Raw genomic sequence first — 72,089 nt, 5'->3', positions numbered from 1 at the left:
TGGTCTTAATTCCACACTCTTCCCGTGCTTGCCATGTGGCAGAAAGAAGCTATTCACCATCTCCCTGTATAAATTCAAGTTTCATATTGATCGATTCAGTAGAAAAAACAAGCCACAGTTTGATTAGGTGAGCAGCCCCAATATTCATTTCTTTTTAGAAAGAAAATGGCTCATGTCTCCAAGGTTGTTGCCTCATGGTACAAGAAGCTTGCAGATGGAGATATTGATGATTTTGAGCCTGCTCCAGCAACGTCCTGCATACAAGGAAACGGTGATGATGATGGCCATGTATCAATAACCTAAACATGGATGACACTCACAAAGACAATAAGTAGATATTACCACACTCAAATCTAGGGATGAGTAATTATGTCATCTATATTAGGCTATTGATACATGGCCATCACTGTACTATTGACTACTCAAATAGCTATAACTTAATCATGGTAGTCTTGTGTTACGTAGCACCACATTATGTGCAGACACAAGTATCAAGTATAATGGTAAAGTATATTGTAATTTCAAGAAGAAACTTCAAGTTCATATCTCAGAGATTATATTGTTAAAAGGAAAAGGTATACATTTTAAACAAGTAAACACAAACCACATATTTTGTAAGGAGCTTGGGGGGTTTGGGCAAGATGTTTTATTGGATCCTTGTCTTTATATACTACGTTGTGAGGGTTGTTTTATGGGGATTTCATTTTCCTGCAGGTTTCATGCCATGCAAACCTGGTATATACATATTATACATTCGTTATAACCGTTAATGGGTCGATTATTTGTGGATACACTACAGCAAAACTGTACATTTGCGGCATTTTTTTACCTATAGCGGCGTTTATAAGCGCCACAAAAAACACCTGCGGCGCTATGAAAAACGCCGCAAAAAGCGCCGCTACAAATAACGTCGCTAAAGTTCACGGCGTTTGGTAACAAAAACGCCGCAATAGTAACGATATAGCGGCGTTGTCCAAAAACGCCGCAATAGGTGTTGAGATTTAGCGGCGTTTTTTCCACAAACGTCGCAATAGGTCTTGAGATTTAGCGGTGTTTTTTCCACAAACGCCGCAATAGGTCTTGAGATTTAGCGGCGTTTTTCCCATAAACACCGCAAAAGATCTGGTATAGCGGCGTTTTTTAGAACAAACGCCGCAAAATGTCATATCTATAGCGGCGTTTTAAGATAAAACGCCGCTAATTACCTCTCTATAGCTAAAGAAATTGATTTTGCAAATTAAAACTAATTTGTCAAATGTTGTTTTACTCTTTTATTACCCAAATTTAACCTGTAGCATTTTCCAATAAACTTGACATCCTAACAACAAACTTAAAATCCATACAAGAAAAATGAAATCCATAATAATAAATCAAAGTTTACATTAACGTAAAATATAATGTAGTTCAACATTATTAACTATAATAAACAATAATATCTAAGATATTTTGTTTCTAATCTTACACATTCTTCAAAACTCTTCGTCACAATGAGGCGCTTAAATTCAAAGAGATAAATCCAGTTTATATGGGAAAACAATGATGCAGAGCTAGTATCGTCTTGTCATTTCTTGCACAGATATTTTGCTTCATGAGGTCTTACTCCATTGGCATGCCACTTGAAAAGGCCTTATCCATGGCAATGCAAACCCGATCTCTAGTTTCATATCCAAATAAATCATCAGTTTATATGAAAATCCATTATATCTTACGTTAAAAAAGTAACAACACATTTCTGCATGGTCAGTCCAGCAGTCAACAACTCTATGGCATGGGCAACCTTCATGATGATAATCAAAATATAAAACTACATCCAATCATAAAATTCCACTAAAAAAAAGAACCTAACATGATTTCATAATTTTATTAAGCTATAAAACCACATTAGTCTGTCAGACACATACCACGATATCTAGCCAACCCACAGCAAGTGTTGATGACATAACTTCCCAGTATTTGGGATTATTCTCCACAACCTACATTCAATAAACTGATTAATAACACCATCTTAGATGAATACAAAAGATTACAATCAGTCAAACAAACTCACAAGCATAAACTCTAGAACTGTGTTAGTACCATACAAAGAAGTTAACTTCATAAGGAAAATAGAAGGTTAATTATTTCAGGACCTGCAAGTTTACAAGTTCTTTTTGAAAATCAACAAGCTTTGCGTGCACTGTTGGGTATGTTCCTAAGAAAAGGCTGTCGTATCACACTTTTTTCTAGTATTCAGAAGCTGTGAAACACTTCAGATGGTGTAATTAAGTCCCGATTTGGAGCAACAAATTAACTGCTTGTTTACAATCTACAATCATCAACGGGACAACCTGCACCATACTATTTTGGAGCATATTACTACAGAAACCACAATCTTTTTCCTACTCTACTATTTTTCTCAATGAAAGACAAGTTTAATCTTCAAGAAGAAAGAAAAAATAAAGAATCGGAAGTAACCTAGGTTTCGCTATGACACATCCTTTGGTGATACAATATAGTATATTGGTTCATCACCGGCAGCCCACTGTCCATCGGCATAACTGCTGAGAAGTTAATGATTATGCACGAAGAATGTTAGGAAGGTAATTATCAATTTGTTGAGAAATTGAGGACTACAAATCCTCCACCAGTCGCTCATGTCAAACCGGTAATTTCTAGTTATTCAAACCCTTTTGCTTATGTGTTTTGTAGAATAAATATACTACATGATACTGTCTCTATTGATTTTTGCTTATGTTTATTCTTGCTTATTTCCTAGGCTTTGATTCAATGATCAGTATAGTTGTGTTGGTATGTTGAAGGTAACATACTATTTCTACTCAAACTAGAAATAATTCATAGATAAAGAGTAGACTAACACCCCGTGTTTTCTAGATTTCAATCACAGAAAAAATCAATTCTTTGCCGCAACCAAATTACCAAATCCAATACAGAAAATCTTTGCATATTGATATGTAGAGCTTTGAATTGACTTTTGAGCTACAAATTACAACTTCAAATTCTTAAACAAGTAAACAATCAAATTATCCCTGATTATCAAATCAAATTAATCAAATAATAAAAGAAAAATACCATTCTTTCTTCGATTTCAGCTAGTCGACGAATCACAATCCAGAACAGTGACATCAGGTTCTACCTTCACTCCCATTTGATTTTCCAAACCTTTAAAAATACGCAGAACTTTCACATTAGTAAACAAAATAAACCCCTAAGCTTGCAGAAATTAGGAAAATAGACTATAACCGACGCCTCCACCTTGGAAAGAGAGATTCAGAAATAACTTAGAATTTCAAGGATTATATCTTTATATGAAAACAGAAAGAGACTATAACCGACGCCTCCACCTTTTGAAAAATATTTCTGAAAAGCCCGAGTTTCAGGTTAAAAGAGAAGATAAAAAAAATTTGTATTCTATTTCCCTGAATAATAACACATACATGTATAGCGGGATAAGTGCAAATTCAAGAATGATAAAACAGGAGCAGATATATAACAACCATTAAGAGTATGAGAAGCAAAAAAAAAAAGCCACTCACAATAGAAAACAGATAAAATAGTACTAGAGACCGGGATAAGTGCCAGAAGCACTAAAAACTCAGACGAGGTTCGAAATCGTGATGATGGGTTTTGGAATTCAATTGTCTTCACCACTGATAAAGCTGAAGCTTATCCTCAACTCTTTGAAAGAAAGAAACACAACTTAATTACTTCGAACCAGAGGGTCAACTTATCCTCCAGATCACACTGGATGATCCATACCCATGGAGGGACAAGCCGGTTCTTATAATAAAACAAACTTCTAATAAGATATAAGTGTTACATAGAATTTAGGCATAGCGCACTCTAGGTACTAGAACCCTTTATATGTGTGTGTAGATAAGTGGCTGATTTTATCATTCAAGAAAATCAGCCAGAGTGAAGGAAAGGTACTTCAAATTTAAAGTATGTCTTAGAACCCTTATATTGCCTTATGCATAATGCACAAAAAAGGCATTAGCCTGTGTGAACTGCAATATGTATGTGTGAGGGCTATATGGTGTCTATGTGTGTATATGGCTATTGTATGGTCTAGTGTAGTCTATCTACAAAACATACAATCTTTTATATCAGTCAAATAACCAATATCAATATGTGTGATTTCCTTGCAAAAAAATCGTGTGCCTAGGCTCTAGTCTTCCTACTAATCAAATGGATCTCACCTGAAAAAGGTTTGAGGGGCATGTCTAGTCATGCGCCTGGCCTTAACATATTGATAGAATTAATGAGAAATTAAGGATATCAATGTGAGCATAGTGTAACAGGGCATCTATGCTATAATATAAGTATGAAAGGACAAGGTATGAAGGAGAATATGAATGTGTGTGTAGCATGGATGCGTTTATAGATAATTGAGATTACACATAACAGAAAATTGAATGAACAAAAGCTATTTTTAGTTTGAATATCATGTAAACAATAAAAAAAATAATCAAACTATCTCAATGTCTTAACTAAAAACTGTGTTATACAAAATTTTACACATGTGCGATGAAGCAGGCCCCTATACATCGATTCATAGTTAACTTGGTTATCACTAGTTCACAAGAAAGAAACATTTTATCAGTTTCTGACAAACGCGATGAAGTTTGTTAAAGTTCAAGTAGAAAATAAAATAATTCAGGAAAATAGTTGAGATCTCAGATACCAAAGTGCCACTGAAATCATAACAGAAACATGATAACCAACACAACTTATAACATTTGCATGGATAGAATCTTTAATTTCATTCATAATATCCTCGACCACTCCTTCTCCCCATCCCATCAGCTAGGGTCAGTTGTAACAATTACTAATATCATATAAATTCCAAGTTCCACTAGAGGCATATTAATCTAAAAAACTATAACATACTAAGAGAAAACTATAACATTATCTCCACGAGAATCAGTTTTAGAGAGAAACTGACATAAGTAACTAACTATGGATAGGTTATCAATGTAAAGGCATAAGTAAATATATATTTGAAATGCAAACACGAAAAATACTAGTTCTGTCAAAGGACAGGTTGGAAAAAATGAAATGTTTGAAGTTCATGGATTGAGTGTAAATGAGTCAGATACGACAGATCTAACCTTCTGCTTCCTCAGCCTTTCGTTTCCTCTTCTTATCGTGAAGCTTTGTTCTCCAATTCATTAGTATAAGCCTGTTTAAATATCTTTCAGGTTCACTCGATATTCAGAACACGATATAAAGACATTTCAAATATATAAAAAAAAGCAGTATGATTGTCATGCAAGTTTAAGAGAGAAAATAAATGAAGTCGACCTGCTTCCTTGCTCGTGAACGTGCCGCAGATTCCCTGTTCCTTATCATCCTCTTCTGTCTCCTTTCAACATTTTTTTTCAACTATGTCCTCTGGGGAACCTCTTTTCCTTCCAGATGTCTGAGTATCTGATAATGTTCCCATCAAAGGCGAAGGCAATGACACCTGGTTCTCCGGGTAAGAGACATCCATTACACCAGGAGTCACTAAGGCTAATGGTTGTGGCATAGGCTGGGCCGGCATATAAATCCCCATTATACTTGTTGTGGATGATGATATTGGGGGGGTTGTGGGTACTGCATCCACTGACTGTGTTGTGCAAACTGTGTGCAACACTTGGATCGACCTCAACAATAGGAGCACCGACATTTTCATCAGTAGATGCTTTAGTAACAACTCCAGCCTCTATGAGAAAATCCTCCAATGTCATTTCTCCAAGGGTAGGCTGCCTTTCTCTTGATTTCTTTTCCCCATCAATTTTACTTTGTCGAATATCTTTCCAAACCTCATCAACCGTCTTCTTGCTCAAAGCACTCGATAACGACAAACTTGCCTGACGCTGCAGAGAAGTTTGATTGGTCACTGCTGTTCCTTCAGTGTCCGTACCAAAAGTCTGGTTACCCTCCAAAGTCCATACACTCTTGAGAAACTCATCCAGGTTCATGCTGTTCAGAGGTTTTCCCAAGTCAGCAAACTGATTTTGAACCTCATCCAGCGTGAGACTATACATTGAACTTTGCCGTGTTAACTGCTGACATTGTAACTGTTTGCCATTACTACCACCATTGTATGAATTCCCATGTAACCACCTTTACTTAACCCGCCTTTGTCTGAATCTCGAAACAAAAAACTCCATGAAAACTATATCATTTTAAAAGCCCACCTGAAACCCACCCCAACGACCGCGCACACGGCACCCCTGAAGTTACCAGTGAGATCCAAAAATTAGAGCCTGGAATTAAACCTGATCATTCATATAAACTCTTATCAGTTATTCGAAAACATCTTTTCTCATATACACAACAAGATACATGGAACATAAATAAGAATATCTATACTTCTCGTAGAGAAATGAAATTATCATATACATTTATTTCAAGAATAAATGCATACATGCACAGGGCAGACCGACAGACCCTAAACTCCCCTCTCATTCATAGTTCTTCAAACCAAAACCCGACATTGATAACCCAGCCTGAACCTAGAATTGATAAACTAACATAGCCAAAAACCTAGTATACCAAATCACCTCTCAAAAAACCAATCGAAAGTACATTTTCTTTCCTATGTAAACCAAGATTAAACAGAAATCAGGCTTTTGAACCAAAAATTGTCCTCTCTTTTTAACCAATTGTAATCTAGAAAATGGAAACCAAAAAAGGTACCTCGAGAAAGTGAAACGGCGAAGAGGAGAGGTGAATTGGGAGGGGAGAGGTGATCGGGTGGAGGAGGGAGCAGCGGCAGATCTTGAGAATGGGGATTTTGGACCGTTGGTTCTAAAGGCGGATTTGATGGAGGAGGATGATCTACTGATGAAGCTCTTGCAAGCTGAAGCCATTAGCAAATAATAAAAGGAGAGAGGAAATCGAAAAACTTTACTAATCGAAGCTCAAACCTTGGAGGAAGTAAAGCGGGAAGACAGGGTTTAGGTATTAGCTCACAGTGCCATTTTCGATTCGAAGAAGTAAAGCAAAACCCTACTCATTCAATTGTTAACCACAGCATTCACATTATTTACAGTCGTACCACAGATAAAAAAATATTTCTGAAAAGCCCGAGTTTCAGGTTATATGACAATTGCGGCGTTTGGTATTAAAACGCCACTAAAGTACGAGTCTATAGCGGCGTTTGGTATTAAAACGCCACAAAAGTACATGTCTATAGCGGCGTTTGTGTAAAAACGCCACTAAAGTACTAATCTATAGCGGCGTTTGGTATTAAAACGCCATAAAAGTACCTGTCTATAGCGGCGTTTGTGTAAAAATGCCATTAAAGTACGTGTGTATAGCGGCGTTTGGTATTAAAACGCCACTAAAGTACGTGTCTATAGCGGCGTTTGTGTAAAAATGCCACTAAAGTACGAGTCTATAGCAGCGTTTGGTATTAAAACGCCACAAAAGTACGTGTCTATAGCAGCGTTTGTATAAAAATGCCACTAAAATACTAGTTTATAGCGGCGTTTGTATAAAAACGCCACTACATTACGATTCTTTAGCGGCGTTTTTATACAAACGCCACTAAAGTATAGTATTTTGCGGCGTTTGTTCAAAAACGCCGCTATATTTAAATAATTATTGGCGTTTGCAGTAAAACGCCGCTACATCCGCCGCTGAAAACCATTTTTGCTGTAGTGATAATAAACATTTATACGGCTTCCAAAAGCCGTTAGTGCTTTCGTGCCAATCTTTTGAGTTAATTATGACGTCGGAGCTAGGGTCTGCCGCCGGGCAGTGGTTTTGGTTCTCTAATTTTTTTAAAAAAAAATTGTTCTATATAAGATTATTTAGTTATAAATATTTATTTTCTAATGTTAAAAGAAAGAGGAAGAGCATTTCGCTCATTTTATAATGTATAAAGATTTTTTATTCATTTAAAATTAAACTTTAAATTCCAAATATGAAGTAAAATAAATTTGACACAAAGCTTTCCTAAAATTAGACAAAGAAATGTAAGGTGACAGAAGCAGGTGTAAGAAAAAATTGGGATTTGAAACTCATGAATGTATTATAATCGTTTTTAATGCACACATGGATAAAAGGATAATGGTTTTAAACTATATCCGTAAGCAATATGGGCATAAAATGTTGAGGTTTGTAAAAATTAGGTAAAGATATATGTGGTTTTTTTATGCAACTTGAATGGTACAAGAATTAGGTTAGGGTTGCATTAAATCAAAAAACAGTTGGTTGTTCCACAACTTTCGTGGTTCACCAAAAAGAGTTTTATGGGACAACCAACCTTTGTCATCCTTGAGTACAGATAGCCGTATGTGAATAAAGTAGAAGTAAGGGGTAACGCGGGGGTGTTGATGTAGGCATGAGATTAAGGAGGTTGCCTACTTTGAGTTATAGATAGGTGTGGCCAATGCCTTTTGTCATCTGCCAATTGGGCAGGCCTCACGTTCAACCTTGAAGCTTATTAGTGTGTATGAAAAAGAGGTAATACGTTATATAGTCCAAGACAAATGGAGATGATGTTGTGGCCTGGGTGCTAACTGAAAACATAGAAATCTGATGCATGGACAATAGTTGAGTAATTGATTTCTCTAAAGCCCAAATCATCTTACCTAAAGTCCTGTCTCACAAGATATGTGGCTTTGTGTCATTTTCTTACCTATTATCATCTTAAACAAGGATGACTCACAAACATAACATCGGCAAGGAAGGAGCATCTCCACATTGTGCTGTCCAAGCTTGCCATTGATCTTCAAAGCAAGAGTAATAGGATGCTCATCTTGGACTCTTTATTTTGATCTTTTTATAAACCTTAAAATTAATTGAATTTTATATTATATTTATAATATTTTAGTGAACATATATAATATTAGGTCTATAACTCTACAATTATTTATTATCGTTTAATTTACCGAGGATCTGTCTATCATTAAAAAAAAAACCTAGCCGCTTTCTTCCTGCTCCTCTCTCTTCTTTTTTTCTTTTTTATATTTTGTCAATTTTATTGATCAAATTAACTTTTTTTTTCTTTAATTTTGTTTAACCGGTGGTGACAATAGTTTTGATGTTGGTTGTCACCTGTCGGTTATCTTTTTTCTTTCTTTTTTTTAGTTTTTTCATAAAATTAATTACGTCTTTGTGACATATTCTCTACATTTATGACATGTTTGTCTCTGTCATTGTGACACGTTTTTCTCTATATTTTAGTAGTTTATGGTTTTTTTGTCGTTGTTTTCATTTTTTTTTCTCAGGGTTGGATTTGACATCGCCACGACTGATCAAGATGAAGTTTATTTGTTATCATGTTGATCTTCCCTGTTTTGGACCATCAAATTGATTTGGACACGCATTTTATATTGGTGGATAGTTTTCTCACGTCGCTTAATTCTGATTTTGCGATTTATTAGTGATCTTCAGTAGTTTCATCCCTTTTTGTGGTTCGTTTGTCGATTCAGTCAGATTTGTTAATATCTTTATTTTGTTCGAGCATTGGTTAGATTTTCTATCATTTTCTTTTTCGATCATTGTGTGATCTAGATAACTAGTTTTTGTGTTAATAGTTATAACAAAATGTCCTAATTATAATTTAGTTTATACTTACGGTTACGATTATATTTGTAAATATTCATTGTAATTCTGAATATTTTCTATTTTTAATAAAATTAGCAGAATTCTATATAAAAAAAAGTTATTGAGTGTGAGTTGTTACAAAGCTATTTCCAAATAAATAATTACCAAATACAAGGATGGGCAATGTGAAAAGAATGCTCTTGTTTTTAGGAAAGCAAATTCAAACCGTTCACTCCAATGAAAAGAGTGGTGTTAAAGTAAGACCCTGTTTGGATTTGTAAATTGCACATGAAAACAATCTCAAAACGACAAAGAACTAGGCTACATTCCCACCGTTTTTTGATTTTTTATTAATATTTTTTCTATTTCTACTTTAACTAGTATCCTACGTTGATCAAAATCTTATTTTTCTTTCACCAAACTGCGGAGGGTCAAGTGGGAAAAACCCAATTTAGATACTGTAAGTCCTTTTTGTTTGGGTTAAAATTTATACAAGTAAATTTACTATTATTTTCCTCAATTCTGGTGTTGAGTAACTCCTTAATTCCTCCTTGGTTTAAAGTTAAAATTTTTACTTCATGTTTGGATGCTGACAAAACTGGGGAAATGAAAAGAAATCATGTTTTAATCCAAATATTCAACAAGTCAACAAGTCTTGAACTTGTGATCACCATCTTCAGTTTAAGAGTTTTTGTTTTTCTTCGGTCCTGACAAATTGGAACATGTTTGGTTGCTGGGAAAACAAATGAAAGATAACCCAAAAAAGTTTTTTTTTTTTTGCATTCATTTGATTTTTGTAACTAGAATTGAAGATTCTCTTGTTTTTTCCTGGAGGTTTTTCCTAGCTCAGGATGAATTACTGATGAATCGAGGGAAGGAAGAAAAAGATGTATAATTTATGTTTCCTTTTTTAATTATTATATATTTTCTATGAATAAATTCTTTGTTTTGGAGCATTGGTTGTCTTGTGTGCTTATGAATTTTATATATGCAACAGAAATTGGAGGCTTAAACGAGGACTGAATTTTTTGGTTTGCTAAAGATATTGACAACTGATATGATGTATTGAAAAGGAAGAACAATTAACCTATAGGCTTTCACCTTATGCCTACTTCTCCTGCCGTAATTAAAAAAGCAATCGACTAAAAAATAATCAAATGGAGCAGACGTCTGAGAATCTCCATGAGAGAAATGATCATGTTCTTGATATACCAAATGATGGCCAACTTGGAAATAATGTTGAATCAAGAACTTCTCATGTACCTGTGATTCAGCCAGCTCCTGCTGGATCAAGTCATGGGAGTTTTATCTCATCCTTTTGCTTTTGGGTTTATATCAGACTAGTTTTCAATATAAGTCAGATTGTTGCATCAGTAGCTGTTCTAGCAGTTTCCAGGAATGAGAAGCCACAAGCTCCATTGCCCACTTGGATTGTGGGTTACGCCGCTGGGTGTGCTGCTAGTATTCCTATCATTTTCCAGCATTGTTTTCTTCCGTATCCTATGTAAGCGCTCACCGCTCACCTTTTTTCCGACATTTTTCAATGTTAATCTTAATGTCTAATGTTCATAATTTGGCAGTTTGCACTTTAAGATGGTTTCTCAGTGTTATATTCTTCTTGGTGTGGAATCATTTGCTTGAATTATAGATCTTCATCTACTTTGCCTTTTGTCTATTTCATTCTCTCCATACATGCTGGATACTAGCTAGCTTAGAAGAACGGAATTTGAGAGTTTTGGAAATTTTGCCGTTGTCTCCAATAGAAGTTACCAACCCTTGAGATTGTTTAACTTTCTCCTTTTAACGTGGACTCACGTTCTTGAAGTTTCTGAATCATGTTGCATGATCTCCTTTACATGTCTCAGTTTCTGGATCATTCGACTTTATTTTTTTTGGATGATTCATCAATTTTATTACCCAAAGAAGCATAGAATGCTACAAAAAATACCCATCTCAAGACATTATATACAGTCTACATACAAAAACAGCAGATCGGTTTTAATATAAACCCCATGAAATACAGAGGTTAGAATTAATTCTATCAATCCTATTGAAGTTTTTCCCCCTAAGTTTGATTCCTACAAATTCTTTGATCCAAGTTAGGAGATCTTCATTGGTTCAGGAGCATCCTTTAAAAATTCTTTGGTTGCGCTCTTCCCACAAAATATATATATAAAGGCGCACCATGCAAGCTTAAGAATAGTAGATAAGAGTGACTTTCCTTTCCAAGAACTATAAGCCCAAGCTAGCAATGCCTCCCATGATGAGCAGAGTTTGTTAATACTGCTGAGAAGCAGAATTTTGTTCCATAAAAAAAGAAGCAGTGGAGCATTCAAAGAACAAGTGGTTCCTAGATTCCATTGATTCATTGCAAAGCACACAATTCCCTTCGGTTCTGAGTATAATCTGTGTGTTAGAATGTCTAATATCAGAAGAAAATTTGCTTTTGATCCGTAGAACATGTTTTATGTTTTACATTGTGTATTTTCAATGAGAGTGGTGCTCTTTTCTGTACAGTGTTGTGTTTTCTTCAGATGATCTTCACAGTTACTGCTGATGTTACTGAAAATAGGATAGACATTAAAGAAAACCTACTTTTTGCTGTGCTTATGTTTAAGAAAGAGTTGAACATATTACTCTGGTGTAAATTTAAGCCTCAGACAGTTTGTATTATATTTGGTTTTTTATAAGCACCTTTTGGTTTGGTCGTAACATTTGCTTTTCAGAATGTTTTATGCATAACTTAAATCAGTTATATGCAATTGCCGATGCATTTTTTGACGGTAACTTGGCAGGCTTAACAGATTATTGGAGCACTTCAAATGGGTGCTAAAAGCATACTTTTTTGTGTGGTTTGTTATTGGAAATGTTTGGCTATTTGGAGGTCACTCTTCATCAGGAGCTTCAAATTTGCACAGGTGTCAACACTTACCTGTACAAGTATTATACTAGTCGTTGGCTTTTCTCTTATCTGGAAATCAACCGGTTTCTTTGGCTCCACTGCAGATTATGCATAATGTTTCTTGTCTTCAGCTATCTCAATTTTATTATTCCCTTCATCCTGGTTGTGGTTTTGGCATGCTGCTGTGGGGACCTTGGTCTAATTAGAGGAGCCCCTTCAGAATGCATCGATTCTCTGCCAACATACACTTTCAAGTTGCTGAAAGATGGTACTGGCATCATAAAGAAAATTAATTCTGAAGTTAAAGGAGGGGCTGAAGCAGCAGGAGCCGAGAAGGACTGTGCTATTCCACGGGATGATGCTGTAAGTTCCGGAATGCCTTGCTCATAAGATTGATTACTTATGCTTAATGCTCGAGGAAGCATTATGATTACATACTTTACATTGTTTTGTTATCAACCGGAAATTTCCAGTCAGCTAAATCTATATCATCAATATGCAGGTTTGCTGCATTTGTTTGACGAATTACGCGGATAATGAAGTGCTGAAGGAGCTCCCTTGCTCTCATGTCTTCCATAAAAACTGTGTAGATAAATGGCTCAAGATGAAAGCGCTCTGTCCTCTTTGCAAATGCACGATTTTGTTGAAGAAATAAGGGGTTTTTTTTCTGTTTTTGTTAATGGTATTACCCCAAGTAGGTAATTGCTCTTCCGAGTACATTCCTGTCCCGGTTACCTTCTGCTATTGAATCAGATCAATAATGTTGGAAAAAAAATGAGAAGAGGGAAAAAGGAAAGAAGAAATCTAAAATGAAAAGGTTAGACATACAAAGGATATCATCATACTTGAAATACAATCTGTTGATATCAACCCTTTTAATCAATTTAATAGATATGATAGTTAAAACTTTTGTGAAGGTGAGCCCATTGATTCTAATTCGTATGGTAAGCTGATAAATTAACAACATAGTACGATTTCTAGATTTCTAGTTGAATCTCTTGTCACCAACAAAGAATTTATAGTGCTTAACTCGAGGATATCAATAAAGAATTTATAGTGTTTGTCATTAAAGATGGTGGTGGTATGGTTTGTAGTGGCATCATGTCAAATATGGGTGATGAGGAGAAGGAATGTGGTGAGCAGCTTGCAAAATCTGGCATCTTGCATCCCTTTTGTGAGTGGGACTGCAAAGAAACCAGCAGCAGTGTTGCCAAGACACTCAGAAAGTGAAGACCACCAAGCCCAAGTGCTTTTGCCGAGCATCGACCCTTCTCTAGGCCTTCCGGTTAACACCACTTCGGCTCTTCAAATGCCATCCCCGCTTGCAACATTGATGCCAGTGTCTAATTGCCCTAATATGTCTCCTAAAAACACAATCTTCTAATTCAAGTTTTAAGAAAAAAAAACATGAAGCCAACTGCTGTTCTTTTCCTGATGAGCTTGGGTATGTATCCTGAACCTTTCACCAGATTCACCAGTCAACCTCCTCTTGTTCTTCTTCTTGAGTGGGACAAGTTCGAACTCTGTATCGAAGGCAACCCTAGCAGCATTAATGGGGACAAAGTGAAGGTATTTGTGGGAGCAAATTGCCTTGCGTTGATGGCATGGGTTTTCATGTGAGGAATCCATCTTGACATGATAGTTATTACCACAACAATGTCTTATTCGTGCAACAAATTGACACAGGATAATAGCTTAATGTAGGTTGTGCATGAGAGTGGAGTGGCTAGTATGTTTTGTTTTCTAATTTTCAAATAATAACAATCATAAGTCAGAATGTCTTACTTTGAATGGAATGAAGCTAAGTTATTAAGCAATTCAATGCGCTTTTTTTCTCTTTAATAATTTAATGATATGATATCCTAGTTCAACTCTAAACTAAAATTCAATGCTAAAATAAAATTAAGTGATTAAACAATATACCTCGGTAGTTTATCCTATTCCTATAATTATAGCTTCAAAAGGAATTCTTATACTCTAATTTACATGAAATAAAATTCATCACAGTAAAGGACAATAACTAACGTGTTTAAAATCATGTTGCAACGGAAGGGGCTACAATTGAAATAAAATTCATCACAGTAAAGGACAATAACTAAAATCATGTTGCAACGGAAGCGGCTCCGCCGGCCACCAAGGTGACCCAGACAGTGGAAGGGGAAGGTAATGTAGAAAGAATAAACAAGAGATTCCGACCAACGGAAGGTGGTGACGCTTTCGAAGAGGAGATGCCAAAAAGATCATGGAAAGATGCAGTGATAAGCCCGACCCTTCTTCCCGAAAGTTTTCAATTCTCGACTGAAGTTGAAGATGTAGATTCAGACGAAGAAGAAACTTCTGAAGGGGACGACATCCCGACAATCGAGATTCCTCAGGAATTGAAAGGAAAGTTGAGGAAACCATGGAGAAAGGCGATTATTATCAAGGTATTGGGTAAAACGGTGGTCTACAAAACCCTAATCAGTAGAATAACAAATCTGTGGAAACTAAAAGGTGAGTTTGAATGTATCGATCTTGGGTATGGATTTTATGCAATTAAATTTCAGAATATGTTGGATAGAGCTAAGGTTCTCATGGAAGGCCCTTGGAAGATCATGGACCATTATATTACGGTGCAGAGATGGCGTCCCAATTTCGTGGCAGCAAGCGCAAGTATTCCTTCCACGGCAGTTTGGATCCACATTCCAGGGCTCCCTATCGAGTATTTTGAGGAAAGTGTCTTGTGCAACATAGGAAAACTTGTTGGAAAACCTATCAAGATTGACTATCACACAGCTTGGTCAATAAGAGGGCGATTTGCCAGAATATGCGTGGAAATTGATCTAGGCTCTCCTCTGTTGTCTAAGGTTCGTATAGGGAAAAGGGTCTACAATATTGAATATGAGGGGCTGCACTCGATCTGTTTCAATTGTGGCATGGTGGGTCACAGAGTCACAGACTGCTTGGCCAATCAGAAAGTGACCCCTATAAGCAGAGAGGTGAACATAGAACCACAAGCTCAAGAACACCAAGAAAGACAGGAGGATGAACAGGAGAAATTTCAACATGAAGGGAAAGAACTGGAAAAGGAAAGATACGGACCTTGGATGTTGGTTCAACGGAGATTACGAGGAACGAGGAATAACCAGAAGAATAAAAGTAGTAGAATTCATGAATCACGACAGCATAATAGATTTGATGGTTTGAATAATATTGATGGAAATGAGATGAGTAAGGAAAAGGAGGATCACAACCCGAACCAAGAGGTGTACAAGAACATTAATACGACTGGTAGGTCTGCAAAAGACATGAGATCGACCAGAAGTGAAGATGGTAGCAGCAGAGCTAAAACTCGTAACTTGACAGAAAGCTCAGGAGGTGAGTTTCATAGGAAAACAGACGAGTCTTTGCGGCCTCCAATATTCCTTGCGATGAGAGGCGAACAGGGTGGAATAAAAGGCAACAAATATACTGGTGGAAACAATCAAAAAGTTGGCATGGAACCAGAATTAGAGGTGAGAAAGAGAATGGAATATCACGAAAACCCATCTATGGAGGTTGAAAATGCTACTAGTATAGCTGAATTCCAGGCTGTTCGGGAGATGGAAACTGAACCAATTGAACCGGAACATGTTGATTACACTAAGGAGATGATGGCCTTTGAGGCTTGCACGAATATTAATTCCACCCAATGAAGTTGATGTCTTGGAATTGTCGTGGAGTAGGTAATCAAAATTTCATCAGGAACTGTAGAGAGTTGATTCGGGAGGAGAATCCAACCATTATTTGTCTTCTCGAAACAAAAGCAAAGACATGTATTGGTCCTTTGCTCCAGAAAAAATTGAAGTTCGATAATCATTTTGAGGTCCCCTCTCAAGGTCTCCGGGGAGGTTTAATTCTTCTTTGGAATTCTAATTCGCATGAGGTGACCATTCGGCAACACACAGACCAGGTTATCCACTGTGAAATTATAGAAGACGATAAAAGATGGCTGCTTTCCACTGTCTATATCCAACCTCATTCGCTTAAAAAAGAAGAAGCCTGGGAGAATATCTACAATTACTCTACAACTATTAATCAGCCTTGGATGATAGTGGGTGACTTCAATGACTTTGCTACATTGGAAGAACGTTTAGGCAGTAACTCCAATTGCATGAGTCGCATCGTCAAGTTTCGCGATCACTGGAATAGATGCAACCTGATGGATGATGGATATGTTGGTAACAAGTTTACTTGGACTAGACACCTCCATGGAAGAGTCACTCTTCAGGAAAGACTCGATAGGTTACTTCATAATATGGAGATGGTCGAGTACTTTCCGAACCTTCGAGTGGCTACATTAACAAGAGTGTACTCTGACCATAATCCAATTCTGATTAACACGAATTGGGATATTCCTGGAGAACAAGAGAAACGACCTTTTAGATTTGAAGCAGCTTGGCTTACACACGAGGATTTCAACAAAATATTCAGTACAGCATGGGACAAAAAGAAATACTCTCTTGTGGAGGCAGTGGAAGAGACCAAACAAGCGATCATAGATTGGAAGGAGAGTACTTTCGGGAACATTTTCAAACATAAGAAGACCCTGCTGAAACGAATCAAAGGAATCCAAAGATCTATAAATTACTTTCATTCGATACATCTTCAAGAATTGGAAAAGACCCTTGGCGCTGAGTATCAACAAGTGTTGGAGCAGGAGGAAATCCTTTGGCTTCAAAAATCTCGACTGGATTGGATTTTGAAAGGAGAAAGGAACACGAAGTTTTTTCATATCACGACCATGGTAAGGCGCAAATTTAATAAAATTATCGGGCTGTACATTGGGAATGAATGGATCACATATAAACATACCCTTTGTCATCATGTCTGTAACTTTTACAAGGGGTTGTTCACTGCGAAAGTGCACGTCCAGTTGTCAAGGGATTACGATCGTTTCATGCCTAGATTAAACGAAGAAGAAAGAACCGAGCTAATGAATCAAGCCACTATGGAGGAAGTAAAAGTAGCATTGTTCTCCATGAAGGGTTTGAAAGCTCCGGGTCCGGATGGCATTCAACCCATTTTCTATAAACGAAACTGGGACACTGTTAAAGACACCATACGAGAGTTCGTGAATAGAACCTTGAATTTGGGAAAAATGGAGACAAAAATCTTAAGAACCTTCCTGGTGCTAATTCCGAAAATCACTGCAGCTGACAACATTACTCAATTTCGGCCAATTAGCCTGTTGAATACGTCTTACAAGATCTTCTCAAAAATTATCGTTCGTCGCTTGTGTCCTATGTTACAAAGAATGATCGGTCCTTACCAAAACAGTTTCCTAAAAGGTAGAAGCACATCTGATAATATATTGATAGTTCAGGAGGCAGTACATTCCATGATGAACCTTAAAGGAAGGAAGGGTGCAGTGATCGCCGAAATTGATCTACAAAAAGCCTATGACAATGTCAGTTGGGAATTTCTCAAGAAAACTCTCCAAGACTTCAATTTTCCTGGAAGATTGATAGAGGTAATAATGTTTTGCATTACTTCCACTACTATTGAACCGTTATGGAATGGGGAAATCACCGAAAGCTTCAGTCCTGAGCAAGGTCTACGCCAAGGTGATCCGTTATCGCCTTACTTGTTCATATTGGTTATGGAAAGACTCTCTCACATCATCTTGGATAAAGTGGATAGGGGTATATGGAAACCGTTCAATAGCTCGAGGGGTGGAATTAAATTAAGCCATTTATTTTTTGCGGACGATCTCCTACTGTTTGTAGAAGCGAATTCCGATCAAATGCAATACATGAAAGGCTGCCTAGAGGAATTTAGCCGAGCAGCTGGAGTCGAGGTAAATCTCCTTAAATCAAAACTGTTTATTTCCCCAAATATTAACTCTTCCACAGCTCAACACCTAAGTGAATTGTCTGGCATCCCCCTTACGGATAATCTGGGAACTTACTTGGAAGTCCCTATAATCCATAAAAGAGTTAATGCAGGAACCTATGATCCTCTCATTGAAAAAGTAATGAAAAGATTGGCAGGCTGGAAAGGAAGAGTCATATCCATGGCGGGTAGGAAAACGCTCATTCAAAGCGTTACAAATGCCATTCCAATACACACGATGCAAACTTCCGTACTTCCTGTTTCGGTCTGTAGAAAGCTGGACAGAATCAATTGTAATTTTTTGTGGGGAGGAGATATAGAGAATGCTCACAATCATCTGGTCAGCTGGGATAAAGTGTGTCAATCCAAAAAGACGGGAGGGTTAGGCATCCGTAAAGCAAGATTAATGAACATCGCTCTCATGGCAAAAAACAGCTGGAAACTTCTCACCAGACAAGAGAATCACTGGTGCAAAGTGTTTGAAGGAAAATATCTAAAGAATAAAGATTTCTTGGAGGCAGATTCAAGAGGAAATAGCTCTTCAACATGGAGGGGACTGCTACGAACTCGCAATTTATTAAAGCATGGGCGTAAATGGCAGATTAAGTCAGGTGTTCAAGCTAAGTTCTGGCAAGACTGGTGGGTAGGTAAAGAACCGTTGAAAAACTTATATCCCCTAATGGACCACCCGAGCAGAATTGAAGAGGTGGCCAGATACATTGACGATGATAGATCTTGGAATATCCGAGGAATACAGCACATGATCGCAGAGGAAACAAAACTGGAAATTCAAAAAGTTCCGATCCCGCAATTAACTGATCCTAACGAACATGATGTTAACACTTGGGGCTTCTCAAAGGATGGGCAATTTACGGTTACTTCAGCCTATCAAACCATGTCTAACATGGATGTCGGTGGTCATACTGGGGACAATCTAATGTGGGTATGGAGAACTAAAACCACTGAAAGAATCAGATTTTTTATTTGGTTGTCTTACCTTGACAAGCTTAATACGAATGAAGTTAGATGCAGGAAGAATATGACTCAGAATGCGAACTGCAAAGATTGTCGAGATGTTACAGAGTCCATTGACCATATATTCCGGACGTGTCGAGCAGCAAATTCCGTTTGGGAAGAACTACAAGCGAAGGAGCAGGACAGCCAATTTACTTCGTTGGAGTTTAGGAGTTGGCTGAAACGAAATTGTCTATCAAAGAAGGTCGGGTTTGATGGATTAGAATGGGGTCCTTTGTTTATGGCTATAATTTGGGGACTGTGGAAGAGCAGGAATGAAAGGATCTTCAAAGAAACGAAATTTGATCCCTTTAAAGTTATAAATTATGCTAAACAGCTTGCAAGGGATATGGAGAAGTCTCTGTCAAATGCGCATAGAAGGATGGTTCATGATCCGTTCTTGATTAAATGGAAAAAACCTCCTGAGGGAGTATGGATTCTTAATACTGATGGTGTGTATAAATTGAATTTAGGCTTGGCTGCTGCAGGTGGTTTAATCCGAGACAGTAACGGTGATTGGATTGCGGGGTTCATGTTGAGATTAGGGAGGGTTAATAGTTCGATTGCGGAAATCTGGGGGGCTCGTCAGGGTCTTAATTTAGCTAAAAGTCTTGGTTCAAGAAATCTGGTCCTTGAAATGGATGCTAAATGGATTGTTGATCTATTCAATGGAGACATGAAGGAAGATTTTTCGGAATTTGAGTTGGTTACTGACTGTTTAGATATTATAAAGGAAAGATGGGTGACTGAAGTTCGGCACATCTGGCGAGAAGGAAACAAATGCGCCGATAAACTGGCGAATCTGGCGCTCATTCAAGAAGACCATTCCTCCATTTTGCATTCGCCTCTAGCGGAAATCCAAGCGATGTTGGCAGCTGACAAGAACGAAGCGAGCGAGTTGAGAATTTAATTTTCTGTTTTCTCCTAATGTACCAAAAAAAAAATACTCGTACAAAACAAAACAGTATTCATTACATTATACATTTCTCCCTTTTAATGCCTTGTCTTAAATGTGCAAACACTGACAAAGTCTTGAAGAGATATAGCAGTAACCATCCATATAAAATAGTACTAACTTTAAACTACTCCATAGTACCATCCAAGAGAAACATGAAACGGAACCAAATGCCTAAAATCAACAGATTTCATAACTCTCATGTTAAAATTATTCAAATTTCACTGAAGTTTTATTCCAAATTAACAAACCGAACCGAAGAGGGTTAAATGTCCACATCTGAGGTTAAAATGATAAAAGCAAAACCAAATCTCCTGTGCTACTTTACCGCACTGGCTGCTGATTGTAGTGGTTCTTCTCTTGCTTCTTTGCAGCAGCAAGCCTTGCACTCCTTGCAGCAGCCTCATTCGCAGCAGCACGTGAAGCAGCGTCCATCTCTTTACTCGATTTTTTCTTCTTCCCTGGAGCTGCTTTTTTCAGCTTCTCCTTCACATCCACAGGAGATGACTGTTCCAGCTTGTTGGTTTCACCGCTTTCATTGTCATCAGTGCTTTCAGGCACAACAACAACAACAACAACAACAAAACCCAATTCCCATATGTATGGGGTAAGGGGGAGGTAGGGTAGTAGGCTACCCCCAACGCCAGGTTGAGAGTAACTTCCGTGGAAGACCTCCGGCAGTCAGAAAATTAAAAATTTAGATCAAATGCAATAATTCTTTCACCTCCTTCAATGATTTATCCTTCTTTTTCTTCTTTTTGGCACTCTTGCTCTCAGCAGGAGCATTCTCTTTCTTTTTAATTTTCCCATAGATCTCTGGTTCTTTCCCCTGTTCAGCACCTGCAATCAGGAAAAATATCGCCTTGTGTAAGAGCAAGCGAAGAAACTACCAAGAAATCAATCTAGAAATGAACAGAAAATAGTAAGCATCAAATAAACACTGCACCATTGACGTTAAGTCTCGGTTTAAAATTAGCCTCGTTGCATAAATGAAAATATATATCTTTCTTAGAATGAAACTACTCAGCATAAGCAGGATGTTACCTTGGGAGTCATTCGCATCACCTGCCTTTGGTTTTGTAAGTCCTAACTCAGCAAGAACAGCATCAAGTTCCTCAAGCTCCTTCTTCTTCAGCTCCTTCTTTGAAAGCGTTTTCTCAGCCTCTTTATTGACGACAAAGGGTTCAGGAGGCTTGCTAATAACCGACTCCACTTCTGCCTGAGTCTCAGCTTCGTTTTCATGTTCTTCTTCAGCATCATCGTCCACTTCGTCAAGACCATCTTTGTCATTTTCACTTTCCTGGAGAGCAAAGTAAAATAAAACATAACAATCTGTTAAACAAAAGTACTGATGCCAATGATAATACAAGAAATACAATGATTGATGTTCCAGAGATTCACTTTGGGAAGGCATTCCACGCACATCAACAGGCAACATATTTTGTATGCATCTTAAATATTTTGTAATTTGATTGTCATTATATTGAACAATAACCATATCCGAAATGAACAAAAAATGCCTAAATACAAATGTAAAAGGCGTCCAACAGTCAACCACAGGACATTAACCAAGTGTTTATTGAAAAATCATGTTTAGTTTCATATGATTAAATGATAAGAGTGAATATGTAATCATAAAGAGTAGAGTGGAACCTCAAACACGACACCATACACGTGTTAGCTTCATCAATCAAGTTTAATTTCAGTTCAACACAAAACCAAATGAATGATCAAATCAAGAGAAACATTCAGCAACATCCTACGGAACTGGAGGCAAAAACTACCTTGGCAACTACATACAGCATGCATGTTATCACATATCAACATCATTTGTTCATGAGGATAATCCACAAGCACTATTGCATCCACAGTACAAGATTAGTTCATCACATCTGGCGCAACAAAGCTTAAAAAATTACAAGAAATTTTGGTCAAAAAGCACATAGAATTTAAAACATTTTCTAAGTAACAACAATTTCCTTCAATATGAAGCATAATCACCATCCATCATATTCCAATTACAGTGTATATAATAGGAAAAATAACACAAGCCACATTCATACATACATTACATGACATGACATCCTATCTATTATCACCAAAATAATCAACATAACACCAAATCTTCTGATCATTAAGATAATCCAAATACCACACAAAATATTAAAATCAAAACAGAAGTTCATCGTCTAATCATAAACACCATACATTGAAAAAAAAACTGACCTCTAAAACAGGCTCAGGTTGTTTAGGAATGCCACAAGCAGAGCCAAGAGGAGCCGATGAGGCATAATCATCATCGTCTTCCTCATCAACATCAGCCAAGACTTCACCGTGAGAGGCGATGGGGCCCAAAACACCTCTTTCTTCTCGGCTTCCTTCCCCAATCCTTTCAACCCTTTGTTCTTAGAAGAAGAACCCAGTTTTTCCTTTTCGTTTCCCTTCTTCTTCAAACTCCCCAGTGCAGCAAAAACATTGGTGCTGTTAATCACCAATGGATCCTCCTTCCGGCCTTTCCCTCCTCCCATCATTTTTTTCTCTTTTAATACAATCTCTCCCAAAAATAACAATTTTTTTATGATACTCTTATCGAAGAAACGATTTTTAAGTAATGGCAAATCCCGGGGTTGAAAAATACAGTCGTTCTTGATTTAAAAAAAACGGAAAATTGGAGAATTTTATTGAAATAAACGTGAAACTGATCAAGAGGTTAATTTTCTTTTTGTGGGGTTTCCCGGATGATCTGAGAGACGCCTGAACGTAAGGTGATGAAGCGCGTTCTGGAACCGGAAAACGGAAAGTAAAGGAAGCAAGGTGTTTTTCAAATGTAGGTTAAGCGTTTTCAAGTTCCCAATTAATACAAGCAAAGAAAATACAAAGAAAGAAAAGAAAAACGCTTTTGTTCTTTCTGTTTCAACCCTTTTTTGTTTTCTAAAATTTTCCTTTGGAATCTGGGAAATATTATTTCTTTCGTTAGAGAAAGAAACGTGGCGTACGCAGGTGGGGATTCTTACGGTAAATGACAACGAAGACTGTGTTAATGAGATGTAGGGTTATGGATATAGTTGGATTGATATGAGCCGTTTGATTTACCAGTCATCACACTGGACTTCGCGGTTGGAAATAAGTGGGGCCCAAACCCCATTGGAAACTTTTTCAAAATTTTTTCCTGAAAGAAACAAAATAAACGGTGCTAAGCTAACGTGTGGAAGAAATACAATTTTACAAGACATCTGGCTGCCATGCAAACATTTTGGACCCACTTTATAAATATACGCATCCCATATTTATTTTCTTACAAAATTTAAAAAAATTGAAGTATCACTTTTTAATCTTATAGTTGAATTAATTTATTATTTTCGTTCTTATAGTATTTTCACATTAATTTAACTTTCGAAGTTATTCAATCGCATCATTCTATATCGTATCTCTAACTTAAAACTCTAAATTGTAAACTCTTAGCTATAATTGATGGTTTAAGATTTATAGTTTAGAGTTTACGAGGGTGTGATTTAAGGTTTAGGTTTTATAATTTAGAGCTTTAAGTTATGGTAGGGTATAAAATGATGTAATTGAACAATTTTTATCTTTAAAAATGATTAATTTGTAAAATTATTATTTGATATGTTAACTGTGAAATATTTAATTGTATAATTGAAATTAAAGAGAATAAATATTTTTAAAAATATTAATTAAGTAGATATAACAGTTTCAACTTTATACATAAGATTTTGTTAAATTTTAATCCAAGTTTTAAATTAATCTTTAAATTTCAAGATTTTTAAACTGAGTATTTAAGATATCAATTAGGTCATCTCCGACATCCAGATTTAATATAAGTTTAAGGAGGTTTTATCTATTCAAAATTTAAGATAAAAATCGGTACTTTATATAAAATTTAAGGTAAAGCTTTACACCTTATATGATCTAAATCTTTTTATTTGATAAAATAATAATTTAATTGAATATATATATATATATATACAGATTCAAAATCGAACTGCAAGATTCAAAAACTAGCAATTTAGTTACTAAATTAACTAAATTAATATTTTTAATTTTTAATTTAAAATGGGGTTGTGACGTACTTAAGCTTAAATAATAAAGAGGCCAAATTTAAACATAAACTAATGAGAAATTGCAAAAAGCACCTAAATTCATAGCGTTGAGAGCTTTGGGACGATCAACAATAATGATTACGACGCCGTTTGGATGAACATTTCCTTTAACAATATTGTAGACACATCATTTCTGGCCCGAGACTAACAAATCAGGGATAAGGCCCAAACAATCAAAACCCAAGTGGCCCAAGACTTTAGGAAGAAAATGGAGACACCCCTGTTGCGCCGCTCTCCATTCATCGGTTCACCCCAATGCCGTTCCAGCCCCACAGCCACATTCTCCTCCGGATTTCTCGGCACCAATGTCAAACATGCAACAACCATTAGACTTTAGGAAGAAAATGGAGACTAAAAACAGTATTTTATTTTCCTATAAATAAATGTAACGTTTATGGACATGGGAACGGAAGGATTACGCGCAAAATACCAGAAAAATATTATACAAAGTTGAAATCTTTTGTAACTCGTTTTGCAGTGAAATAATAGGTAAAAATCTTACCTTGCTTTCGGTTCGTTCTTTATCTTGCATGCATGTCGTTTATACTCCATTTTTGTTGATTCGAAACAAGAAGCCAATGACAGAGGAGGGAGGATTTTTCGAACCTTCGTTCGTAGATCTACTCTCTTCGAGGCTTGATCTAAAAAAATTATTTAGATTTTTGGAACGAGTTTACGAAAGGCTTTTAAAAAAAATAGAAACTTTTTTATATTTTGTCGCCGGTGAGCGGCGGTTGGCGCCGTTCAACGGCGACGCAACGGCCGGAATCTGAAAAATGGGGTGGTTGTTCTTCAGCTTGAAGAACAAACCAGAGAAAATAACAAATGGGGGAAGATGTTTCTGTTTGGAAATGAGAGAACAAATGAAGTTTAATATTTTTTAACTTAAATACTCGGCCCATTAACCCGATTTAGATCCGCGCGTCAACCCGACCCATTCTGCAGGATCCGTGTGTTTTCGTTAAAAAAAGGGAAACTACACTTTTAATCCTCTTGAATTTTTTAAGGCTCAATATGATCCCTAACTCCGATTTTAAACTCAATTTTATTTCAAATTTAACTTTCTAATATGACTTTCTTTAAATTTAGTACCTTATATATATATATATATATTTCGCAATTAATTTTTATTTTATTTAATAGATATATATTGTTATTTATTATTTCTTTTCTTTCGTTATCATTATTGTTTTCATGTATATAAATATAATATATATATATATTTATTTATTTATTTTCTATATATTTATTTAATTTCGTTTTTATTCATTATTATTATATTATATTATTATTATTTTTAAATCTTTTATCTTTATTATTATTATATATATTATTTTATTATTATTATATTACCTATACAAACCTACCTAGCCCCACATTTGTCTTCATTTACTAAATTTTTCCTCCCCCAATTTCGTTGAAATGATAGGAGAGTTGTTTAATATTATTATATTATTATATATATATATATATATATATATATATATATATATATATATATATTTTTAAACATTACTATATATATATATATTATTTATAACTATTATTTTTGTAAATCTTTACTTATGTATATATATACATATTTTTATATAATTAATATACATATATATATATATATATATATATATATATTTCTATTTATTTTCTATATTTTTTATTTAATTTCGTTTTTATTCAATATTATTATTTATATTTTTATTTTTTTAAATCTTTTGTCTTTATTATTATTATATATATTTTTTATTATTATATTACCTATACAAACCTACCTAGCCCCACATTTGTCTTCATTCACTAAATGTTTCCTCCTCCAATTTCGTTGAAATGATAGGAGAGTTTATTAATATTAATATTAGTATATATATATTATTAATATGATGTTTTTTATCTATTTATTTATTTATTGTGTATATGTTATTCTTATTATTATTATCTTATATTTAATTTACTTCATTTTTTTTATTTTGTTTATTATATTTTATTCACGTTATTTATTTATCTTTTTTTAATTTTTTTTTTGTTTACTTTATTTATTTTATTTTATTTTATTTTCTATGTTTCTTTATTTACATGTTTATTTTATTTACCTTTTATCTTTACTTTTTCATTCCTTTATTCTTTTTATTTTACTTTCTTTATTTTATTCATTTATTTTTATTTGTACTTTTATATCTAACACAGTTCTTGACTTTTTAAGGATATCTTCAAATCAATCTAAGGTAAGCAATTTTGGATAGTTATTTTATATTTTAATTTAAACTTTCAATTTTCTTAATTAAAGACAACTGGAAATTACATAGTACCGAAAGGGCAGTTCAAGGGTGTTAACCCTTCCTTGATTGTAATCGACTCCCGAATCGGACACATCTTTGGTAAGACGCAGATCATATAAGAAATAAGGTATTCGATCTACCCATTTGTTTTAAAATAAAAGATCGGTGGCGACTCCAATCCATTTTCCTAAGTCGAAGCCCAATTCCGGGGTCCAACCGAAAGACGGTTCCGACAGCTTGGCGACTCCGCTGGGGATCAGGTAAGCGAGTCAGGCTAAGGTAATTTCCAGTTGTCTTTTTAATGAAAAGGGTAAGTTTAAATTTTAAGGTAACATTTCGATCATTATTGCTTACTTTTGATTATATTTTTTTCGAGTAAATAGTTGTACTGACCGTTTTCTAATGATTTCAGCTTTCCAAACTTTTTCATCTAAGGCTCTAAACCCGAGCTCCGAACCCGTTTTAAGTGGAGGTGAAAGTGACGCCTTCGTGTGAATTTATTCACCGTGTGGGCCTAGCAAGTAGCCTTCGGGATACATATACCTTATGCCTTCGTGTGAATTTATTCTCCGTGTGGGCATAAGGGAATGTTTCCTCTCGAGTTTAACTTAGTCCACACAAGCCTGTGATGGGTTTAGGACTAAGGGTCTGGCAAGCCCAATGAGGCACCAGCAAGGAGAACTCGGGTACCGTTTTTTAGCATCTAAAACGGGAGACTATGGAGAAATAGAGCCTACCCCAGAATCTCATTTCCAAACCTAGGATATTTTTACCCTAATCATATTGTTTGTTTGTCTTTGTTACTTTTTTCCATTTATTTCATCATTTTTTATATTACTAACTTTTTGCCTTTGTGTTTGTTTTTTAGCATTTGCATCATAAAAGAGGCCATTGATCCACTAAACGTGTTTGTTAAAACTTAAATAATCTGAATCTATAGACAAAGGTGTTGTAATACAAGAGATTAAAAACCCCGAGGTACGACTATGGTCCGAGAAGGCTCAGAAGGAAAAGGGAGACAGTCTTCAAGGAAACTATGTGACAGAGCTGGTTAGCTACGCCTCTATCAGCCTAAAACAGAACAATGTGCAAGAACTTCGAGACATCTGGGACAGTTGGAAGAACGATCGGAAACAGAAGTTCAGTCAGCGGTATGGTGACATTACACTTTTGCTCCATGTTAAGACCGATGAGCCCTTAATCAGAGTCTTGGTTCAATTCTGGAACCCGGGATACAGTTGCTTCACTTTCAACCAGGAGGACATGGTACCTACCATCGAGGAGTATACTACACTATTGCACTGTGAAAGCATTAAACTGGAGCGAGCCTACATCAAACACATCAAGAGTCAGCCTTTCAAGAACGGACTGGCTAAGATTGTAGGAGTTGATGAAAAGTGGGTGACTGACCGACTCCGACACAAAGGTAACGGGAAAGAAATTGAGTGGATCCACATAAGGCAACTAATGAAGGACCACCCTGATGAATGGAAGACTATAGACCTTTTTGCACTAGGTCTGTATGGCTTGATCATCTTTCCGAAGGTTTTGGGATGCATTGACGCAGCTGTGGCAGAACTGTTTGAGCAACTTCCGAAACGAGTCAACCCAGCACCGACCATCTTAGCCGAGACTTTTCGCTCTCTCGACCATTACCGAAGAGCTGGCGGAGGTAGATTCATTGGATATGTTCAGCTCCTTCAAGTCTGGATTCACAGCCACTTCTGGAAGACTAACGGGGTTGCCTACCGCCGATTCAGCACTATGTATTCACCTTTGGGAGAGTTCATCACCATGAAATGGCATGAAGACGCTTCAAAAGAGAAGTGGATGAAAGTCTTCACACATCTTCAGGACCGAGATATTGCCTGGAGAGCCCCCTGGTTGTTCCTTAGTGACGTTCTTTTCTGGTGTGGGGACTCTGACACTATGGCCTTACTTGGACTTTGGGGTGCAGTTGGGTATACTCCGTTGTTAGTACTTAGACAGTATGGGGTACGTCAGTTTGTTCCAGCGACATACGGACTAGCTAGATCAGAGTTTGGGTATCATGGTGACAGCTATAAGAAGATGATCAAGGAAGCAGCCGAGTCATGGAAGAAAGTGTTCCGGATGGATGTTGCAGCTGCTAAAGACATGCTTACTCCAGATTATTTGGAATGGCGAAGATTACGGAAAAATGACAATATCCCGGTGCCAGAATATGAGGACACTCGGACCATGGAGGAACATCTCAGGCATGTCTCTTCCGAACTTGAAATAGCAAAAACAGAGTTTGAAGCTATAAAGAATGAGCTGAAGCAAAAGGTAAGAGAGCTCGAGGCTGAGCGATATCAATGGAAACTAGATGTCGATGCTCAGAAAGATCAGGCATACAAGCTGGAGAAAGAACATAAAAAGATCTGTTTCGAGGTCAAGGACTTGAGAAAGGAGTACTAAGATAAAGTCCAAGATAACTCTAAGTTGAAAAGAACCTCTGAATACTGGAAAGATGAAGCTCACAGTCTGAAAAGGAAGTTTGAGGGGCCTGATGAGAGAACTTGGAAGGAACAACTGAATACTACTCAAAGGCGCTTAGCAGATAGTCAACATCAAAACCAACGCTTGAGAATCCAGGTGGTTGATCTGGAGAGGCAACATGAGCAAGCGGGAAAGACCATAGCTGAGTTAGAAGCCATTATTGATAGGTTCAAGAAGCAAGCGAACGAGCTTCAGATAGTGCCTTTCGATGGAGGTTTACAGTGGCGTTTCCGATGGGAGCAAGCTCAGCAAAGGGTGAGGGCCAGAGATGCAGTAATCAGTGATTTCCTAGATCAAGTTCAGAAGGCAGCCCGCCATTTGCGTGACTTAGCAATGGAAGCCGGAGTGGTTCGACGAGGCATCCAACCAGTGACAGATGAAGAAAGAAAACTTTTTAACTTACTGGAAGCTGTTCGGGGTCTAGAGGATTTAGTCCGGATATACCTTTAGATTGCTTTTATGTCTCTTATAAGATAAAGCACTTTTGTTTAAATAAGGATTATTTATGATAATGAATACTTTTCTGGATCAATGTCTCTACATTTCATACATCATGCATTGCATACTTTGTATTTTATATTTCATGTTATTTTTTATATTTTCCATGTTTTTACATTCGTATTAACTAACAGAACATGTCTCAGAAAGAGCAAACACCAAGCTTACCTCCACAAGCTCATCCGCACAACACTCGAACAAAAAAGAGACAGATGGAGGCCAGAATAGAAAAACTCGATGAGAACATGGAAAGACTACAAAAGGAACTGGAAGATAAGATGGCTCAGAACAGTCAAAGCACCCTGGAGTCCATCAAGAAAAACCATGAGTCTTTGGTTGACCAAATCGTGGCCAAATTATCAGGTTTACAACAAGCTAGTACAGCAGAGGGAGGTTTCTCCGAGGGGGTAACCATATCACCAACCCCACAAGTTGTTATCTCACCTGGATCATTACCCGGGGACTCATCCGCAACTAAAGGGAAAGTTGCTTTACCTGGGGACTCATCAGCTACCAAAGGGAAGGCTGCGTCAATTGTTAAGATACAAACTTCTGCGAATATCCCTAGCAATCATCTGGATGATTACCATATCCCGGATTTTGATGAGGAAGATAAAGCCAAAAGGATGGAAGAAAAAATCAGGATGTTGGAAGACCAGATGAAGATGGTCCAAGGGGACCATGATTATTATGGAGTGGACGCAATGGAGCTGAGTCTAGTTCCAGATTTGGTGCTTCCACCAAAGTTTAAAGTTCCTGAGTTTGAGAAGTTCGATGGGAACAGCTTCCCTTCAGCCCATATCACTATGTTCTGTCGGAAGATGACAGGACATGGGGGGAATGACCAACTCCTGATCCACTGCTTTCAGGAGAGCCTGTCCGGTTCAGCTATCCGGTGGTACAACCAGCTCAGCCGAATTCATATCAAGACGTGGAAAGACTTAGCCAAGTCTTTCTTAGAGCAGTATAGGCATATTAACGATATGAGACCAGATCGGGTTATGTTACAAAGCCTGGAAAAGAAACACAACGAGAGTTTCCGATAATACGCACAACGATGGAGGGATTTGGCTGTGCAAGTTCATCCACTATTGGATGAAAATGAAACTAGAAAACTGTTTGTACAGACCTTAAAGACACCTTACTTTGGGCACCTGGTGGCAATCACATCGGGAAGTTTCTCAGATTTAGTCATGGCCTGTGAAATGATCAAGTTGGCCATTAAACAAGGAAAGATTGAGGGAGGAGATTCCAGTAAAAAACCTCTCATGAAGAATAAAGAGCGAGAGATCAACAATATCAATACCTATAACGCTAATAAAGGTGTTACGATATCAAGTTCGAAAACCACTGCAGCTGTACCATCTGGTGCTTCTACTCAAACTCAAAGAGAATCAAGGAAAGAAAGGGAAAGGGAGCAGTTCGATACCATTCCCATGACATATAAAGAGTTATACCAACAGCTCTTCGACACTCACGCGGTGTCGCCTTACCCAATGGATCCAATAAAGCCCCCTTACCCGAGATGGTATGACGAGAACGCTCATTGCAAATATCATGGTGGTGTGCAAGGGCATTCGATCGAAAGTTGTCTCGCATTCAAGAGGCTTGTACAACGAATGCTGAACAAGAATTGGATCACTTTCAACTCTGGAACACCGAACGTCGCCCAGAATCCCTTGCCTAATCATCCGGAGACCAGGATCAATGCAGTCACCACCAAAAATGGCAGGAGAATCAAAACTAGTGTTTCAGAAGTTAAAACTCATTTGGCTTGGGTATGGAGCCAAATGGTAAAGGTAGGGCTTCTTGCACCCCAGTCATGTGCAACAAAGAATGAATGTGGTAACCATTGTTGTTACCACTGCAAAAAGGGGCATGAAGTACAAGAGTGCCCGGAATTCAGATCATTAGTCCAACTCATGATGGACCGAAAAGAGCTGGAATTTTACGAAGAAATTCAGGATTCCCTAGAAGAGGATGTTTGCGCTACCGGAGAATCATCATATAAGAAATTCTGTAGAGGTAGTCCTTTGATAATTACCCTTAAAGCAAAAATGACAACAACAACACCAGCTAAGGTGGTTATTACAGCACCTCGGCCTTTTCAGTACAAGGACAATCGACAAGTGCCATGGAAGTATGGATGTCAGGTGAGTACTTCCGAAGGATGTGATAGCAAAGTGGGGCAAAGACCACTTGAGCCTTTCAAGGAAGATGTACTAGCTATCAACGAACCCATAAAGGAGGAAGAAGCTAAAGAATTCCTCAAATTCTTGAAGCATAGCGAGTACAGTATAGTAGAACAGCTCCACAACTTACCAACATATACTTCAATGTTGGCACTTTTGTTAAATTCAGAGGCACATCGGGATGCACTGTTGAAAGTCCTTAATAAAACGTTTGTGCCACAGAATATATCAGTCAGCAAGATGGATCGACTGGTGAGTAATATTCAAGCTGATAATCTCATTTTCAGATGATGAGACTCCATCCGGAGGAAGAGGCCGAACAAAGGCATTGCACATCACCACATATTGCAAAGGGCATGCCCTACCAAGTGTCTTAATTGACAACGGTTCAGCCCTGAATGTAATGCCTTTAGTCACATTAAAGAGACTTCCAATAGATACATCACATATGAGAGCCTTCCAGAATATGGTCCGAGCATTTGATGGGACCAAGAGAGAGGTTATTGGCAAGATCGAGGTACCGTTGACTATCGGACCAGCCACCTACAATATCGAGTTTCTAGTGATGGATATCATGCCTTCTTATAACTGTCTTTTGGGAAGGCCATGGATTCATCAAGCAGGTGCAGTATCATCCACGCTGCACCAAAATGTTAAATTTGTTATTGATGGGGCCTTAGTAATTATAAATGCTGAGGAAGATATCGTGGCAAGCGTGACCACGGAGGCCCCATACATCGAAGTAGACGAGGAAGCGGTAGAGTGTTCATTCCGCTCCTTGGAGTTTGTGAATGCCACCTTTGTGGCAGAAGGAAGAAGGATTCCTAAACCCCGACTTTCCAAGTGTACTATAATAGAGATCATACAAACTTTGGGAAGAGGCGCCAGAATCGGAAAAGGGATTGGGAAGCATCTGCAAGGAATGATTAATCCAGTCCTTCCTATTTCGAAGCTATATCATTTTGGGCTTGGTTTTCAGCCCAGTCATTATGAGAAGAGGAAGGAGATCCAGAAGAACCGGGACAGAAGAATGGCCAGGTTGACTGGAAGTGAACTTCAATGGGAGCCCATGACATTCCCGCCTCTTTGCCACACATTCAAATCAGGTGGTTATATGTTTGAGACCACCTCATCCGACTTAGAAGTGGCTCTGGAAGATCTGAACATCAATGTCGTGACCACAGAAATGTTGACAACGCAGATAGATCCGGAGTTTACCCTCTGCCACTTGGGTTTGTGCCTAACAATTGGTCGGTGGAAGAACTACCTGTGGTTTACAAGAGTCTTTCAGAGTAATATTCGAACTATCCCTATTTGCCTATACCCGGGGAAATAGATGATCTTTTGTAAGGGTGAATGAACGTTATTGTTTAATTTCAATGAAAGATGCATTTTTCCCTTTCTATGGCAAACAAGTTTTCTTTATCCTTATTTTGTTTCTTTTAAATTCATTTTCTATCTTCTTCATTCCAATATTTCATTTCCATTTTCTTTCGAATTTAATTCTTGACTATTTTGTGTGGGATGTTTTTCTCTCACGTATTTACATTCTTTGTTTCTTTCAGGTCCTTAGATAACGATAATGTAGGCACTGATGATCCTGATCCAGTGGTAGATTTTGAATCAGTCATTTGTCTCAGGGAATTTGAGGAATGTGACAATGAAAATGAGTGCAACCTGCCTACTGAATTATTGAAAATGGTAGAAAGAGAAGATAAACAAATACTGCCAAATGAGGAGGCGATCGAAATTCTGAATTTGGGTACTGAATAAGATCGAAAGGAAGTTAAAGTTGGCACAACTCTTTCAGCTGAAGCAAGACAAAACTTCATAGTCTTACTTCAAGAGTACAAAGATGTGTTCGCTTGGTCGTATCAAGACATGCCGGGATTAGACACAGATATGGTAGTCCATAAACTACCTATCAAACCAGAATGCAAACCCGTGCAGCAAAAGCTGAGGAGAATGCAACCAGAAATGCTCCTTAAAATCAAGGAAGAAGTCAAGAAGCAATTTGATGTCGACTTTCTTCAAATGGCCAAATATCCGGAATGGGTGGCCAATATAGTGTCTGCGCCAAAAAAGGACGGGAAAGTACGCATGTGTGTCGATTACCGGGACCTTAATAAGGCAAGTCCCAAAGACAACTTTCCTCTGCCACACATAGACACTCTGGTGGACAATACAGCCGGGAACGCCTTCTTTTCATTCATGGACGGATTTTCAGGATATAATCATATCAAGATGTATCCTGAAGATATGGAAACGACCACGTTTGTAACAATGTGGGGAACTTTCTGCTATAAAGTGATGCCCTTCAGATTGAAGAATACTGGGGCAACTTATCATAGAGCTATGGTGACCCTGTTCCACAATATGATGCACAAAGAAATTGAGGTTTACGTTGACGACATGATTGTCAAGGCACAAACCGAAAATGAACATGTCGAGAATTTGAGAAAGCTCTTCCAGAGATTGAGGAAGTTCCAACTGCGACTGAACCCTAGCAAGTGTACATTTGGGGTAACATCCGGTAAACTGTTAGGCTTCGTAGTCAGGAGGAAATGCATTGAGGTTGACCCTGATAAAGTTAAAGCTATCCAGAATTTACCTCCACCACGAACACAAAAAGAGGTCCGAGGTTTTCTAGGCAGATTGAACTACATAGCACGGTTCATATCTCAGTTAACCGAAAAATGTGACCCAGTCTTCCGACTTCTCCGAAAGAACAACTCCGAAGCATGAGACTATAATTGTCAAATTGCATTCAAAAAAATAAAAGAGTATTTGTCTCACACTCCTATCCTGATTTCCCCTATCTCGGGTAAACCCCTGTTCTTGTATTTATCCATATTCGAGAACTCAATGGGGTGTGTCCTGGGTCAACATGACGAGTCTGGAAAGAAGGAAAGAGCCATTTATTATTTGAGCAAGAAGTTCACCGATTGCGAGGTCAGATATCCTCATATCGAAAAGGTTTGTTGTGCTCTGGTCTGGGCTACAAAAAGACTCTGACAATACATGTTGTATCACACTACTTGGCTGATTTCCAAGTTAGATCCATTAAAGTACATGATTGGTGTACCTGCTCTATCTGGAAGGTTATCCCGATGGCAGATTTTGTTGTCTAAATTCGACATCGAGTATGTGAGCCAGAAAGCAATCAAAGGAAGTGCCATATCAGATTTTTTGGCAAGTAGAACCGATGAGAATTACGAGCCATTGGACTTTGATTTCCCATATGAAGATTTGATGGTCATATCTTTAGAAGAAACATAGACTTCAACAGACAGTTCCTGGAGAATGTATTTTGATGGTGCATCAAATGCATTAGGACACGGCATAAGGGCAATCCTGATCTCTCCAGAAGGGAGTCACTACCCATTCACTAGCAGACTAAACTTCGATTGCACCAATAACATGACAGAATATGAAGCATGTGTCTTGGGAATTCGAGCTGCACTGGGGCAAGATATAAGGACATTGCGGGTCTACGGAGATTCAGCCTTAGTAATCTATCAGCTCCGTAGAGAATGGGAAACCAAGGATGTAAAACTGATAGAGTACCGGAAACTAGTCCTGGATCGGCTCGAAGAGTTCGATGAAGTTACCTTCCACTATGTGCCAAGAGAAGAAAATCAAATGGCTGATGCCTTAGCTACCTTGGCAGCTGCATTTAAGGCTGGCGGGGAGTCTGAAATGATGCCAGTTGAAATGCAGTCATATGAGTATCCAGCTCATTGTTACCAAATTGAGGAGGTGAAAGACACTAAGCCTTGGTACCATGACATTCTGTAATATATCAAGCATCGAAACTATCCAGAGGAAGCTACCGAGACTAACAAAAGAACCATTAGAAGGATGACAGCTGGATATGTCCTTGACAGAGAGGTCTTGTACAAGAAAAGCCATGATCGAGTCCTATTAAGGTGTGTCGATGCTGAAGAGGCAAAAATGATAGTGGAAGAAGTACATGATGGAGTTTGTGGAACACATGCAAATGGACATATGATGTCAAGACAAATAATGAGATGCGGATATTTCTGGTCCACACTAGAAAGTGATTGCATCAACTACGCTAGAAGATGTCATAAGTGTCAGATTTACGGAGACAAGATAAATGTTCCACCTCATCCACTTCATGTGATGACGTCACCTTGGTCTTTCTCTATGTGGGGCATGGACGTTATCGGGCAAATACATCCAAAGGCTTCAAATGGTCACCGTTTCATCCTTGTAGCCATCGATTATTTCACCAAATGGGTAGAGGCTGCTTCCTACGCCAGTGTCACTCAGTCTACTATTTACAAGTTTTTGAAGAAAGAGATCATATGTCGGTATGGTTTACCTGAAAGGATCATCACAGATAATGCTACAAACTTGAACAACAAAATGATGAAGACTGTTTGTGAGCAATTCAACATAAAGCATCACAATTCTACTACCTACAGACCGAAGATGAACGGAGCAGTAGAAGCAGCAAACAAAAACATTAAAAAAATAGTGGAGAAAACTACTGAAACTTACAAAGACTGGCATGATAAGTTGCATTTTGCTTTGTTCGCCTACCGAACCTTGGTACGAACCTCGACTGGGGTAACTCCATTTTCACTAGCTTATGGAATGGAAGCAGTGCTGCCCATTGAAGTAGAGATTCCATCACTCCGAGTCTTGACAGAATTCAAACTGGATGACGCAGAATGGGTCCAATCCAGATATGATCAACTTAATCTGATAGATGAAAAGAGAATGAAAGCCATTCATCATGGTCAAATCTATCAGAAACGAATGATTCGAGCACATGACAAGAAGGTGCGCCCGAGAATATTCCGCGAAGGAGATCTAGTGCTAAAAAGAATTTGGCCAGTCCAGAAAGATTCCCGAGGAAAATGGACGCCAAATTGGGAAGGACCTTATGTCGTGAAAAAGGCCTTTTCCAGAGGAGCACTTGTCCTGGCTGAAATGGACGGACCAGAACTGCCACATCCCGTCAATTCAGATGCAGTCAAGAAATACTTCGCTTAAGAGGAAAACCCGAGAGGGTGTCCTAAGTCGAAGAAAGAAAAAAAAATGAAAAACGTTTAGGGTGAAAACCCGAAAGGGCGCCCTAAATAAAAAAAAATAAATAAGGCGGGTTCAAGATGAAAACCCGCAAAGGGCGTCTTGCAACCAAGGATGGGTCCAAGTTGAAAACCCGAAAGGGCAATTTGGATATTGACTCAAGAAATCCGTACAATGGGAATATCCAGGCATCTGAATCTTCTGCAGACTTAACAAGTCGGAAAAAGGTTGCACTCTCTAGAACGTTGTCGTATTTTCGAAGATCCCTAGACAAAGGTTGCGCTAAAGGTCACCTAACGGCTTCTCAGCTCAAAAATGCCCACATTATCGAGATCTAAGACATTCTTCATTCATGTATCATTTGTTCTTTTTCCCTTATGAATAAAGATAATCTTTTCTATAAATCAATTTCTTTTTTAGCATCTTGAATTAAACTTAAACCTAATGATTTGTTTACTTCTGCAAAAGATAATCACATATTACTGTACAAAGATTCATTGAAAAGTACAGGTACTCGAAAGCCGATCAAGGCTCATGCACATACTTGAGATGGTAGAGAAGCATTTCCCAAATAAAAAAATATAGAATGTGCACATCAGATTTGAATATTTGAAGAATTCAAGATTCTAAATGCAAGATTCCATACAAGCAACCAGAGATCGAGACTTCTCTCCAGAGCCCAAAACGACATATGTTGCATATGCATTTTAGGCATACCTAAGAGCATTGCATCCATAACATCACATTTATGCATAACTTTGCAGGTCTTAGCTAGAGCCAATTTCAACTTCACAACGAAGGATATTAGACTCGAAACGACATAATTTGCTCGAGAGTGGATTTCAACTTCACAACGAATGATATCTATCTCAAAGCCAAACTTCACAACGAAGGGTCATCCACGGTTTCAACTTCACGGCGAAGGGAATCGTATCCACCCGCAACATATAATACTTGGATTTCAACTTCACGACGAAGGATATTCAAGTCAAGGCTCAACTTCACGACGAAGGGGCAATCCACGATTTTAACTCCACGACGGAGGATATCGTGCCATTTGAGGCTCAACTTCACGATGAAGGGGCTTCCCATTTTCAGAGCCAATTTCAACTTCACGGCGGAAGATATTGGACTCGAAACAATACAACTTACTTGGATTTTCACTTCACGAGAAGGATATTCAAGCCAAGGCTCAATTTCACGACGAAGGGGCCACTCACGGTTTCAACTTCACGACGAAGGGAATCGTGCACACAAGCAACATCCATCTCTAGATTGGATTTCAACTTCACGACGAAGGATATCCAACTCGAAGAAGGATTTTCTGTCAAAAAAAAATTTTCCAGTTTTAGGGTCAATTTCAACTTCACAGCGAAGGATATTGGCCTCGGAACAACGCAACTTACATTGGATTTCAACTTCATGGCAAAGGATATCCAATTCTCAGGCTCAACTTCACGACGCAGGGGCCATATACGATTCCAATTTCACAAACATATTGACCCAACTTCACGACAAAGGAGTCATCTGTGACACATCAACACAAAAGTCTTCAGGTCAAGTTTCACCTTAAAAACAAAGTATCTTGAGCTAGAAGGCGATCCATGAGTCACTTGCCAAAAGCTTTAAGTTCGATTTCAACTTCACAACGAAGGATATCGTGCTCAGAAGTTTCCAGTTCAACTCGACCTCACGATGAGGGAGTCATTTCATATTTCAGTTCAAATTGACAAACCAGCCTTAACATCGGATTTCAACTCTACAACAGAGGGCATTCGATATGGACAAAATTCGTGTCTTTTAATCTTTGCTCTATTTTCGTTACACGAAAACGAGCAAAGAGGGGCAGCTGTAGACACATCATTTCTGGTTCGAGACCAACAAATCAGGGATAAGGCCCAAACAACCAAAACCCAAGTGGCCCAAGACTCGTTCTAAGATCAGGGTTTCTAGGAAACCCTGTTGCGCCGCTCTCCATCCATCAGTTCACCCCAACGCCGTTCCAGCCCCACAGCCACGTTCTCCTCCGGATTTCTCGGCACCAATGTCAAACATGCAACAACCATTAGACTTTAGGAAGAAAATGGAGACTAAAAACAGTATTTTATTTTCCTATAAATAAATGTAACGTTTATGGACATGGGAACGGAAGGATTACGTGCAAAATACCAGAAAAATATTATACAAAGTTGAAATCTTTTGTAACTCGTTTTGCAGTGAAATAATAGGTAAAAATCTTACCTTGCTTTCGGTTCGTTCTTTATCTTGCATGCATGTCGTTTATACTCCATTTTGGTTGATTCGAAACAAGAAGCCAATGACAGAGGAGGGAGGATTTTTCGAACATTCGTTCGTAGATCTACTCTCTTCGAGGCTTGATCTAAGAAAACTATTTAGATTTTTGGAACGAGTTTACGAAGGGCTTTTAAAAAAATAGAAACTTTTTATATTTTGTCGTCGGTGAGCGGCGGTTGGCGCCGTTCAACGGCGGCTGGCAAGGCGGCGCAACGGCCGGAATCTGAAAAATGGGGTGGTTGTTCTTCAGCTTGAAGAACAAACCAGAGAAAATAACAAATGGGGGAAGATGTTTCTGTTTGGAAATGAGAGAACAAATGAAGTTTAATATTTTTAACTTAAATACTCGGCCCATTAACCCGATTTAGATCCGCGCGTCAACCCGACCCATTCTGCAAGATCCGCGTGTTTTCGTTAAAAAAAGGGAAACTACACTTTTAATCCTCTTGAATTTTTTAAGGCTCAATATGGTCCCTAACTCCGATTTTAAACTCAATTTTATTTCGAATTTAACTTTCTAATATGACTTTCTTTAAATTTAGCCCCTTATATATATATATATATATATATATATTTCGCAATTATTTTTTATTTTATTTAATATATATATATTGTTATTTATTATTTCTTTTTTTTTTCGTTATCATTATTGTTTTCATGTATATAAATAATATATATATATATATATTTATTTTCTATATATTTATTTAATTTCGTTTTTATTCATTATTATTATATTATATTATTATTATTTTTAAATCTTTTGTCTTTATTATTATTATATATATTATTTTATTATTATTATTATATTACCTATACAAACCTACCTAGCCCCACATTGTCTTCATTCACTAAATTTTTCCTCCCCCAATTTCGTTGAAATGATAGGAGAGTTGTTTAATATTATTATATATATATATATTTAAACATTACTATATATATATATTATTTATAACTATTATTTTTGTAAATCTTTACTTATGTATATATATACATATTTTTATATAATTAATATACATATATATATATATATATATATATATATATATTTCTATTTATTTTCTATATTTTTATTTAATTTCGTTTTTATTCATTATTATTATATTATATTATATTATTTTTATTTTTTTAAATCTTTTGTCTTTATTATTATTATATATATTATTTTATTATTATTATATTACCTATACAAACCTACTTAGCCCCACATTTGTCTTCATTCACTAAATGTTTCCTCCTCCAATTTCGTTGAAATGATAGGAGAGTTTATTAATATTAATATTAGTATATATATATTATTAATATGATGTTTTTTATCTATCTATTTATTTATTTATTTATTTATTGTGTATATGTTATTCTTACTATTATTATCTTATATTTAATTTACTTCATTTTTTATTTTGTTTATTATATTTTATTCACGTTATTTATTTATCTTTTTTTATTTTTTTGTTTACTTTATTTATTTTATTTTATTTTATTTTCTATGTTTCTTTATTTACATGTTTATTTTAATTACCTTTTATCTTTACTTTTTCATTCCTTTATTCTTTTTATTTTACTTTCTTTATTTTATTCATTTATTTTTATTTGTACTTTTATATCTAACACATTTCTTTACTTTTTAAGGATATCTTCAAATCAATCTAAGGTAAGCAATTTTGGATCGTTATTTTATCTTTTAATTTAAACTTTCAATTTTCTTAATTAAAGACAACTGGAAATTACATAGTACCGAAAGGGCAGTTCAAGGGTGTTAACCCTTCCTTGATTGTAATCGACTCCCGAATCCGACACATCTTTGGTAAGACGCAGATCAGATAAGAAATAAGGTATTCGATCTACCCATTTGTTTTAAAATAAAAGATCGGTGGCGACTCCAATCCATTTTTCCTAAGTCGAAGCCCAATTCCGGGATCCAACCGAAAGACGGATCCGACAAATATCTTCAGCGCTAGTCATGGTGAACAAGTTTCGATGACGGCTAGATAAAGAAACACTTCCGATCGATGACCTCAAGGCGTCGCTGCAAATAGAGAGGCCGAGTGAAGGAGGAGCGAGACTTGAAAATCAAGCAATATCGACGACCAACAATGTTTCGGGGTAGTTTGGGAACTCGAATAGAGGAAACTTTAACGAAAGCTAGTTTAAAGACCGAGAAGCATTTCATGCGTTCCCTGTCTTTTTTTTTTTTTTACTCTGCTTCAGTGATTGGTACCGAGTGCGACACTGAGTTCAACAATCGAAATAATTTGGGAGAATCTTATTTCCCGTTCCGTTCATCCTAATACAGTTCGATAATATTTGGGTCTAATGGCCCTATAATTTCCAGGCTCTACTATAGTATTCAGTTACGTACTTCTTTTGAGCCCACACAAATTCTTATATGCACTTCATCTACATGATATAGTATTGTTTATCTTATGTGTTCAGTTAATAAATTATTTACAATTATAATATATGATTAAATAAAATTAATATAAATAATTTTAAAAAATTATAATTAATTAAAATTAACATGAATAAAATAGCAATTCCACTCCTTTTAAAAGGTTTAGGGTTAAATTCGACTCTTTGAAAGGTTGAGGATCAAATTTAGTTAAAAATAAAGATCAAATTGAAAAATAGTGTAAAACTTGAGGGTCAATTTGTTTTAATCCATTTCTATATTCCATTTCCATCTTATCTAGAACAATGGGTAAATATATATTGATACTTGAACTTAGTTTCAATGTTAGTTTGGTACTTGGCTTTTTTTCATCCAATTAGGTACATGAACTCGGCTCAAAAATTCAATTTGGTACCTATATTTTTTTATCAAATTAGTTCTTGAACTTTTGATTTAAATTGGTACTTGAACTTTATTTTTTTATTCAAATTGATACTTGCGATTTAACCAATTTAAATTAAGAAAAGTTCATGTAACAAATTTAAACCAAAAGACCACGTTCAAGTACTAAATTAGACAAACAAAAAGTTCAGGTACCAAATTGAACTTAAAGACAAGTTCAAGCACCTAATTAGACATAAAAGAAACTTGAGTGCCAAATTGAACCTTGAAGCCAATTTCAAGTATCAAAAAACATATTAACCCATCAACAATAACTGAAATGAAAACTCAACTGTTCAAAATTTTATGACAAAAAAGGTGAAAAAGCATAACCTCGTGATTTCCATTTCGTTTCCATGACTAGATTGCCAAGTTACTTGTAATCCAAGCCACATCTTTATCTTGTGCATGCAATAATTTAAGTTTGTGATTGATTGAATCTTGCCCTAGAATGGGTCCTGGTCAGTTCTTGCATTAGAGCATCTCCAAGGTTGCTCTACTGTAGCGCATTTCTGGACTGTGGAGTGCTCCAGTCCTGCGCTGGATCCATCTCTACTTTAAAGATCGTTACAGTATCACGTTACATCTAACGTGTTAATAGTAATACTATAATATTTTTTTTATGATTTTTTAGTTTTAGTTTTTATTTTATTTTGTTATATTAAACATAATATAATATATTCAAATAGATTAAATTATAAAATAGATAAAAATACATTAAAATTAGATGAATAAATATATTAATTTTGCTCTACGAAATATATTAATTGAACATTTGTGGATTGAATATTCTAATTCAGAAAATTAAAATAAATAATTATGCAACTTATGTGTCTCGTATTATTATTATTAATTGTAATTTTTTTATTTATTTATATTTTCGTAATGATATTTATGAATATTTTATTAATACTTTTTATCTTGATATTTATTAAAAATAAATATGTTTTATTTTATATTTGTAAAATTAATATTATTATAGTTAAATATTGTGAATAAAGTAGAGTTGGTGGTAATGTAAATATAGCACTAGAGATGAATTATTATTTCATATTTAGAGTAGAGATAAAAATTATGTAGAGTAGAGATGAGGACCGGAGATGATTTTAATCAATCAAACCCTTAAAAACCACACGTCACGTCGGATAAAATCACATTACAATACACACAGTATCTTAGGAGTATACATATCAATCACCGCTACCGCAGGGCCATGACGTTCAATGCAGCATTGTTTTTTGCTGCTAACAAAACACAGTTGGCAACATAAAACCTTGCCAGCAAGAGCTTTCCCATTTCTACAAAAATAAAATATATGATGCTATATGTTATAAAATGATACATACAATGCTACGAAAGTTTTTTTTGTGTGTTCTTCAGGAGATCCAAAGCTCTGCGCTTTTAACTTTTAAGACGCTCTTGAGCACTTCAAAAGGGAGTATATCACCAATAACAACTACCCTTTTGCTTTCCAGGTCTACCTTGTATGAGGTCACTCCTATTTTTTTTCATGGGACAGCTAAGAATTACATTACTATCATAAAAAAAAATGAACAGACAAATCTGAAAAGAATCAACCCAATATAGAATTCATTGCAAGACAAGCTATAGTGCAAAACAGTCACATTGCATTATAATATGTTGGCTCCCTATGTGATGAGTGATGTATTTTGGTCAATATATTGCTTTTACCTTTTGGTCTTGTTAGGTTTAATGAAGTCTGACATTGTTAAAAATCTAACATAAACTCTATGGGATTGTCTCAGGAAAGGCGGGTTAATATACAGTTAATATACAGCATTACCGGATACATTAAAATGTATTTAATAAATTCGGTTTAGCGGTACCTATTATGTTGACAACTAATAATGTTTTAGGTAGAAAATATGAAAAACTATTAAAAAATTTGGTAACCGGTAAACTTTGGTTATCGGTAAGTATCTATCATTTTTATAAAAGTGTCCATACGTTTAACATATCAAGTAAATTTTACCGGTTTTGTCATAATGAATATGGTTTTGTCATATTTTTACCTGTTATATTGTAAATTATCTATCCTTTTTATAAAAGTGTCCATACTTATTTCACTGTGAAAATATATTTATTATTATCTTTAGTTAATATTGTTAAATTTAAAATCTAAATAATATTTTATAAAATATCAAAACAATCAAATAATTTTTTGTGTAAATGAAATTATTAAATTAATATTGTAGGTGGAAAACATGAAACACTATTAAAAAAATTGAAACATAAATTACATAACTTTCAAAAAAGTATATATCATTTTTATAAAAGTGTCCATACTTATTTCACTGTTGAAAACATATTTATTATTATATTTGGTTAATATTGTTAAATTTAAATTCTAAATAATATTTTATAAATATCAAAACAATCAAATAAAATTTTGTGTAAATTAAATTATTAATTAATATTGTAGGTGGAAAACATGAAACACTATTAAATAAATTGAAACATAAATTACATAACTTTAAAAGCAGTTTTAAATCCTAAAAAGTGTCGATACTTTTAAAAAATATATCGATCCAAACGATATACCAGGTAAAAATATGATAAAACCGGTAACAAAATGATAAAACCGGCAAATTTAAAAGTCGATACGTTATATAAGGATCGACACTTTGTGAATTTAAAAGAGAAGCAGTTATAGCGCCTATAATGTGTCGATACTTTAAAAAAATATATCGATCCACAACGATATAACAGGTAAAAATATGATAAACCGGTATCAAAATGATAAAACCGGTAAAATGATACCGGATATATTGAAAGTGTCGATACTTTCGTAAGTACGTGTAATAAATTATCGACACTTTCAAAGAAATAGGTAATTATCCTTTCGAAAGTATCGACACCTGACATAAAGTATCGACACTTTTGTATTTGTATCGATTAAATATAAATAACATATCCGATGAAAATATAAAGGCCATAGCTAAATATCCTCTGGAAAAAGATAGAACGGACGAGTTTTTGAAATCGAAGAGTAATTGTTGCTGCATTTCAGAAGGCGTTTCTAAAGCGAAGTTTGTTTGTTTGTTGCTGCAGTCGAATCGAAAAGTATGTTGTCGAAACCCTAATTTTTTATTATTACAGTAATCGCGATAGGGTTTTTATGTGTTGTTTGGGGTTTTTGGAGTAAGGAAGCATTTGGGACCGATTGCAGGTAGAAATAGATATTCAAGGAAAAATATAAATGTCGATACTTTTATTAAATATTATAGGTAGAAAATGATATTATAGGTTGTATAAATGTGCCGACACATTTTGGTGTGGCCATTCAAATTCTTTTGAAGAAAACCGTTTTACCACAAGAGTAGTTATCTATATTTGTATATTGAAAAGTGTATGTAACAAAATAATTTGATTTGCGTAAACTGATATATGAAGGAAAATGGAGTCAATGGTTGGAAAATTGTTGGTGGAGCAGATGACTTTGAAATTGAGGCCGAGACTCGAAAGCAACCAAAGGGTGGATATATGTATTCTAGTAAGTATCAATGTCTTTTTGTTATTATTGTTGAAATGGTAATTGGATTAAAGTATCGATAAACTTTAAATTGATTACAAATTTTAAATGTTAACAGTATGGCCGAATGCAAAAGGATGAAGGGAGATGGCACACAGAGCGGTTCGGTATGTAAAATGAAATTGACATTGAGTAGTATTAGTATTTAGTGTTAATGTATTGATTAAGAAACGTTTATGTTTAATATTAGGTGAAAAAAGATGTGAGGTCCAAATGGAATTCAATGAGTGATGCTGAAAAGGAACCTTACATCACACAGTCAAGGAATGATAGTAAAGAATACAAAGAACGGAGGAAAGCACATGAAAATAAGGTATTCATTAAACTTGTAAATACGTTGATACAAAATATATAAGAACTATAACATTATATATTGTTAAAAAATGTAGGAAGTGTCGACAAGATGCAGCATTAAAAGGGTGAATTTATTAATTAAACACCTTAAGGAGAAGGGTCAGTTGAATGTGCTGGGAGAAATAGGTTTAGATCGTTGATCGGAGTAAGGGATCGACCTATTCGGAGGGAATTGTGTCGATCCTTGATGGCACAATTTGACGTCAGTCAATGTATGGCTAAGTATGGTGATTATTCATTCCCTCTGGGGGTATCGACTGCTGCAGCCGTATTGGGGGTACAAAACAAAGGCAAAGTGTTATAGAAGTCTGTAGGAGTAAGAACTGGAAAGCACTTACCTCCAAATATGGTTTGAATCATAAGGTGACATATACTGAAGTTGAAGAGGATATCAAAAGTGGATCTTACTTGGGGGATGAGCTGAAGGCCCGAGTTCTATTGTACCTTGTCGGTATATTTCTTTGTCCAACGGGTGATACGTCAACGAACAAGGAATATATGAAGCTCATTTGCGATGAAGGCTTGAAGGGTGAATTCAATTGGGCTGAATATATCCATTCGAGATTGATTGAATCAATTATCACCTTTAAAAAGGGCAGCCAGAGATACCTCAAAGGGTGCATAGCAATCTTAGAGGTAAATGAGTTGAATCACTTTTTTGTGTTTTTATATAAAATATAAATTTATTATAAATGCAGGTTGCACTGTTCGATTTTTGGTCGGGCTGTGAGGCAGTGCCGGCTTATGAAAGAACCGGAGTGGCACGCATCCGTGCATGGGGGAAGGAAGAGGTGGTTAGAGTGATGGTGAAGTTGAAGTTGGATAGAGGGAAGAAGCAAGAAATGGTAATAAATGTAATTAAATAATATTAAGAATATAATCAATGTCTTAATATTGTAATTTAATTTTTTGAAGGTTATTGGCAAGGATTTAGAGGGGGCAGTGGAGGCAGAGGAGAAGAAAGGAGGGATGGTTGTATTGGGGGATGAAGGTGAGTGGGACGACGGTGAAGCAAAACAGAGTAACTTCGACATTTTGATGTCTGAATTGGCTGATATCAAAAAAATCCAATTTGAAATCATGCAAAGACAATCAAGAGTCGAAGAGAAACTTGATCAAGTCGTAGAGAAACTCGAGAGGCATAAGGGGGTAGTGGAAGGAAAAATAGATGGAGTGGTGAAAGAAGTAGAGGTGTTGAGGGGTGAAGTGGTGAAAGAAGTTTCGGTGTTAAGGGGTGATATTAAGATGGTGACGGGAGAAAAATTTGAGGGAGTGGTGAAGGAGGTTGTTGATTTGAGGAGTTAACTTACGGGGGTGAAGGGGGTGGTTGATAAATACTCGGATGAAGGAGCTCAATTGAAGGGTGAAATAAAAGATATGAAGAGCTATGTAGAAAAAAAGTACGATGAACTGAAAAAATATGAAGAAGAAAAGAGGGAGGAGGAAGAAGAAGAGATGGAAGAAATGAGGAGGAAGGAAGTCGATGTCATTTATACACCGGAGAGTGTTATAGCAGCAGTTTGGATTCGGAATGTCCTGCACCCCAGAAGAAGAAGCAGAAGGTAAGTTTAATAAAAGAATACTTAATTTGATTTTTATTATGTTGTTGTGACAAAAATTTGTATGCAAAATTGTAGGTTGAAAAAGCGGACATTCCAACCGGAATTGATGACATCGAAGCTGCAATTTGTGATTATTTATGGAATAGCGAGTTAGAATCGGGGTAAGTGAAATCATACAGATATTGTTTTGTAAGTGATATTTAAATATTTCATGACAAGATATTAATCCTAATGATTCATACAGATATTCTGTAATATCAATGGGAAATCAATTCGCTACTGTATACGACGTTGCAACGTTGAAGCCTACGGAATGGGTTGGCGGTGTGGTAAGTAGAAAGTAGAAAATAAATAAAACTTATTGAATATGTTCTGATTGTGTAATTAATTTTGTTAGGTTATCGATTTGCTCGCCTGGACCATATGCTACGATTCTCAAAAGTCACACCGGAGGATTGGCTACCTTCCATACCTCTTAGTGGTGAGTTAAATTAATAAATATTGAAAAGTAGTGTTATAGACGGTAAATTAATAATGTTTGTTGCGTAATTACAGCAACAGGCGTTGGAAGCCAACAATAAAGAAAGTGTTGAGAATATTTTTACCTTCTGGGGTGTCATATTGGATAACTATGTGAAATTCACCGACTGTGAGAAGGTAAGAAACCATACCAATTGCAATGATGTTTCGGATATAGAATGTTGAATTTTGTCAAATTGGGTGTGAAATTTGTTGCAGATAATGATCACAATAAACTACCATAATTCACATTGGTATCTGTGGTGTTGGATATGGTAGATCATGTTGTAACAATATATGATAGTATGTTTACAACTGAAGCAGCTAAACAGAGAGTGAAGGATGCTAAGAGATTGGTATGTATGTATGTATGAAAGGACATTATGTAAATTATAATGCATAATTTTTTTGGTTCATAACTTCTTCTATTTTAATGCAGATTAAAATATTAGATTCTTATAATAAGAAACGCATTTGGGTTGAGTCATGTGGATCTCTAAGAAAGTATCCCTTGAAAAATTTCAAATTTGTGGAGCATAAGAAGAATAAGCAATTGAATGGGTATGAGATGTTATCACAAATAGAAAGCTTAATTTATGCAGTATTCATCATAATTGACATGTGTGGTTTTCAAATTTTGTAACAGATATGATTGCGGCATGTATGTGATGATGTGGATGTAATCGATCGGTTCTACAGGGGCAACTGGTGATTTTGTAAGTGGATAGAAAAAATTGTTTGTGGTAAAATTGTTAAAAGTCGTAGATTGAATGCTGTAGTTGACAATACTTAACGTTCTGACAATTTGAATATAGGTTGTTGGAGACTGGGATCGATCGCGAGTATTAACGATCTCGTAAGCCACAATCAAAATGAACGAAGACAGGAGATAACAAAAGCTGCAATATTACATAAGAATAACAAAAGGATGCAATGATGTAAATGTCGAGTTAATTTTTTATAAGATTTATAATTATGTATACGATTTATATTTTTGTATGTGAATATAATTATGAATGAGATGAGAAAAGTTAGCAGTATGTTGTTGTACATGTTCTTATACACATTAAGGGTCATGTCGATACTTGGAAGTAAAAGGCAAATTTACAATATGGCCAACAGGGTGCACCCATAAAGTGTCGATCCATATAAAAAAGTGTCAATCCCAAAAACATCGAAAACCAAAAGTATAATGTAATATGTAATTTTTCAATCTAACCGGTACAATTATACCGGTTTTATGAGAGGATATGTCTAAATAATGTGTCGACACTATATAGTTTGTGTCGATATTTTTTCCAGAATGAATGGAAAACAGGGTGCACCCATAAAGTGTCGATCCATATAAAAAGTGTCGATCCCAAAATCATCGAACCCAAAAGTATAATGTAATATGTAATTTTTCAATCTAACCGGTACAATTATACCGGTTTTATGAGAGAATATGTCTAAATAATGTGTCGACACTAATATAGTTTGTGTCGATATTTTTTCCCCAGAATGAATGGAAAACAAGGTGCACCCATAAAGTGTCGATCTATATATAAAAAGTGTCGATCCCAAAATCATCGAACCCAAAAGTATAATGTAATATGTAATTTTTCAATCTAACCGGTACAATTATACCGGTTTTATGAGAGGATATGTCTAAATAATGTGTCGACACTAATATAGTTTGTGTCGATATTTTTTTCCCAGAATGAATGGAAAACAAGGTACACCCATAAAGTGTCGATCCATATATAAAAAGTGTCGATCCCAAAATCATCGAACCCAAAAGTATAATGTAATATGTAATTTTTCAATCTAACCGGTACAATTATACCGGTTTTATGAGAGGATATGTCTAAATAATGTGTCGACACTAATATAGTTTGTATCGATATTTTTTTCCAGAATGAATGGAAAACAGGGTGCACCCATAAAGTGTCGATCCATATATAAAAAGTGTCGATCCCAAAATCATCGAACCCAAAAGTATAATGTAATATGTAATTTTTCAATCTAACCGGTACAATTATACCGATTTTATGAGAGAATATGTCTAAATAATGTGTCGACACTAATATAGTTTGTGTCGATATTTTTTTCCCAGAATGAATGAAAAACAAGGTGCACCCATAAAGTGTCGATCCATATATAAAAAGTGTCGATCCCAAAATCATCGAACCCAAAAGTATAATGTAATATGTAATTTTTCAATCTAACCGGTACAATTATACCGGTTTTATGAGAGAATATGTCTAAATAATGTGTCGACATAATATAGTTTGTGTCGATATTTTTTTCCCAGAATGAATGGAAAACAAGGTGCACCCATAAAGTGTCGATCCATATATAAAAAGTGTCGATCCCAAAATCATCGAACCCAAAGTATAATGTAATATGTAATTTTTCAATCTAACCGGTACAATTATACCGGTTTTATGAGAGAATATGTCTAAATAATGTGTCGACACTAATATAGTTTGTGTCGATACTAATTTAAATATCAAGTGTTTTCCACCGTTTATATAGTACTCTTAATCGAGAAACCCTAAACATAAATGCAAGCAGGCAGATCTTCCTCTTTCTTCTACCGTTATTATAAGTGACGATCAGATATTCAGGTAAATTTATCGATATTTTATGGGTTTGATTGATTTCTATATGGAGTTTTTATCCTGAATGTGTTTGTGTTCCATTGTAATAGGGGTAGCATCCAACCAAAATGGCTCCAAAACGTCAGCGTCAGAAGCGAGGTCTTTCTCAAAGCTCTTCTCAACCCAGTTCTTCTCAACCACCTCCTTCTGTAACAAACGATTCTTCTGAGGAAATCAGGTCCTTCGAAACTCTGAACTTTAGATCCGACATGGAGAAACAAAGATGGCAGACGAGTTTTAAAGTAAGGAAGATTCGTCCCGAACGTGTCATTGACCTGGGTTTCTTGTTTGATGATAAATATGCATTTAGTTTTAAATCCACATTTACATCTTGGGGTTGGCTTGAATTCCTTGGTGTAGAACCAAGATATTATCCCAACCTAGTTAGAGTCTTCTACAACAATGCTTCCTTACAGCACGAGCCTAATAAGACTAATATAATAGGAATTAATACACATGTCATGGGGAAGGATATATATATATCTCCAGAAACTATTGCGGAGGGTTTAGGTGTAGCGAATACAGGGGATTCAGATGAAAATGGTGTAGATTGGTCTACAATTAAACGGGTTACTAGAAATAGCCCAATTCACCTCGATGTAGAGTCGAGAGTGTTTCACAAAATGCTCACATGGTATATCCGGCCTAGTGGGGGAAAACATTCAACGCTTCGAGACAGCGATTATTGGTGGATAGCAAAGTATAAATCCAAAACGGCTCCAAACATTGCAAAACTCATATTTAATACAATTGTATATATGGTCACAAAGGGAGCAACAATTTCAACTACACTACCATATGGATGTGTCATCACCCATCTGTTGAAGAAGAAGGAAGTTGATTTTTCGCATGACGCCCCTGTTCGATTAACCCGCAAGATTGACATGGTATTTATTAAAAAAGCGGGATATGATTTTGTTGAAAAACTCGGTTGGAAGCGTGTCAAGGAGGTCGGATTAGATCAAGAGAGGGAGGAAATGGACCCCGTTGGCCATGAAGAAGAGCAACCAAGTGGAGACGCAATGATGGAAGAAGCAACAGTTGCAGAGGATGTCACAATTAAGACCGTGATGGAATACATGGTCAATTTTCGGGAGCATATTGATTCCCTTGTGAGTGGAATGCGATCCGATATTTCATCATTGCAACGTGAAGTCTCCATGTTGCGTAACGAATTACGTCAACGACATCAAACGAGTTAGGTAATTCATTATCTATGTTTCTTAACATTTACACGTTCTGAACTTTATTTTATTTTCTTTTAACAGATGTGGACAACCAAGCGGTCGCAGAAGATGAAGCTGACGATGAAGATGACGATGAAGCTGACGATGAAGATGATGACGATGATGATGATGATGATGATGATCCAAACAAGTATATCGTGTCTGCAACGCCGCCTTCAAGAAAACTTTTAATTTTTGATCTCAATGGTGTCCTTGCCTACATCCCAAGACTGCCGGCAGGTTTTAATTCTATTCTTTTGTATCCATTATTTAACATATAAGCGTAGAACTTTAATCTCATTTTCTTCATGTTGTAGATGTTGTCCTCAGAAGAGGATTATTTGAATTTATGCAATTTTGTGTCGACAATTTTGTTGTTGCCCTTTGGTCTTCAAAGATGAGGTTAGAACATGTTTGAGGCAATTGAATTACTGTAGTCAAAATCGTTAATATACATTTGAATGTTAACATTCAAACTTGATTACAATCTCAGGCATAACGTCGACCGTGTACTTGAGAAACTACCTGTATTTTCCGAGCATTTTCTATTCGTGTGGGTAAGATGAATGTCATTACAGTTTGCTGACTTTTCGTTGTCTATGATTCATACATATTTATGTTCGACTTTGTGAACAGGATCAAAAAAAATGCAAAACATACGATTCTGTTACCTACTGTAAAGATCTCAATGATGTTTGGAACGCGTGTCCAGATTTTAACGAGCTAAATACACTTTTGGTCGATGATTCAGCGGAAAAATGATTTATAATCCGGTAAGTTGCATTTATGCAATATGTTTCTGATCAGTTGAACAGGTGTTCAGACATTGATTATTTTAACAACTTATGTGTTTATATAGAAATACAATTACATATGTCCACATACCTTTGACGCTGCTTCCCATTCGAACGACAAAGCTCTAGGTATGACACAAATTTATTCATGCTTATGCGAATTTAATTTATTGTTAGTAAAATTGCACCTCATTAGTTTGATAATTGAAATTATTTATGTATGTCCTCAGAAAAGGCGGAAACATACGAGAGTATTTGGAAAATTTGTTGAAGGCCTCTAATGTTCCGGACTTCGTTAGAAACAACCCTTTTTCATCGGATTAATTTTGTTTGTCGGTACATTATTTGAACATTCTTGTGTATTTATATTTTGGTGTGATTATATTGTATGTATATTTTCATTAATTATTCCATATTTGCTTCTATGTGTACATATACATTTGAGTGTCTATACTTTTTTAATATATTGTAAAGTATCTATCCTTTTTATAAAAGTGTCTATACTTTTTTCACTGTGGAAAACATTAATTTAAGGTTATCTTTTGAGTGAGTTTTAAGATATTAATTTAGTAATTATAGGCGTCTAATGATTAATTTTTTACGTTACGGTATATATTATTGTTAAATTAAAAATTCTTAATATTATTTTATAAAATATCAAAACAATCAACTAATTTTTTGTGCAAATGAAATTATTAAATTAATATTGTAGGTGGAAAACATGAAACATACTTAAAAAATATTGAAACATAAATTACATATCTTTAAAAAAAGTATCGATCCTTTTTATAAAAAGTATGGACACTTTCAACATATTATAATAAAATAGGTAAATTTGCAATATAACCGGTATAAATATACCGGTCTTATGCGCGAATAGGTCTACAACCTATATCGACACTTTTTAATATTGTGTCGGTACTTTATGTCCATATTGGAAGAAAAATGTGTCGATACGATTTAAAAAAGTGTCGACATTTTACACATCGGAACTCATAATTATAATGTAATAGATAATTTTGTAATATAACCGGTATAAATATACCGGTTTTATGAGCGAATAGGTCTACAACCTATATCGACACTTTATAATATTGTGTCGGTACTTTATGTCCAGATTGGAATAAAAATGTGTCGATACCATTTAAAAAAGTGTCGGTAATTTGAAGTAACGCGGTTTTTCTTCCTTCATTCAAAATATTTATATGTACATACAATAGGAGTGATGTTGATACTTACGATATATTTTATGGAGATCGTTGTCATTCCATTCCGTCTTCGAAAAAATCAGTTGATGTAGGCTGTGTGCTTGTACTCAAACTAAGCTTGACTTGAGGACATGTTAGTTTGTTATGCCCCTCACCGTTGCAGTACCACATCGCCTAATTTTCTTCTCGACCTTGTTCTTCGGCACTTCTTTTCGCTTGCGTTGTTTTCGTTGAGGGTCACGAACATTGTTTACTACAATGCTCTGGTTGACTGAATGATTCAAACCAAACGAGTTTTCTAATTCTTCTATTAGTTTTTTCATCTCATCTCTTGCGGTTTTGAAAGACTCGTCTGTCTTTGATGCAATGTAGCATAACCTACTTGACGTTGAACGTAGAGCAGCGAACCTTGCCATTTGCATCACTTCTGGAGACACATTCAAATCAACATAGCTGGGTGCAGAAGCCTTCGCATCATTAGTCCACCTACTTTGAATCAAAGTCCCGGGCAAATATGTGTAGTCCAATTGCTTCAAAATGTGAAGTTGATGGCGACACGGAAGTCCAACGGTCTCGAATTTTTTGCAGGAGCAAATTAGAGTTTTCGTACGAGAATCAAAACTAATTTCAAATTTCCTATTTTTTTCTGCGTACTTTGACAAAATATAATGTTGACATTCATCTGATAAGGACTTAATCTCTGCCTCAATCCGGTACAATGTCTCCCGTATAAGTTCATCTTGGAACACACAAAAAGATTCGCGGGTAAAAATCGCAGCGGCATGGCTTTCAAGGTCGACCAGTTTTGTGATCTGGAAGGGCTTCGTATGGGAACTTAAGTAATCCGCTTTCAACTCGTTCATACGCATTCTACTAATTCCATCTTCAATTGCACGAACAACATCTAAATATGTCTTCTTGTGTTTCAGTGCAATAGCTAGTGAAGCATTCATAGACTCGCACCTTTGTGTTGAGCGAATATTGGCAAAGAAATGACCGGTTAGATATGCTTGTGCCCATAAGTGTCGTGTATTTCCCTTCTCAATCACCCATGGATGCTTTTGGACGTTGAATTCTGAAACAATCGAACGTCATTGAATATCAAATTCCTTGGTTGTCCACCAGGAAGCCATGCATTTTGAGAATGCTGCTGTAAACTTTGGGTCACCAATGTTAGCTTGTGCATTGCGAGAAAGATGCCAAGAACATAATCTGTGCTTAGCATAAGGGATAACAGATTTGATAGCCCTCTGCATTGCCCTATCCCCATCGGTTACAACAGAAATAGATGATTTATTCATCATGGCTTCTAAAAAATTCTGTAGCACCCACTCGAAAGATTGAGACGTTTCGTCAGCGATTATGGCAGTGGCAAACACAATTGTGTTATGGTGATGATTGACACCAACAATAGGCATAATTGGTCGACCATACAAATTATCTTTGTACGTTGTGTCGAACGCAATTACATCACCGAAGCATGTGTAATCCGATCTCGATGTAGAATCCGACCAAATAAGATTATACAATGCCCCCGATTCGTCTACCGAGTATGTCATAAAAAACCCGGGATCATCATGTTTCTTATAATCAAAGTAGGCAATAAGCGCATTCACATCCCCATCGACGATTTCCTTTGCTTTACCTCTTTGAAGTGCATTGTAGAGGTCTTTATGTGTAAATCCAACATTATGATAGCCCCCTGCCTGCTGCGTTAAATAGTTCATTACTTGTGACGTGCCAACATCGACCTCTTTCAATGTTGTTGCCTCATCGATATCAGCCTTACAGCTCGATTAGAACGCATAAATGGTGTCATAGCAGATGTGCACAATGCATGATTATGTTTCTGATCAGACTTACTTATAACCCACTGATCGTTTGTATTTGTTGTTGTAACTACGACTCTAGCCTTACATCATGTTCTTGTGACTGGCGTATGAGCACGTTGACGATCAACAGTATTGACTTTTGATACTCGAAACCCTTCTTTGGAACAACAAAATTCTTGTGTCTTCACATTCCCTTCCACGTCAAGCCGTGTTGTTCCCTTACGTGCACTAAACCCATGTTCCCATGCGAATCCCTTGTAAAAGTGCCAAGCTTGATCACGTGAACAGAAGAGCTGACCAACCAATCTGTCAGATTCATCAACATTATGTACTTCATGGCATTCCTCGGTTAGCTTAACATTGTCTACATCAGTATTATCCATGGCAAAAATTTTGTTGTGCAAGTTCAGTGCTCCAGGAGTTGATGGATATGTAAACGAAGGTTCATTTTGAACATGTTTCTGTCGTGCTGCTTTCAATAGGATGTGGCATTGGTAGTGGTAGTTAAAGGGTGGGTACAACATTAAATTCGCAGTACATATTTAGATATGTACAATAACTACAAGTATATTATCATTTTAAATTCGCAGTACACTGTTAAAAAAATTGAAACATAAATTACATAAGTTTTAAAAAAGTATCGATCCTTTTATAAAAAGTATGGACACTTTCAATATAATAGGTAAACATATGATGTAATAGGTAGCCCTTATATAATGTAATAGGTATCGTTTATATAATGTAATAGGTAGTGGTTATATTGTAAAGTGTCTATCCTTTTTATAAAAGTGTCCATACTTTTTTCACTGTGGAAAACATTAATTTAAGGTTATCTTTTGAGTGAGTTTTAAGATATTAATTTAGTAATTATAGGCGTCTAATGATTTATTTTTTACGTTACGGTATATATTATTATTAAATTAAAAATTCTAAATAATATTTTATAAAATATAAAAACAATCAAATAATTTTTTGTGCAAATGAAATTATTAAATCAATATTGTAGGTGGAAAACATGAAACACTGTTAAAAAAATTGAAACATAAATTATATAACTTTTAAAAAAAGTATCGATCCTTTTTATAAAAAGTATGGACACTTTCAATATAATAGGTAAACATATGATGTAATAGGTAGCCCTTATATAATGTAATAGGTATCGTTTATATAATGTAATAGGTAGTGGTTATATTGTAAAGTGTCTATCCTTTTTATAAAAGTGTCCATACTTTTTTCACTGTGGAAAACATTAATTTAAGGTTATCTTTTGAGTGAGTTTTAAGATATTAATTTAGTAATTATAGGCGTATAATGATTTATTTTTTACGTTACGATATATTATTATTAAATTAAAAATTCTAAATATTATTTTATAAAATATCAAAACAATCAAATAATTTTTTGTGCAAATGAAATTATTAAATCAAATAATTCAAATTGAAAATTAAACAACAAATCAATTAAACATTGTTGTGGGTACATTAATTGAACATTGTTATGGGTACATTATTTGGATTAATTTCGTTGAGATGGGTTATGTATAACAAAACAATCTATCTCGCATGTGAGTACTTTATTCCAACCATGTGACAAGTGTGACAACTCCATCAACTCACAACTCAGCTTTGAACTCAATCAATATTGTCTTTTAGCTTGATGGTTCATAAAGCATGTTACTTGAACAGTATGAATCAATTATGCAATTTTCATGTTCAATTTAACACTGCATTTCAAATTCATTTCATATGTAATTGGAGTTTGAATTTAAATTTCAATTTGAGTTTGAATTTCAATATATATTTCGGCTCCACTATAAATATTAGCCCAAGCCAATATGCATGTTATCATTGATTATTCCTAATTTCCATTGTTTTTTTTCCAACGTATAAACGCGAGGGAAATCCCGACCATTTTATTTTTTGGTCAACTTTAAAGCGTCAGAAACGTTTCGGGCGTATGATCTGGGTGGTATACAAGAAATGTAACAAATAGCAACTAAAATCATAAGTTGAGTACCACCCAAATCATAAGTCTGAAATACTTCTGATGCTCATCAAAATCCAAAGCTCATATGGTGCCCAGCAAAAGGAAATCAAAATCCAAATCTCATATGATGCCAAGCAAAAGGAAATCAAAATCTACAACTTGAGTTTGAACATTGATATGATATGTTCAGTTGTTATCATGTTGGGATTTTCTCGTTTTTGATTGCTTGGATAGTTGTTCTCTTGCTTCTTCAAGTGTTCTTAAGGTTATCCTTTGAGTGAGTTTTAAGATATTAATTTAGTAATTATAGGCGTCTAATGATTTATTTCTTACGTTACGATATATATTATTATTAAATTAAAAATTCTAAATATTATTTTATAAAATATAAAAACAATCAAATAATTTTTTGTGCAAATGAAATTATTAAATTAATATTGTAGGTGGAAAACATGAAACACTGTTAAAAAAATTGAAACATAAATTACATAACTTTTAAAAAAAATATCGATCCTTTTTATAAAAAGTATGGACACTTTCAATATAATAGGTAAACATATGATGTAATAGGTAGCCCTTATATAATGTAATAGGTATCGTTTATATAATGTAATAGGTAGTGGTTATATTGTAAAGTGTCTATCCTTTTTATAAAAGTATCCATACTTTTTTCACTGTGGAAAACATTAATTTAAGGTTATCTTTTGAGTGAGTTTTAAGATATTAATTTAGTAATTATAGGCGTCTAATGATTTATTTTTTACGTTACGATATATATTATTATTAAATTAAAAATTCTAAATATTATTTTATAAAATATCAAAATAATCAAATAATTTTTTGTGCAAATGAAATTATTAAATTAATATTGTAAGTGGAAAACATGAAACACTGTTAAAGTATCGATCCTTTTTATAAAAAGTATAGACACTTTCAATATAATATAATGTAATAGGTAAATTTGCAATGCTATCGGTATAAATATACCGGTTTACTTATAAAATAGGTAAATATAAGCGCTACCTAGTATGTTATTATACTTTATAATATTTCCGGTTAAATAATATAACATAACCGGTCTAAATTTTAACCGGTCACTTGTTTAACCGGTCACGCCGTATATTAGCCGTTTTTTAGGCGCCGCACCGCAGAACCACCCAAACTCTATTTAAAAGTGTATGGTGGATGTTCAAGTAGAGGAAGGTAAGTTGATGGTGGAAGTGACTGACAGCAAAGAATTAGGTTCAACTTCTTCTCTTCACCAAGGAGAGAGAAATGGAGATAAAGCCTTTTTGATACTTTCTCAGGAAAACAAAAAATGAAAGGCTAAGATGGTTTGAATGAAATATCTTACCATCAAGGTTTGAAATGTGTTTCTCGACTTTCCTTGCACAGCCATGGCAATGCATGGAAACCCTTAGTTCCACTATCTACAAATACCAAATCAAATGGGAAGTTTTCATTTAGTAAATGTTTCTATATGAGAGCATATACAGAACACATTACAGGCATAAAAAAAAAGAAACTCTTACCTTAGGCTTAAGTTGAAAAGCCAATGTCTGATTGCCAGAAAAAACATCTTTCAATCTCAGCAACTGGGGTTTTTCGGATGTTATTAGTGGCTTCTTCTCAAACTCATCGTCTAAAGTGTTCATGCAGAAACAAGAACATGATGAGCCTGAGATTGAAGACAGACATAAACACTCTAGCATCTTACCAAAACTAAGTTTTTTCATTGTTTTTTTTCCCTACTGACTTGGGTAACTCAAACATGCGTACATGAAACAAAATGTCAAATCTTATAGGAAGAAAATCAAATCAAGTAATAATAATAATATCTGTAGGGAGACAGAGAAGGTCAAAGTTTCTTGGGAAAAGCAAAAGCTATAATACTGAAAACCTATTAACCAAGCAAAAGCAAATCACCGCCAAGCAGACGCATATGGAATGTGGTGAGCTACTTATAAACATAGTTTCGAGAATCGGACTGATTAGTGAATCAGTCATGCTATCAATTTATTAGTTCAATTGATTAAATCGTTTTGATCGGTCGAAAATTTAATCGATATAACTGGACGATGTCATAATTATTTAAAAAAATAAATAAATGTATCAAAAATATTTAATAAAAAATAATTTTGTATATCACAAATCATATTCAAAGCAAGTCAGAACATATATAAGTTAAAAACCATAAAATGATTCAAATTAACTACAACATAATAATTATGATAAAACATATTAAATAATAAATATAATTATATAACTATAATTAAAAAATAAATTTGGGGTTAAAAAATCATAACAAAATAATATTGTTTGGTTTAATTTTTTTTAAAAACAATCACACATGGCTAAGAAACATAGAAGAGCATCCCAAAAGTCTAAAGAGAAAATATGAGAATAAAACAATCCCACATGGCTAAGAAACATAGAAGAGCATCCCAACTAACTTCTATAAATAATAGAGGTAATTTGGCATTCAAAATCATAGAGTCTTTTGGTGAGCATTGAGTGAATTATTCTTTCACTTCAATAAAGCTCGAATTTTAGGTTTCAATCGAGCTTCTAAATTTTTTTGAGTTCAAGCATTTTTGAGTTCAAGTTTCAATATTATATTTCGAGTTCGAGTTGAACTTGATAATTTTTAGCTCGTGAGTTTGAGTCGAGTTGAGCTTACTTTTAAAGTTTTCAAGTTCGAGTCGAGCTCAGCATTACTCGAGTTTGACTTGGCTCGTTTAACAAATGACGTTGTTTGGTTTAATTTAAAAAAAAAAACAAAATTGATGGTTTTTTTCTGGTTTTTCCCAGTTTTTTCTGATTTTTAGCCGGTCCGATTTGAACGGTTCAGCGGTTTCGGTCGGTTCACTAATAGCATTTCAATCGGTGTAGATTGAATCGGACTAGGCAACGATTTCCGATTAAACCGGCCGGTCCGGTCCAGTTTTCAAAACAATGCTTATAAAGACAGTAAGCGTCCACATGAAAAATCATGGTTAGAGTGGCGGAGGAAGGGATAAAGCAAATTTCATGCAAGATATGGGAAGTAAAGAAGTTAAAAAAGGATTATAGTTAGTAGTGCAAGAGATCGCTAAGGAGAAGCTGAACCTTGCATGTGGCCATGGCTCTGGCATGTGATGATACCTAACAATTATTTATAGCCAATACACTACACTATGTAAGCATCCTTCTTTCTAGTATTGTTTCTCGATGAAATCTATCGTCAAATTGGATTAGACCTTATTTATAGATATTAAATTATTTAGCACTCGATTCAACAGACTTTAACTACTTAAAAACATCTTTAGTAGGGTGTATAAGTACAATTGGTGTATGATCATGGCGCATGCACTAAAGGATCAATTTTATGTTTTCTATAATCATTTATAGTATATTTCAAATTACATCATTGCCTCAGTCATGGAAGGATATGTGAGGGAGTGGAGATTAATAATTCAAAAGGAGTGAGGTGAGAATTGGAGTTTGTTGCCAACCTTTGTCTTCATCTTATCACTAATATAAAGGGGGACATGTGGCATTGAATTATTGGCGCCCTCTCAAGTCATAAGAGAATGGAAAATATTGGATGACTTAATTATATTTTTGTAGTATATGACTTTAATGTACGTATACTAAATGTAGGGTTAATTGCACAAAAGTCCTCAAGTCATGAATCAGATTTTAAACTCATCTTTAAACTACAAAATATTTGAGTCTTCAAAGTATCATATGATGCATGCACTTATTATATGGACAATTTGCCTCAAACAAATCAAAAACAATATTATTTAAAATTTACTATTCAAGATTTACATGCAATAACTCTAGATACATGTGTAACTAAAATTTAATTCTTGTGTTTTAAATATATTTCACATCACATTTAAGATATTTTCTACTATCAAAATTAATGGTTAGACTGACAAAAAGATTTAATTAATATGATAGTGATATTTTAATAATTCAATTATAATATTTTATATTTGGAGGACTAATATAGGCTTTAATTTGAGAATGTGTGAGGTAATTAATCCTTATTTATAAAAAAATAGTATTTTCTACAAGATTAACGGGACCAGGTTGGTCCATGTGAGTGATGAGGGTTCCTTTTTAGTGGTGGAAACAGAGGAATATTTAAAAAAAAACAGTAACTAGAAAAAAAGTAAAGTGAGTGGTATAAATGAGTGATTGGAAAAGCATGTTAAGCACGCGCTAGTCATGTGACATACGTTCAAGTAAAACACCAAAGCTGGAATTACAAATAGTTTCACGTGGAAGCATTTAAGAAATGTGGGTGACAGACACGACAAGCACCAAATATGGGAGCCAAATGCTTCTGTTTTGGTCTCAAAAGAGCATCCCCTTGCTATTATATGGCAAATTGCACCATTTTGGATCGCCAAATGGCTTGTGCCAAACTAGGTGCTCATTATGGACGAAACTAAGATCAAACACGACATAAAATATGACCCCATATCAAAATTTGTAAGTTTCTTGTATTAACGACTCGGTGGAAGGAAGTTTATATCTTCCTTCAGTTTGTGTATTGACAAGTATAATTAGGCATTTTGCTTGACAAATTTCAATATAATTTGTATTTGCCTATCCCCCTCTTTGAGCTGAAGCACCATTGCTACATATGCAACAATGGATCATAGCAGCCAACTGCAATAAATGAATTCCGAGGCCGAGCACCTTTCAAACTGCTTCTTCATGCAACTTCACTTGTTTGTCTAAACCTCGATCTTATCATGGGAGCCAACAACATCCACACTGTGACACACACGATCAACCCCAAGGCATAAGACTATTCTTTATAATTCATGTTCCGAGAAAATAGTTTAGGGTTTAAGTTCGAGGGTCGTGTGTACTTACAGTAAACACAGACGGCTAGCCATTCATTCACTATCCTGACCCAGGTACTAGTCCAACCGACATCGATAGTCCATCTGCAAGAATGTGAAACTATATCAGCTTTTGCTTTCGGCTTTCGACCTATACATCAAACGGTAAAGCAAGGGACGTACTTTTTAATAGTGTGATGAGTGTTCCATCCGATCAATAGCATCGCAAAGTACATTGCTCCGGTGGCGAAAACAAAGTGGAAGAAGCCGTAACCATATGGTACTGCATCTTCAGCTGGTGCTTCCTTTTTCCTGAACTGCAGCTGTTGTGAGATGCGTTCTCATGGAAAATGGGATGTTATAACTACTATATGACTTATCGAGTTTTGCAGAACAAACCTGAAAACATTGAGAATCGATGCCGGTCGAAAACGTAGCGATAACCATAGCCAGTAGCGCAATGACAAAGCTCTGGAAGGATACAAAGAGTTAAGCCAATCTGTTACAAGAGCTGTCACTAGAACTTGGTTTAATGGATTTCAAAAGAATAAAAGATTACAATGATTGTGAGCCAATCTGTTCTGTTTGATTCCTCTGCCTTCCTAATGCAATTTTCCCCAGCCGGTTCACTACAATCACATGATTGAACACGGGTTTCACTGACCGCAGTTCATAACAACAAACACTTAACGAATACGATGCATTGTGAAATTTCTAAAAACGGCTTAAAATCATACCTTCGGATGGCACACCAACAGATGAATACAACATAAAGCCCCATGACCCCGGGAGTCAAGATGCCAGCATTCACCTGTTTCACAAGTCATGTATTTGATTACAAATCATGCCATAGCGTCCAAGAAGCGGAAATCCGTTAGTTTTGAGAACATACTTTAGGGTGGAGGGAAACGCTCATCATGAGTTGAATGAGTACCAGTGTCCACGTGATGAAGAAAATATTAAGGAGGCAGGACGGTTCCGGCGCATACCAGATGTACATCATGATGATCCCAACTACGCATATAACATATGCAGCAGTTGCAAGTGACATCACATGGATCCGACTGAAGAAAATGTAATACAATTCGAATCAATTCACATCTTGGAATAAGACCCGTTTTGTCGGACCAAGAATCAGTTCTAACAATGGAAGAGTCTTACCATTTTTCCGATAATTTATCGGATTGACAATAATCATTCAGCCATGTAATGAAACTGATGACACTTACAAGCTGAACTAAGAGGAAGACCCTGAAAAGGATAAGAAGAAAAATCATTGAACAATAAGATTGACTAAATATAACTTGGGAAGCATCTTAAAACTTCCTCAAAGGCTACTCCAATAAGATTGTACATGTTTTATACAGATGAATTTAAAACAGGAATCTGTGATGTACCCGGCACCAAAATGCGCAATCTCCCCTGCCAAAAGAAACAACGTTGCAACACACGTTTTGAGCAAACCAAAGCTTGTGCTTAAGTCCTAAGATTAATCATTAAAAAAGATACAATGACGGTAGACATTTCAGGAGAATTGAACACGAACCGTATATCTGTACGATAATAGTAGGAACCAAAAAGGCTATCACCGTCAAGGCAATCCAGAGGGCAATCTTTGCAGACCACCATCCAGAATGCCATGAGTCTCTGCAATTGTACATCCTTTCGGTGCGAGCAGTTGAAAGGAACATTACAAAAAAGAATGCCTAGAATGAAGTTAAGGAATATTGCAACACAAGCAAAATACTTGAAGAACTAACCAAAAAAGATCCACTATTGCATCTTAAGGATACAAAACATCCCAAGCTCACACGTAGGACTCCTTCCGCACCCAAACAACCATGGCCACCTTGACAATTCTTCAGTTCTGCAACCACATTGTCAAATAACAAACTGATTAACATTATTATGGTCAAGCTCTAGCCAGTTGGGGGAAACCAGGCTATTTTACTTCCAATGCAACTTCAATACCGAATTCCTCAAGCTATGAAACATGGATTTCGGTAATGAAGATAAACCGGTTTCCCTAGCATGGCCAATTCAGAAAAAAGAAACTCAGAACTCAAGATTCATATGAACTATGCAGTAGCAAATAACATAAAACTAAAAGCATGTTCTCATAAAAGCATTTTGGCAAACAATAAATCTTACTTTCCATTTCCGGGAACGCTTTGCGGCCGTAATCTCGGACAGCCCAAGCGAGCAAATTCGAAGCTAGAAACATCACTGCATAGACATATCTAGCCATCCAAGGGTTGGAGCCATTCCTGAACTGGGCAAACCAGGAACCATCCTTAAGAACTCCATGCCCTTCATTGCGGCTGACTGGTAAACCACTCTCCATTTCAACTTTGCACCTCCAACACCCGCCACTCTTCATGACATTACAGATTCAATGTCTCGAGAAAGTAGAAGAAAAAATACCAGTTGTAGATCCCAGCTCACTGGTAAAAAAAAAGTAACATTAAAGATCAGCTAACATTAATTTAATCATTGTTTTAAGGGTCCATGATACCGTTACCACAATGTCAAAAGGTGAATCATCGAAGTTCGTGCTCATAAGAAAAATTGGTTTCTATTAAAGCCTAAAAAAGTCAAAATTTCAATCACAAAGAAATTATTCCTCCTCATCTGTAAGTACCACAACAAATGAGAATCTGAAACTCTATAGCGTGCAATGCACGGTAATTTTCCAACTTTAATCACTATTTGATGGTTTAACTATTTTGGCAGTGAATCTTCTGTTCTTTTCTTGTTTTATGCAAACACTGAAAATAAGCATTGCAAGAACAGCAAAGAATTAAATTTATTTCACCAAAAAGATATAAAAAAAACAATAATTTATATATACCTATGTTCTTTTTGCATGGAGAAGCGTGTATGAATTAACAAATGAGTGAAGGAATCTTTGAAATAATTTTCTTCACTGGCAAGCAGTCTTTGACTCATTGGGGCCGATTCAACCATATGAACCCTGTGGTGGTATTCACGGGTTTTACAGCTAAGAACACAGGTTAATGTTATGTTTTTCTAACAACAGTCAAACGGTTCTCTGCTAAGGTTGATAAAGTTGAAGATATTAGGTGAAATGAATATATGAAGAAAAAATATTCTCAAGAAAAGTAAAAACGGAAACTTTACTTTACCCTCTCTCTATCTCTCTTAGTTCATGAATGGAAAATTGCAGTAAAAAGAATTAAAATATTAACTAACACTCGTTGCTTGGCATTTGCATGAGTTTCAAAACATATAGAATCATAAACTCCAAACATATATACGCATGAACTGAAGTTGCAGTTGAAGAAGTTAATGTAACCTGAAAACAAGATTGACCCGAGGTTCAGAATCTACAAAGAGGAGCTCTCTCTCGAACAGAGAAGGAAGGAGAACATGAAAGAGAGAGAGAGATGGGTTTTGAGTTTGCTTAATATTTTTCTTGTTTTGCAATGAGTTAATAAAGCAACAAAGTGGGAGATTGCTTTTGGAGTTGCTGTTTGCTTTCTTCTAAGCTCACCACCTTCATCCCCTTGCCGTGAGCTTTATGTACCCGTTTTCCTACGTCGTAGCATACAAGACTTGGATTTTATTTTATTTTAACCTTACTAAATTCTCATGCTTAGCCACACAAAAAAACATAAAAACAAAACCCTAAATTCCCCTGGATTATCGTTTTAGGGTTATTTTTACCCAACTAAATTCTTGGCCAAACAAAAGGAAGATTCCGTAAAGACGTGGAGTTATATCAAGTAAGATATCTCAAATATATTTTCTTTCTAAAGTTATTTTTTTATGTCCACAATTTGAATTTAACACATTCAAACATCGAATTCTTCCCACTCAATTGGACGAGTGGTGGTAAATTCTCAACTTGCTTCTTTTAAAAAAAATCTTTATATTCCTTCCATTAAACTATAATATCCTATTAATATAAATACCTTACTCGGGGATTAAATTGTCTTATTTCAAAATTAGTAAGGACCTAATAAATACTTTTTTATGTAATGGTCTTCTGTCCCTCTAAAATGGCAAAAAAAAAAAAATTGTATCGTTAATCTCTTAAGAAATTATGCAATTAGAAACTAGTCCAACGATCCTTCCAAATATTTCTAAATTCATTTTGGCACCGTTTAATAAGAATTATGATTTTGTTTCTATATATGACTTATAGTCCAATATTAGCATAAAATTATGATTTAATGATTGTAATGGGTACTTAATGAACAATTCGTAGATAGGCAAAGATAGAAAAATTAAAAATGATTACATACTTCAACAACTGTTGATTTGGTGGGGAGAAAAGTCAGAAAGAGAGGTCACTCCATTAGACTAAAGATATGCCACTTTTTATGATGGTCCTTTTATTCATCGAAATTTGAGATTAAGGAGTTAAACTTGATTTGTATTTTTTTAGAGGGGTTAAAGTATAATTTTACTATCATATTTATGATATGGATTAATTTAAAAGTTTAGTAAGATTTTTTAAGAGAAGTTTGTAAGAAGAAACGGAACCAGAATTATATATTAAAAGGGGTAATGTATATAATAAAGATTTATTATGTATTTAATATACAACAAAAAAATAAAAAAGTTTATATACCTACGTATATGCTGATGAAATGATAAGAGAGAGAGAGATAGAAAAGAAAGAAAAAAACTCAATAAAGGAGCAATGGTCCATTAATCAAATAACAAATCAAAATAAGATTGAATGATCTCAGGATAAGGTCATAGAAAACTTTCCCAAAGTTGAGCTTTATTTTAATTTTTCTTATTTCCATTATTTGATTTGAATATTTCATGTAATATTATTATAGGACAGTTTTCGGAATATTTAATATTTTTTATGATATAAGACTCTAAAATTATATCGCGTTACTATCTAAAAATTTTAAAATATTATAAAATCTAAATTTAAGGTCCAAATTAAAAAAAAGGAAACATTATGAAGTTCTTGTAAAATAAATAATGATTTATTCCAATTTGCGGTGACATGCATGATTATTCTTTTGCACCATACAAAATCGTAGGGTCCATAATTACCAAAATCAAAGGCTGCCGGCCGGTCCATACGCTAAAGAGCAAAGAGACAATAATGTCGGTCTTTTTAACCATTACACATTACTTTTTCAAGTGTTGTGTCCGTACGTAAATGAAAAATGCTTCGACTTTTTATCTTGTGATGTTTGGATAAGAGTGCATTTGATTCGATTTAATTCAATTTTAAATGGGTTAATTTTGATTATATCTTAGCTTTGTAATCATAAATTATAAAGTTTTGATGCCTCATAGTATACTTTTGTTTTACGATAACTAAAAATGATTTTGACAATATTTGATTCCATGACTAGTTAGTGGCCAATTTGCCTTTTTCTTCCTTGCTACAGTATGCTGGTTCTTGCATCCCTTGGAGCACAGCCTTCTCTTCTTTGCTTTGGTGTATTTGGAAGCGGCGAAATAATTGGGTCTTTCAAAATAGCCAGCAAACTCTTGTTTCTTTACTCCATCAAAGCCTCTCTTGGACCAACATTTACAATTCGAGTGCTTTGCTGTCTGTGGCCGATCTACTACTACTGAAATCAGTTGGGAACATCCTCCTCTGGGATTCATTTGCCTCAACACAGATGGCTCGGTGAGCCACTCTAATCACAGCTCCTCGGGTGGTCATGATAGAAGTTTCATTGCCGGTTTTGCTCATAAATTGGTCTCCTCTTCGATCATCAATTCTGAGTTATGGGGAGTTTTCGATGCCTTAATCTTACTTGGGATAGGGGCTTTCGAAACATTATTGTTCAGGTGGATAGTGCGGATGCCTTCGACCTCCTTTCTTTAACTTCAAATTCTAGTCCTCTCATTTTGGTCCGTGGTATTTGGGATATACTTAATCGAGATTGACAGCTTCAATTCAATCTTATAAAAAGAGAAGCTAACATGGCTGCAAATTTCTTTGCTAGAACGGCTTGGGATGTAGTTGATGACTTCTAGATTTTCGACATTGTTCCGTCTGATTTACACGAGATCTTGGATCGGGACGCAGCCGGACCCCGTCATATCCGTTTTTATTAATTTGCCTGTTAATTTCTCTAGGCTCCTTTTGCATTCGAAATAAAAATCTAGCCCGTTTAAAAAATGACAAACAAACGTCTCCATGTAGTAGTGTAGGTGAACATCAGAAACCCAAGAGGTTATTTTGGTCTTTCTATCTAACTGCGAATGAGAGAAAACCAAAGACATCAAGCTTGGTTTCTGGGTATTCAATGCAAGTTTCTTGAAACTAGAAAATGCCATTTTGACTTTGATTTCTGATTTTTCCCCTCTAAATCCATACCCATAGACCATAACAGGCTTGTTAAAACTATTGGGCTCTATCCTACGCTTAGACGAGTACAGATGGAAGGTATTCAAAAGATTACTATGAAGGGCAACTCAAATCACTGATGGGGATTGGGGTCACCACCCCTAATTAAATTTTAGTTATGGGAGAGAATTAGAATTAGACAAGGAGATTTAGCGCCTGATTTCAACGGAAAGGACCTAAGAGTTTAATCCAAAATTGAGCTCTGTATTTGATAATGGAGAAGAGGGCATTGATTTGGAACTGAACCTGCATGTGCTTGGAGGGAAAAAGACAGGTCCATTGAGTTCAAGTTTGACATTCCAAAGAGAGAAAAACAGGGCATCATGTGAATACATATATGTCATTTTGATTCACAATCCAATATTATGGAACAACTGCTCAACTTGTTGTGCACAAGGGACATTCAACAGCAACCGAATCACTGAATTCTGGGAATTCATTATCAATTATTACAAGTATTGTAAGGCTGGATGATAATATATATACCGAAAGGTTTTCTAAAACTGGATAATATAATTGTGGTTCTCCAAATTCATCCCCTATACATACGACTTTGTTTCTTAACCTACATTCTTTTCTCTGCCATTTTTTGTTTTAATTTTTCACAACTCCAATAAATTATGGGAGAGAATTTCTCCTCTTATTTCCACCTTCATTGTGATGAAGATGATAGCTCATTAGAGGAGGAAAATTTCTCAAAAGAATCAATAGAAAGGAGGTGGTGGAGGTGATGCGTATGAAACTCCCATTACGGGTGGCAATGGTCCCTCGTATACAGGAGCTGGCGGTGGGGGAGAATAGTATTGTACGGGTGCTGGCGGTGAGGAATATGTTACAACGGGTGGGGGTGGGGGTGGGGGTGATGCTGATGGTGGCGGCGGCGAGTACTCTACACATGGTGGTGGAAGAGAAGGTGGTGGTTCGATGCATGGTGGAGGTGAAGGTGGCGGTGGTGAGTGAACTGGAGGAGGTGGGGAATTTACAGGAGGTCGCGGTGGAGATAAGTACGGATAGATTGGTGCTGGAGGTGAATGTGGTGGTGGTGGTGGAGAATGTACCGGAGGTGGCGTTGAATGATGCGGTGGTGGTGGCAAAAACAAAGAAGGTGGTGAATTTGGTGGCGGAGGTGGTGGAGACCTCACGCAGTATATAGGTGCTGGCGGTGGGGGAGAAGGTGGAGGTGGTGATGGATACGTAGGTGGCGGGGGTGATGGTGGGGGAGTAGATGGAGGTGGAGGCGGTGGAGGCGGAGGAGGAGGTAATGGTGGAGGTGGAGGTGGTGAATACTCAGGTGGTGGAGGATATGGTGGTGGCGGCGGGGGAGGTGAGTACACGGGTGGTGGAGGTGATGTTGGTGGCGGGGGAGGTGAATACACAGGTGGTGGAGGAGGCCGTGGTAACGACACAACAACTGGTGGAGAAGGCATTGGAACGGGCGGAGACAGTGGAGGAGGAGACGGCAATGGAGCGAAAGGATTACATCTAATTGAATTACAACCCACCGGTCTGGACAAGAAAGACTTGCATTGGGCCTGACTTCTCTGCAAAGGCCTAGCCGGCAGACAATTTCTCCTATCATCAAAACTACGTAACCCCAAACAAAGAGGCGGCTCTCCGGTGAAGAAATTATACGAGAACGTAAAATTCTCCAACTTAGGCAACCGACAAATGCTAGCCGGAATCTTTCCCGACAGCATATTATGCGCTACATTGAGCTGCTCGAGGCTCACCATCTCCCCAATCTTCTCCAGCAAAGGACCCATTAACTCATTAAAGCTAACATCGAACACAGTCAAATTCTTCAACCGCCCAATTTGCTCCGGCAAGCAAGATCTAAACCCGTTGTTCATCATAATGATTTCTTCGAGACCGGTCATGTTACCGAGACTCGCCGGCACACAACCGTGGAACTTATTATTAGCCAAGACAAGAACAGATACCGGTGAGCTACCAAAATTGTCGGGGAGATTGAATTTGAAGCTGTTGTGGTTAATAAAAATAGCATCCAAATCTTTGTCGAAAAGAGCTTTCGGTACTGTCCCTTCAAACTCATTAAACCTTAAATCCAAGAACTTAAGTGAAGGCAACTTAAGAAGCACCTCAGGGAACTTACCAGCGAACCTATTGTTGCTAAGATCCAGCTCGAACAGCAACTTCAAACGTACGAACTTGTGTGGAACTGTCCCACAAAATCGATTCGTGTTGATGTGAAACAATGCAACATCAGTGAGTAACCCGAGTTCCTCCGGCAAGTACCCGGCGATATCGCCGTGGTTCAAATCAATGCCGGCGACCGTTCTGATCCTCTTGTTATCGAGCGCGGGAGCACAGTAAACTCCGGTGTAATTACAAACATCGGATCCGACCCAATCGCGGGTGAGATTGGTAGGGTCGGAGAGTATAGCTTGTTTCCATGCTTGTAAAGCTATGTAAGCATTTTTGAGGCGGGGGTTTTGAAAGACAAGTGATGGGTCGACAGTGACGTTTTCGCCTCTGTCGCCGAACTCATCTCGGTAATATAGAAGCCGGCGTTGCTTGATGTACAACGCTTCTTGGTCGGTAAGGCGGCCGCCATGGCTGGAAATGGAACGGTGACGGTGGTGCTCACATGAAGAGAAGCCGATGAAGAATGAAATGAGAACAATTGTCAGATTCTTAAAAGAATAGAGCTTGGCGTTCTTCATCTTACGACACATCTGATTTAACAAATGCCACTTTTCTTTTTCTCTTGCAAAAACAATAATCTTTGGGGGGTTTCAATTTGGAGAGATGATGGCCTATATAAATAGTCAAATTAAAAACCTTGACTTGTTATTTAATTTTAATTCCTTTATCTAAATTGGTTATATAAGACTAAATTAAATCAAAACCTAATAAAAATAATTCATATTTATTTAGATTGTGAGCACTCCTTTTCTCTCCGTATTCATTTCTTTGAGACTATTTGGTGGAAGAAGTAGTAGCCATCTAAGACGCGGTTGCTTGTATAATGATTCTATTATCTCTATTGGCAATGAATAGCAACAATAATATAATAGCTGTACGTTAAGATAATTTGATCTTTAAATATGTTCAATTTCTATGTAATTTTATAATTGAATCGATACGTACGTTTATGACATTGTTTATATATTAATTAAATATATTTATCCATTGA

The 72,089-nt window shown here is 35.9% G+C and overlaps 4 protein-coding genes, 1 long non-coding RNA gene and 1 pseudogene across 8 annotated transcripts; all 6 read right to left on the bottom strand.

Annotated features, from left to right (window-relative positions):
* Window positions 1-1,625: 1,625 nt before the first annotated feature.
* On the bottom strand, window positions 1,626-2,235 carry LOC120114868. The gene is made up of 3 exons (XR_005515436.1): window positions 2,130-2,235; window positions 1,902-1,973; window positions 1,626-1,654 (listed from the first exon to the last, which is right to left on the bottom strand). It is a non-coding gene; the product is annotated as an uncharacterized LOC120114868 (long non-coding RNA).
* A 2,438-nt stretch (window positions 2,236-4,673) lies between these two features.
* LOC120114798 lies at window positions 4,674-12,804 on the bottom strand (annotated as a pseudogene).
* A 7,670-nt stretch (window positions 12,805-20,474) lies between these two features.
* Window positions 20,475-23,178, bottom strand: LOC120114797 (nucleolar protein 58-like). The gene is given in 5 exon segments (XM_039135576.1): window positions 20,475-20,873; window positions 20,980-21,107; window positions 21,312-21,567; window positions 22,494-22,588; window positions 22,591-23,178. Coding segments are annotated over 5 exon segments (969 nt in total). The 5' UTR covers window positions 22,799-23,178; the 3' UTR covers window positions 20,475-20,591.
* Window positions 23,179-43,429: 20,251 nt separating this feature from the next.
* LOC120114860 (heavy metal-associated isoprenylated plant protein 45-like) lies at window positions 43,430-59,469 on the bottom strand. Its single transcript, XM_039135643.1, has 3 exons — window positions 59,266-59,469; window positions 59,088-59,163; window positions 43,430-43,555 (listed from the first exon to the last, which is right to left on the bottom strand). Exons 1-3 carry the CDS (start codon window positions 59,467-59,469, stop codon window positions 43,434-43,436), a joined length of 402 nt encoding a protein of 133 aa, XP_038991574.1. The 3' UTR covers window positions 43,430-43,433.
* A 2,483-nt stretch (window positions 59,470-61,952) lies between these two features.
* LOC120114859 (probable serine incorporator) lies at window positions 61,953-66,083 on the bottom strand. 4 transcript variants are annotated; one of them, XM_039135639.1, is made up of 13 exons: window positions 65,894-66,083; window positions 64,729-65,021; window positions 64,371-64,444; window positions 64,124-64,283; window positions 63,975-63,999; window positions 63,739-63,828; window positions 63,470-63,641; window positions 63,315-63,388; window positions 63,137-63,206; window positions 62,977-63,048; window positions 62,761-62,900; window positions 62,609-62,682; window positions 61,953-62,506 (listed from the first exon to the last, which is right to left on the bottom strand). In XM_039135639.1, the coding sequence occupies exons 2-13, from the start codon at window positions 64,955-64,957 to the stop codon at window positions 62,445-62,447; spliced, it is 1,242 nt and encodes a 413-aa protein (XP_038991570.1). In that variant the 5' UTR covers window positions 64,958-65,021; window positions 65,894-66,083; the 3' UTR covers window positions 61,953-62,444. The 4 variants fall into 4 exon arrangements, 3 of the variants coding, with proteins under 3 accessions (XP_038991570.1, XP_038991572.1, XP_038991571.1); XM_039135641.1 differs by having other exon boundaries at window positions 62,761-62,894; window positions 65,894-66,071; XM_039135640.1 differs by lacking the exon at window positions 65,894-66,083 and adding an exon at window positions 65,429-65,654.
* Window positions 66,084-69,258: 3,175 nt separating this feature from the next.
* LOC120114858 (leucine-rich repeat extensin-like protein 4) lies at window positions 69,259-71,674 on the bottom strand. Its single transcript, XM_039135638.1, has one exon. The coding sequence runs from the start codon at window positions 71,626-71,628 to the stop codon at window positions 69,637-69,639; it is 1,992 nt and encodes a 663-aa protein (XP_038991569.1). The 5' UTR covers window positions 71,629-71,674; the 3' UTR covers window positions 69,259-69,636.
* Window positions 71,675-72,089: the final 415 nt, after the last annotated feature.

Source organism: Hibiscus syriacus, unplaced genomic scaffold (assembly GCF_006381635.1).
Source record: "Hibiscus syriacus cultivar Baekdansim isolate YM2019G1 unplaced genomic scaffold, ASM638163v2 tig00110247_pilon, whole genome shotgun sequence".
Lineage (NCBI taxonomy): Eukaryota > Viridiplantae > Streptophyta > Magnoliopsida > Malvales > Malvaceae > Hibiscus > Hibiscus syriacus.
This window is presented reverse-complemented; position numbering and strand designations above follow the sequence as displayed.

Coding starts and splice junctions, on each gene's coding strand:
- LOC120114860 (XM_039135643.1), bottom strand. CDS start 59,469: ATGAAAAAACTTAGTTTTGGTAAGATGCTAGAGTGTTTATGTCTGTCT. Junction 59,164..59,265: donor CTTTTCAACTTAAGCCTAAG/GTAAGAGTTTCT, acceptor TGGTATTTGTAG/ATAGTGGAACTAAGGGTTTC. Junction 43,556..59,087: donor ACACATTTCAAACCTTGATG/GTAAGATATTTC, acceptor GAAAAAAAATAG/GAGTGACCTCATACAAGGTA.
- LOC120114859 (XM_039135639.1), bottom strand. CDS start 64,957: ATGAAGAGTGGCGGGTGTTGGAGGTGCAAAGTTGAAATGGAGAGTGGT. Junction 64,445..64,728: donor AGCGTTCCCGGAAATGGAAA/GTAAGATTTATT, acceptor ATGTGGTTGCAG/AACTGAAGAATTGTCAAGGT. Junction 62,507..62,608: donor GCTAGCCGTCTGTGTTTACT/GTAAGTACACAC, acceptor TGTGTGTCACAG/TGTGGATGTTGTTGGCTCCC.
- LOC120114858 (XM_039135638.1), bottom strand. CDS start 71,628: ATGTGTCGTAAGATGAAGAACGCCAAGCTCTATTCTTTTAAGAATCTG.